Below are 72,089 nucleotides of genomic sequence, written 5' to 3'. Positions count from 1 at the left end.
AAGCCAATTTCTAAAAGAATAATACTGATGTTAACTGGAAAGTTGACAACGAAATAAATTTGAAGCATTTTTCTTGGATTTTTTTTATCAATTTCAAGAATTATTAATGCATTACTCGCGAATTTTGCAAAAACGCTAATTGGACAACTGTGTCACTATTGACACAGTTGTCCAAATTTGATAGCAAATGCAATTTATTAAGAACTTGTCGATTATCATCTATGAATTACTAAAATTACTTTCATTAGATATTTTTTCAATTACGGTTCAATTGTTAGTAAGATAATGTAAATCATAGATAAATTTCATTGTCGGTATTCTTTGAAATTTAGGCCTCCATTAAATATAATCTTGTTTAAAATAAACTGTAATAAAACCTATTATACATTTAAAAGTATCAAGAAATTTAGTTACAGATACATGATTACTTAAAATTCAATAAAACAAAATAATGAATTTGGTTACTATTTTTTCATTGCGTTATGTTATGGTTAAATATATTATGTACATATTGTCTTGTGTATAAACATATTATGAATTTGCGTGGAACGAAATTGTCAACTACATCCTGCAATCTTGAAATTACGTGAATAGTATCGTTCATCAAAATAGGCGTTTAGTGCGTACAATAACATACTAGCTAACCTGTGGGCTGACGTAATGTATGTCGGTACCAACCTCAGAGCAATCTGAAATACCGACGGCGTGTGTGGGTGTGCTTCGTTTAACGAAAGAGCGGCAGTCCACCACGCTAAACAGGGATAGAAATATACAAAGAGACAAGGACGGAAGAGTGCGCAGCCCGTGGGAAATGCACAGTAGTGGTCAGATCAAGACTGCGCGCGCGCCGGCCCAGTACACGTATTATTGTATTGGAATCTTCGATGCTCACAACTTATGATATTGGTATGGCCAAACGAATTCGATCTTTAAACTTTTAATATAAAGTTTACTTTCTAGAAAATCGCTCGAGAACATTGGATGAAAGTCATATAAATAGGTATAATGATTTTTAGCGATCAAGCCAGGTTTGCGGTGGGCTTCGGTTGGGATGCAAATGTAGTGTTTACGAAGTCGATCCGGCACACGCCTATAATAAAAGCAATGTAGCGTGCTTAATAAACACGTATTCAAGACGATGTTATAGTAATAAGGTACTTTGCTCAGTTGTTTTCTTGCTGAAAACGTATGTAAGTACAACTAAGATACCTTTGATTTTTGCACTTATCCCAGAATGTAGCACTAATCAGATTTGTATAAAATTATGCAAAGAGATACCTGAACGTAATGTACATTGGCAACTTAGTTGCATGTATTCTATGTTTCTTTACACAAATCTTAAGTTTACTGGTGGCCCGAAGGCCTTTCCAGTTTCACCAGGACACGTGGGCGAGCAAAGGCTCAGCCAGGAGAGGTGGGATTTGCTAACAGCTACCCGAGCGCCTCCGAAGGAGACCTAACAGCTCAAGAGTAGCTGCTTCGCGAATGAATCTACTACCGGATCGGAATCGCGACCCGCTGAGAAGATCCGGCGAGAAACTCAGCGGGCTGATGCATGGGTTAGGTTGCACGTCGACCTCTTTGTCGAGTTCGACGAGTATGGTTACCGGGGTCCCTAAGCCTGCCCCTAGTATTAGAGCTGAAGGCATCTAATGCAAAGGTTATTGGATCTGATGGATCCGTAAGGACGTGTCTAGGGCGTCGACGGTGACTGGCTCCTGCATGATCAGGATTCGGGGAGTAGTCAGCGGCGGCAACGATAAGGCGATTATCATGACGCGGCGATTATCATGACGTACACAAATCTGTGTGAGTTACATTATAATTAAATCTGTAGGAATTGTTTTTTTTAATTTCATACAGCATAATACAGTATAATATTTATAGTTTAATATACCGGTGCAATCGTGTTGAAGCGATGCACCGGTGTTCGAATCTCGCAGGCGGGTACCAATTTTTCTAATGAAATACGTACTCGACAAATGTTCACGATTGACTTCCACGGTGAAGGAATAACATCGTGTAATAAAAATCAAACCCGCAAAATTAAAATTGCGTAATTACTGGTGGTAGGACTTCTTGTGAGTCCGCGCGGGTGGGTACCACCACTCTGCCTATTTCTGCTGTGAAGCAGTAATGCGTTTCGGTTTGAAGGGTGGGGCAGCCGTTGTAACTATACTTGAGACCTTAGAACTTGTATCTCAAGGTGGGTGGTGCATTTACGTTGTGGATGTCTATGGGCTCCAGTAACCACTTAACACCAGGTGGGCTGTGAGCTCGTCCACCCATCTAAGCAATAAAAAAAAAAGATGAAAAATATCTTACAATATCTATGTATATAAAAATGAATTACTGTTCGTTAGTCTCGCTAAAACTCGAGAACGTCTGGACCGATTAAGCTGATTTTGGTCTTAAATCATTTGTGGAAGTCCAGAGAAGGTTTAAAAGGTAGATAAATATGAAAAATCTCGGAATTAAATAAAAATAGCAATTTTGTTTTTCCTTTGATGTGTCCCCCGTCGGATGGATTCCTTTTGTTTGTTTTAAGTTTATTTTATACAAAAGCTATAGGTCTTTTATTTATCGATTGAGGCACTACGAAGTCTGCCGGGTCAGCTAGTTAATACAATAAAAATATAGTTAGGTACTTTTAAGTTGGGATTCTTTCCTAATCGATAATTTCATTCGAAAAGTTGAAATCTTAATTTGAAGACTTCGTTAAGATGTAACGTCCACCCACGCGGAAATTAAACTGCAACTCACTTATGTTGTTTCCTATTTCGATTTGTAATCGTAAAAGTAATATTCGTTTAAAATAATTTAACTGCTCATCTCTATCAATCAAGATTGTCATGATTTAGCGTAGCGTTCGCCCACGTGAAAGTCGCTTAACGTTCTGACTGAAAAGTGTAATAGAATAATTAACAATTCCTAGTTTTAAATTGAATCAAATAATCAAGAAATCGTTCTAGTAGGAAGGCGAGTAAAGCTAAAAGTTGTGATGGTAAATTATTTATTTCCGCCGTGAAGCAGTAATGCGTTTCGGTTTGAAGGGTGGTGCAGCCGTTGTAACTATACTGAGATCTTAGAACTTATCTCAAGGTGGGTGGCTCATTTACGTTGTAGATGTATATGGGCTCCAGTAACCACTGAATACCAGGTGGGCTGTGAGCTCGTCCAACCATCTAAGCAATAAAAAAATAAAAATTAAAAAACGATTAACAGTTAATTGTCATTTTTTAGATGGGGGAGTTTTCGATGGCAAACCGACACTATTATTTGGAGATGCCACACTGAAATCGTCTAAATCCTGCTATTCTTATAGCTACTTAATGTTTAGGAGTGTGGGTAGTTTTTAATAGTAACTACAGCCCACAATCCAGTTCGCTTGAAATCAACGAAAAAGCTGCGAAGAAAATATCGCACCATGCGGATACAAGGTGTCATTCATCTGTCTCTCATCCACATCATCGTTGGTCTAATATTCTCGAATTTATTTGTTATTCGCTGTACCCGTTCGCTTCGGTGGGCACTTAAAATTAACATTATTATTTCTCACCCCACAAAAAAAAATTCTCATCAATAACGCTCCCCCAACTGGTGTAGGGAGTCCAACACTCATGTAAATATTAGCTTATCCATTAAGTACATGTATTTTCTACATGAATGCCAAGTTTGAAGTTAATCGGATGCACAGTTCAGTAGTTATAACGGAACATCCGTAAAAACCACTGTAAATTTATATATTAGTGTAGATATAACACATACTGAGCTCAAGCGATTCGCTACTACGATCAACGCAATAACCCACAGCGTGAGGACGATTGCGTTTGTGACGTGTTCATCATTATCCGGAAAACAAATGTACTTGTATATTTAGAAAACGCTAACTCAATTATAAACCTTTCCAGTATTTCCATAATTAAAAATTGTAAGGTAAACTAAGCATATGTAAATAACTTTTCCGTATAATATGTTCCGTTTCCATACTAGAAACTATGATTTCGAAAAAGATTTATTTACGCATTTACAGATTTATTATGAAAAAAGTTTACCATAAATGTTTCCCGAGCGCTATGACATGTCCTTCTTCAAACGAGGCTTGTGGAGAGTATTAAGCGGTAGGCAGCGGCTTGGCTCTGCCCCTGGCATTGCTGAAGTCCATGGGCGACGGTAACCACTCACCATCAGGTGGGCCGTATGCTCGTCTGACTACAAAGGTAATAAAAAAAAAAACGAGGGTACATTAGTTCCGTTCGAAGCCTGCGACTGAAGAACAATAGTGTCTGAATCGAGGGCGGGTCGATCTCATCGATATGTATCTTAATTAGGCCTCACAGGGAGATCCACGATACCTTTTTTTATCCTAGCCGCCCCCATTCCGTGACGTAAACTTATGCGGACACACAAAATTATCTTTTGCCGTCAAATGTATTTTTTTTGTATTAGACGTTTAAGATAACAGTCCAATAATCAACTCTGATTTAAATTTGTTTTCACTAAAGATGTGGCGATAATTAGACGAGCCGTTGACATGGCGTCGTACTTCACCATTCATTCTTTTAATGAATCGGTTGTTTGTGCTGTAGTTTGGGGGCTTTGAATGAATGTTTCTACCGGAGATCTTTATTAAGTTTTCGGTAAAAAAAAGTTGTATGAGAATTATGAGTTCAAGTGGAATAGTAAGTCTGACCTTTTTCAACGCTACTAAAATTCATGTTTTTGCGTAATGAAGAATATCAAGTCTTTTTATTTGGACTAGAGGTCCCACAGTAGTCGAAATTCGACTATAAGTAATTGGAATTGTAAGTTTGTACACATACTATAATCACAAATTTCGCCAAGGCTACACTATAGAAAACATTAATAAAGACAAACAATATTTAATCTATTCTCAATTTGACCACAGACGTCAAGAACAAAAGTTTGACAATAATTAATATGCATGCGTGTGTGCGTCAAATACATGGTATGTAGTGTGTGTAATGTTTTCTTTATTGATTTAATGTATGTTTTATGCATTATTTAAAAAAAATATTAGCATTGTGCACTTGTTCTCTATATTCCCTATAAGCGTGGAAAATTTCATACTCCTAAGTCCGCGCAATTTTCGTAAAAAGGGATACAAAGTTTTTGCTTCACGTATTAATATATAGATTTCGCTTGCCGTAAACAAAATTAAAACTAATTAAACTATTTAATCTCGCCTTTTTTCACTATCGTTACATTAACGTTTGCAATAGTTCAATAAACCTGATGTGACTACGAAAATTTTAAAGCATTCAGAACATCTGAAATAATAGAAAGACAATAGAAACGTGAGAGCATGTCGTACCAGTAGTTTAAATTCAAATTCAAGTCGTTGAGACGATAAATATTTACGTCTAACTTAGTAAATTAATATTACTAGAGTTTTCATTTTTACTTTCCACTGCTCCATATCGAATTTTTGAAATATAATTGTACCGTTAGTATTTTTCTCTTATCAAACTGATTAGAATTATCGAGAATCATCGTTGCATTCTTATTACGTCATTCACTATTTAAAACGAATAGTATCTGTTTTAATATTAAAATTAAAGAAAATGAAACAGACAAATCGAATATGATCTAACTGCTACAGAAGGTATACCTAAGTGTGTAAATTTATTAAGATATTTAATTTATTTTAATAAAAAATAATAGATGCAAACGTGCGTTCTCCAGCTGAGCTGAGTGTGTATTTTACTGCACCTGAACTGGTATTTGCATAGATTTTTTTTAAATATACCAATTAGTTGTTTTATCTTTTTTATTTTTTCTACTGTTAGGAAATTGCAGCAGACGTAATTATATTTACAAATAAAGATTCAGGTGTAGTGTTGAGGCGAGTCTGGTCCTAAAGCAGCGTTTCTTAAAAAAAAATTTCGCTGTAAATATTGTACAAACGGAATTACTCTTTGTTTGAATATTATTATTATTTTTCTTTATTGCTTAAGAGGGGGATCTACCTGGTGTTATGGGGTTAGTGGAATCCATAGACATCTACAACGTAAATGCCACCACCCACCCTGAGATATAAGGTCTCAGTTTTTACAGTACAACGGCTACGCCCACCCTTCAAACTGAAACGCATTACTGATTCACGGCAGAAATAGGCAGTGTGGTGGTACCTATCCGTGCGGACTCACAAGACGTCCTACCACCAGTAAATCGGACATCCATATCGGACAAAAATAATGTTAAACTGTTTGTTTGTTTTCGATGAAATTCTTGTTTTTCAAATATTTTCACTACATTGACGATGGCTATAGAAACAAATCACATTTTCAGCAAAATCAAAATAGGCAAAGTTCCATTACAAGTACATTATTTATGGATTCTTTCCCAAAATATGAGTTTTTCAATTTCCTCGAATGCCAAGTTTAATAACATATAGTTTATATAGTAATTATCTATACTAATATTATAAAGAGGAAAGATTTGTTTGTTTGTTTGTTTCGAATAAGCTCCGAAACTACTGGACTGATTTGAAAAATTCTTTTTCCATTAGAAGCCGACATTGTCCCTGATGAACATAGGCTACTTTTTTTAATTTATTTTAAATTTTTTTTTTGGTTTCATGTGTGTTTTAATGTTTCCGAAGCGTAGCGAGGGCGGGTCGCTAGTTAAAAAATATATTTACTAATGTATATTATAGGAGTGATATTTTTGTATAGAACTACATAAAATCGAACGCTAGATTCTTGTGCCTTTAATTTACTAAGTCTTGCTAACTTGCACTTATTACTTTTATCCTTAATTAAGCAATTCGGTATTTTATTGCAGTTTCGATTCTCTCACATATTTCGAAAGCAATCCACCCTGTCATCTTAAGCTCACAGTAGGTAAGCGCGGTCGTATCTGTACGCATCATTTACCCCTGAGGCATTACGCCGTGGGAACGCTGCAACGAAGCTTCAGATAATACTAATAAGTTTTCATCACAGCTATACCTTTTTATTTGCTAAGCAGCGTTTACCAGTTCAAGTGGCTACTGAATTTAGGCGGTTATCAGGACTCATACATAGCATTTGAGATATGATAAGATTTAAAATGAAACAAGTAGCCCGAAGTGAGCGAAGTCATTTAGTCACTGACTACTTACTGTTAGACTTTGCATTATTACTATTACTATTAGGCTTGGCATTAAAAAGTATGTTAGCTAAGTTTGTGATAGTTAAAGTAAAAATTGTCACACGTATGATATGATACGTCTTTCCTTCTAAAACAATTTATATGTTATATATCGAGTTTCAATTATTTGAAGTTGATTAAATTTAATTAATACGATTAAATAAAATAAAAGTTTTCTATATTTTCAAAAAATAATTAAAAACAGTATTAGTACAACGCTCGACTTAGATTCGTCTAAATCGTCCAAGTTTTTAAAACAAAGTTTGTGTTTTGTTTGTGTGCGTTATGGAGCTGAATTCTTTCTTTTATGTACTGATTTAACACTTAACAGCCTGAGATTGTTCTAGTTCTATTTTCATGTGTATTTATATATTATTACTTTACATATATATATTATATTGTGTGTAATTATGTGTATGTATGTATTTCATTATTTTATACATAGGTATATTAAATTGTAGTATGTTTATTTATGCATACAAAGTCATATGTAATCTATATAAGTACCTATATTTAACATTATGTGTATTCAATAATACTGAGATGTTACTTTAAGGAAGATTTTTGTTTTGATTTTGTTGTTTGTTATTCTTTTGTTGGTGCACCTACCATGCATTATCTCTGCACCACCCTATGGTCGACTGGAAGAGAATGCCCATGGCATTAAGTCCGCCTGTGTACAAGTTTTATTTTGTGCATAAAGTATAAATAAATAAATAAATAAATAAAACGTTGGTAAACTACAAATTGTCATCGTAAGCCTATTCGGTTTGATAGTGGTAGGCCGTGTCTCGTCTGAACGCAGCCCGAGGCGTTTCGCCGTGGGAACGCTAAGTCGATCCAATCCTGCTGTCCTCTTTAATACGAATTTAGTGCCGACTGCCCACAGTTTATCTTAAGTTCACCGAGATCCGTGCCGCGTTGAGAAGGTTTAGGTTACTAGGCTTCTATAAGGCATCTGATGTTGATTACTTAGAACAAAGAAACAGTGTGTCGTGTCTGGCACTGGCCTTATTTAATAATCATTGTTCATAAAGTGGCAACATTTTTGTTTTTATTATATTAGGATTTATTTTTTTATTTTTTTACATTACAACACTGTTCATTACCACGCAGCCGTTTCATTTTGAACTCCCACATCAAAGATTTAGTAAAATTAAAGTTACGCCGAAACACAGTGCGAAGAGATTTTTGATTCGTTATCACCGACGCTAATCTCTTTCGTCTAGTTCGAGACCTTTTTTTATTATGTGAACTAATTTAATATTATTTTGTAATTTTTTTTTTGTATATGTAATTTGGAAAGAGCTTGAGTTTCTTGAGGATTTTCTTATCAGTGATGGACTTACGTTTAGAGTCGTTAGTTAAGTCACGAAGATTCAAAAGCACCTTTTTTTTTTTTTTTTTTTTTTTTTTTTTTTCCTACCTAAGCTGAGAGCCTTGAGAGGCTATGTCAGCGTAACCCTAACTTTAGTAGGTGAGCTCACGGGGCTCAAACCTGACGATGTTGCTAACACGAACCCTAGCAAGAGTCGTGCTTCGCAGAATCTACCACCGGATCGGAAACGCGACCCACTGAGAAGATCCGGCGAGAAACTCAGTGGGCTGTGTCTGAGAGTTAATTTACTCGTCGAGCCCTTCGTCGCAAGCGACGGGTTCGACGAGAACGGTGACCGGTGCTTGAATTACCTAAAAGCACCGTTAGTGGATCGGGCGGATCCGAGATGACGTGTTTTGGGCGACGTCGACTGCTTTCCATTCTGTCCGCAGGATCGGGAATGTAGTTACCGGCGGACACGATGAGAGGGTTCTCGTGTCGTGCCGCTTTATCGAAGTGGCGCATGGACGCCGACTGAAGATACTTACTGATGGACTCTAAGTCCAGGTCGTCATGGAGGTCGACGTTCCTGACGAACCACGGGGCTCCGACGGCTATCCTGCAAAAACGGGATTGAATAATTTGAAATGTTTTTAGGTGTATGCGGGCCGCGTGAGCGAACACTACACTTGCATAGGTCATGACGGGGCGTATGCAAGTTTTGTAGAGTGTCACCTTATTTCTAAGGGACATTTTACTTCGCCTACATATCATCGGGTAGAGACGTCCTAGAATGAAGGCGGCACGGTCGCGTACCGTCTTAATGTGGGGGCGGAATGTCATCCTACTGTCGAGGGTGACGCCTAAATATTTGACCTTCGGGGCCCACGGTATGGGCTGGTCGAACATCATGATTGGGCGAACGGCGGGGGCGGGGGTGTTGACGCGCCTAGTCGGGAGAGGGATGCTCAGCGTGGTGTTCGGAGGGCGACCCCTTTTGAAGAGCACCGCTGTGCTTTTCGTGGGGTTGATGTCGATGCGCCACTTCCGGAACCACTGTCCCATGGTGGTAGCTGCGGTCTGAAGTCGTCGATGAAGCAACGCCTTCTTCCTACACGAGTAGTAGATGGCGGTGTCATCGGCGAAGAGCGCCAGATGGGTCTCCGGAGACCGGGGTATATCGTTGATATACAAACTGAATAGTAACGGGGAGAGGGCGGAGCCTTGCGGGACTCCGGCTGTGACGTGACGGGGCCGGGAACGCGTTCCCTCGACTCGATATCGGAACGAAAAAAGCACCAGCGAACGCGTACTTATATAAAAAAAGTTTTGATACTTAGAAACTAATGTTACTCAGTTTTTCTGTCATTGGTCTTATTTATAATTATTGGTCTAGTGATTAATGTCACTAAATATAGTGCTCTATTTCAAATAAGTTATTGCTTGTGTTTTCGCAATTAAAACTAGAATCACTTCTTAGCGTCACATTTGTTGTTCTATATTCATAACTTCTTACTCACAGATAGATCAGTTAGATCACCCATAGACACAGCCCACTGAGTTTCACGCCGGATCTTCTCAGTGGGTCGCGTTTCCGGTCCGGTGGTAGATTCTGCGAAGCACTGCTCTTGTTAGGGCCAGTGTTGGCACCACTCCGGTTTGTGCCCCGTGAGCTCACCTAAACGTTAGGGTAAAGCTAAAATAGCCTCTCAAGGCTATCAGCATAGATAGAAAAGAAGAGAGATAGAATCACGTGGTAAACCTGTAAAAGCAGTTTTATTGAAGAGATCTTTAACATTTGGGGTTTCGATTATTTCGTCTAGCATGCGTTAAGCGTTGACATGTGACACACGCCATTACGGATCCTCCCGTCCATTAACGGTGCTTTTAGGTACCTCAATAACTGGTCATCGTCCTCGCCGAACCCGTCGCTTGCGACGAAGGGCTCGACGAGTAAATTAACCCATAGACACAGCCCACTGAGTTTCTCGCCGGATCTTCTCAGTGGGTCGCGTTTCCGATCCGGTGGTAGATTCTGAGAAGCACTGCTCTTGCTAGGGCAAGTGTTAACAATATTCCCGGTTTGAACCCCGTGAGCTCAAGTACTAGCTGAGTCTATAATAACCCCTCGAAGTTACTAGAATAGGAGAAAAAAAAGTCTACATAGGAAATTCCGGTTAAGCGTTGTTGAAAGTGGTACTTTTACGCACAAAATACCCTTTGAATATAACTTATTAGAATACTCTACCGCGTACGAAGTGTGATTAGGTTTTTGAACGCCTCTGCCTAAATACGGAAGCTATAAAAGGACCAATGAACATATACAGTTAAACATAGATTTTTTAAATCATAACCCACTTTTGCTTCTGAATAAATCCATGTCATTAATTAAAAAAACTTCAGTCGATCAAAATTGAAAAAATAAAAATATTATTTTGTCGAGAACCTCATCTCATTAGTACAAGCAATTGTTTTGTTTACAAATTAAAACGTAACCAAAACACTTAATGATTTGGTCTTCACACATTGTGAAGCGATGCAATGAGTCATCCTACATTAAGACGTAAAATATACTTCAAAGACGTACAACTAACACATCCAAGTAATCCGACACGACACGAGATACGATCCCGATACGACATAAAATCGAATGCACTTGATAATAAATGTCATCGTGTCAATACAAAATAATCGTGATAGGTCTTATATTGTTTCGAATTTAGAACCATATTACAAAAAAAAAAACTTTATTTTCGTTCACCTTCTGTGATGCACGTACAGCATCTGCAAAAATACGGAAAAATATGTTTAATAATTTTTTTTTATTACTTAGATGTGTGGACGAGCTCACAGCCCACCTGGTGTTAAGTGGTTACTGGAGCCCATAGACATTCACAACGTAAATGTGCCACCCACCTTGAGATATAAGTTCTAAGGTCTCACATATAGTTACAACGGCTGCCCTCACCCTGCAAACCGAAACGCATTACTGCTTCACGGCAGAAATAGCCAGGGTGGACCACCACCCTGCCTATTTCTGCCGTGAAGCGTAGGCACCAGCCTACCCGCACGGACTCACAAGAGGTCCTATCACAAGTAATTACGCAAATTATAATTTTGCGGGTTTCATTTTTATTACACGATGTTATTCCTTCACCTTCCTTAATAATTTAAAACTTACTTTAATTTTTTTGTAAGCAATACTAATGATTGGCCGATAACAGAATTACAAGGGAAGTCATTTAGATAAATGGTGGCACATGCTAAATTTACTACACAATAAATTATATTATTGATAATCCTTGTGAATGTAATTCGCATTTAAATGTTTCTAATAAGGATTGGAAGCATCACACAATCTTATAAAATAAATTGAACTTGAAATGCGTTTTAAAGGTTTCATTTGAAAGCTACTCCTATGACTTTACAAATAATACTTACATAAGTTATTGTTAAATTTTATACATTGATGAGTAATAATGAATCTGTAACACAAAAAATTCTTAACAGAGAAGGTCCAATAATTTACGTTACCTCAAACATTTGAAAGGAAATTCCTATTTTCCGACATCTGCGGATGTGTACCTTACCCATATACGGCTCAGGAAGTCTTTATTTGGAGCCGACAATGTTTCCCGCTGTTTGCTTGTCTACATGAAGACAGACAAACAAGATATCGCCAAAACATAAGGATCTTAAATTCTCAGAACGATGCGTGAAAACGATAGGGTGCTTTTATGACTTTAAGTGAAACACAGGACTGACTATATTTGTTTGCTACACATAGAAATCCAATCGAAATGAAACCTTAAAGCATTGAAATAAAGCTTAACTAGTGTATTTTGAGCAGGCGTTTTTGCAATGGTCCTGTCACTTGTCTTATTGATGTAATGTTGCGAAATTAAATAATGCGTCGGCTTACTTAGTGTGGTCTTCAAGCGAGGGTGGTCTTTGTTTTGTGCTTTACGTGACGTCTTTTTTTGTGTTTCGTATTTCGGAAACCGTTGGATTTCATTTACCAAGTGCGCGCCTATGCTATTCAGTTGGTACTAATTCAAAACGGCTCGCCAGTTTGGTTTTTACTCAGCTTTTTTTTAAATTCTCATACAAAATAATGTGAATCTTATACCTTTAAACGAGCAATTCTTGTATATATATAATCTGAATCTCGGAAACGGCTCCAACGATTTTCATAAAATTCCGACATCTATTGGCGAATAATAATATGTACTATTTTTCTTAATTGAGGGCAACTAGCCTCTGTAACGACCCAACAAGATGGCGTTATCAAAAAAAAAACCGAGCAAAGCCGATCGGTCATCATCTAGTATTTTATTATTTCTGATCAATCCGGTCCATTGTCATCTGATGGGAATTACAAATTACCGACGTTTGTGTATCAGTAATTCCAGGGACGCTGAAAGCTGTGGTTATATCTTTTGACGAAGACGAGTCACAACGCTACGAATAAATAATAAGCAACGGTTCTGATTTGGTATAGATTATCTCAAATAATTGCCCAGAGCACACCTATAAGATAAGATAAAACAAGTACATACTAAATTGCCCCGAAGATTGTTCCGGCTGTACCGGAGAACTTGAGAGAGAATTTTCTCCAAACATCGGAGATTCCACAATAGTGAAAAATTAAAAACTGTTTTTTTTCTATTTTATTTTTGCTTAGATGGGTAGACGAGCTCACAGCCCACCTGGTGTTAAGTGGTTACTGGAGCCCATAGACATTTACAACGTAAATGCGCCACCCACCTTGAGATATAAGCTTTAAGGTCTCAAGTACAGTTACAACGGCTGCCCCACCCTTCAAACCGAAACGCATTACTGCTTCACGGCAGAAACAGGTAGAGTGGTGGTATCTACCCGTGCGGACTCACAAGAGGTCCTACCACCAGTAATTACGCAAATTATCATATGCGTTTTGGTTTGAAAAAGTGGGTTAGCCGCTGCGCTTTAAAAACGGAGACTCTCTAAGTAACTTATGTCTTAAGGTGGATGTCAGCAATTGCGTCATTTATGCCAATGGGCTCCAGTAGCTACTTAACATCAGGTGAGCCGTCAATCTGAGCCAAAAAACTATAATAGCATTCTGTTTACGAACTCATAGTTAATTATAACACATTTTCGTTTCTAATTAGTCAGTATCGTCATTGAAAATAGTTTGAACTATCCTTATTATATCGTCAGTACAGAGCGCGCCATGTATTTCATAAAAAAAGCCAACGGAGCCAACATAATGTGACATGTACTCGCTTATTTATACCCCTTTTACCGTGATGTCCGCACGTAAAGGGCGCCGCTTATAATAACAGGAGAGCTTTTGTACTGCACATGACTACAGCGGCCATTCATCTCCCCGCGACTTTAAGAAAGAAGAATAATGCTCTCACAATAGTCATAATTCGTGCGCTGACCGGGAGAAGTAACGTAAGTGTGATATCTGAAAAAATGTTTACGTTTATTTAACTGGCTTCACATATTCAAATAACTTTCTTTTCGCATTTAATTAATTTATAATGACGTCACTGAAGCTTGTCCGGTATCCAATTGTTGAATACAAACGAAAACATAGATAGATCTGGGCGTTGATTGAAATTGTTTTTTATTTTACTTGTGGTACTTGTCTGACAGGCGATTTCGGACCACAAAGATTTGCCGGCTAAATTGAAAAAGTATTTTTGACACTTACGTCGTGGTTAATGTTATTGGATCGCCTACTTAGGATAGTAAAATTTATATGTTACAGGTAGACTTTCAAGTTACTTATTGTTTTGAAGAAGAGAGTAGGACGTATGATATGTTTCGGAATGATTTTTTGGGAACTTTAGTGCGGTAATTTTTAAAGATATCTTTTAGACACGTTAATATCTGGCCGTAGGATCTTAGTTGATAATAGTCTGTCCTGCCACAAGATGAACATTTTTGTGTGCAATTTCACTATTTTAATTTTTTAGTTTTTTTTCCTTTGTATTTGTTGTTTGGATACGAGCATACGGCCCATCTAAGGGTGAGTGGTTACCGTTATCTACAGACGTCAGCAATAGAACCAAGCCACTGCCTACCTTACGTATTCTCAAGTTATTATTTTTTGCTTCCAGATCCATAGTTACCTACCCTGGTGATAAGTTAGCCTTGTTAACGTAAATAAGCAATGGTAATGCTTATCATTGAGGATATTACTAGTTCTGGGCCGTACTATTCACCCGAATATGCACCACCATTCTACCTATTCCTGAGGCGAAAGTCATGCGTTAAAATGTTCAATAGAGTATTTAATTAATACACTTTTATTAGCTTCAGGCGTATGTATGTAACGGAATCTTTGAACACAATTTTACCCCCTTCAAAACGTCGGATTATCTCGAAATTTGGTAAACTTATTAAGGACCAATGATATTCAATATTAAAAAAAAAAAATTGGAATTCAACTAAAAATAGAAAATAAATTTGAATTAAAAATAGTGTAAGTAAAAATGATTTTATTGTAAAAAAAGGGTGGGGTGCATGGTATCAGTAAATATTTTATGAACAGATATGAGTAGAAGGGTTATTTTGATAATATCCTAAACAGCACCTCACGATTTTTACAATAAAATCATATTTTGTTACACTATTTTTAATTCAAATTTATAAAAAAAAAAAAAACAATTTTTTAGTTGGATTTTCTATAAAAGCGTACTTTGTTAGTTTTTTTTTAAACTATTATTCATTTATTAAGGACGTTTAGCCTAGAAATACGAGCTATCGGTTTGGCACTAATTCCGCTCGAAAAGGACAAGGCCATTTAATTTTTATTAAAACTAAAAACCGTTTTTTTTTTTTCTAATATGCAAAAACGAATGATCTATAATATCCTTGTCAAATAATTGGGCTTAGAGCTCACATAAAAATTTATGATTCGAAATTAATGATAAACATCATTGGCCGTTCTAATTAATATTCATCGAAGTCGTGAAATGATTTAATGAAATTCATAAGCCGTCGTTAATAATGATGTAATGTTTGCATAAGATACCAAAAATATTTCTGAACGTCCCACCAAAATTATATATCTAACAAAAGATGATTTATTTTTTCAAACCTACAATGGAAAAACAGAAAAAACCAAAACGCACAAAGCTATGCAGGTGGATTCTTTGTATTGCTTGATTATATCTGTTCATTCATAAAAACATAATTACAAATACAGTCGATGAAGGAAAACAAAATTTATGTCGATTGAAAAATGAGGGTGTCATTAGCTTTGTAGCTTCATGCTGAATAGACAGTGTGCTAAATCGAAAAATGTCGTCATTTTGTAAATTCTGGTAGTCAGATACTACTTATTACCACCTGGCCTGTTTCTGCCGTGAGCCAGTCATGCATTCAGATTTGACAGGCTGTGACGGGCTGTGACAGTCTTTTTACTACACTATTGAGACCAGACTCATATTTCAAGCAGTATTCACATTTCGATATCTTGAGTTCCGATAGTCACTTAATACCAAGTGAACTATAAATTCGTTCGGATTAAAAGGCAAAAAAATCGCATTACATAATTTACTTTGAGGTATATGGATATAGAGTTCCATCTAAATCCCCACGAATATATTAAGGATTATAATTGGAACGAGCAATAGGCACATTTAGGTATCTTTTTCAATAAACATAAATTAATTAAAGTAATCTAATTTTTCTGTTTAAATAAATATTTTGACATTTATCCTGTCCTAAGCTATAGGAATAAGTCAGCAATATGTACCTGAAATTCCTATCACACTTATATAGAGTTAGACTAATTAAATGGTTTACTTAATAAATTGTCAAGTTTTATTGTTTTTAAGTGTTTTCTCATATCTAAATCTTTAACGTCGGATCATTTACCAACCATTGTTACGTTCAGTCGAATTGCAAACATGGACTTTGAGGTTTCGTTCACACTCTTTTCACTGCTGAAAATATCGACATTTTATGAAAATTTCAAACGTGCTGTCTACCAATATAACATTTAAATAAAGATTGATTTAATATTTTATAATTCAGAGCAGAATAATTCCAATTACCTCTAAAATATACTAGTTGAATAAATCAGTCTTTTTTTGTAACGAAACAAGACGATTCTTGTATCGATATAAAAGGCTCGGCCTTGTTCTACCCGGTACTTCAATGTTATGACTTATTTGTCTCGACCGCTGAAATTTATCGATATTCGATTAATAAAATCGATATTTTCTTTATAATATATTTATTTAAAATAATAACATGCAAATTGTTTTTTGGCGTGGCAGTCTTAGAAACATCTGGACGAACATAAGGAAGGAAATAAATAGCATGCAAAAAACCTATTTTAATATTATTGTCGTCTCGTTTCTCGAATGATTTGTGTAGCCATTAATCTGTCGTTGATTGGTTGTGTGACGATATGTCGCGCAGCTGTTATAATTTTCCTATTAATATTTTACATAATTTAATAGGTAAGTTTTCACAAACATTGATAAGAAACTTTTGATTTAATTATGATATAAATTGACATGATTTGTCACGTTGTTTATTTTTGATCAGCATACTAATGATGGATTTATTTAGATCTCTACAATATTACCAAGATTAAAAGAAGCTCGAATCGTTTTTCTAATCTAGACCAATACTTACGGATTATAAGTCGCATCAGCTGCGTTAAAAATAACTAATGAAAAGTCATGGATGTATTTTCATTTCGTAGTGGCCTAAAGGCTTGTTACGAATACATTCGTTGTATCCGTATCAAGTGATTTTGTTATTCATCATCTTATCTTTAGATTTTGCGGGCATTTACCAGTTTTGCCCCAGAAATACATACTTAGTGGGTGTTACTCATCCTCCTATCTTTAAATTCTGCAGGCAGTTACCAGTTTTGCTCAGGAAATATTAGTGTGTATTCATGACTTCCACTATGAGACACTCATTATACGATATAATTGGGATTTCGACTACAAGTTTTAAGGTATTCCGTCGATGTCTACGGTTTTCGGTGATTCCTTTAAGTGCCAGGCGGGCTGATTTTGTTACAATCAAAGACAAGTTTATATCAGTTTTTTTATGAAACTTCGTGAATCATCCCTTTTACCCTTTAAAATAATGTTTCGTGTTCATGTTTAGAAATAGGCATGTTTCCTCTTTTAAACTCAAAATAAACTTATTATATTATTCCTTCATATCCCAGAAACAGTACTTTTTAATTACACAGGTTGCATTCGTTTGGATTTAGATGCCGAGTTTTTTTTTCATGATTTCACGATAAACGCTTCGCCCGTACTTCAAGGCGAATCGGTGGTACTTTGATTGCACTGTTCAAGAAACTTATCCTATACAAAAACAACTGTAAAAGTTTTTTCAATGAAACACAATAAACGAACGTATGAGACACGAACGAAATACCAAAATCAAATAAATCGAAGTAGCGTAGTAGCAAAAAGAGGTACATAACACATAAAACGATCATCACGGTCTTTCGGTCGCGCGATTGTTTCAATAAAACCGGTGCCGTAAATTATAACATTGTTGTTCGATTTGCATTTTTATTGTCACGTACGAAACGGACGAAGACCGTAATTTAATTCTCGGATCGGGAAATTGAATTATTTATTATTGTGTTTGTTGTATTAGTGAAGACGGCTTGCGGTGCGAACGTTTTACGATCGCCCCGAAACATTTGGTGGCAGTACACCAAGTGTGCGATGCATTTGTGTGTTGATCCAAGCATACCATACTAGAGATAGCTACGATTTTTGTACATAAATACGTTACTCAGTTATCGAACGAATATCTGGTTTAACATCTAGTATTAAAGATCAAATTCGTACTAACGCCTACCGATGGTGAGGCCAAGTGTATGTACTATCATTCTAATTCAACAGCGAAATATCAATATGGGCCACTTTAAAGATCAGTGTGCTTAGTGCGAGTTTTTTAACGCTCTCGATAGCGTAAAAGTTAACCCGATTTTGTATGGAGTTGGAACGTTTGCCTAGGTTTGCCGCTAGGGGCGCTGATCCAACTGCATACATATTTGAGTTGACTTTTACGCTATCGAGAACGTCAAAAAACTCGCACTAAGAACACAGGACGTTTATTAAGGTGAGTGGTGGCTTAGTGGAGTCCATGGGTTTTGTGTTTTCAGTAGGCTCACGGAGTTTGACTGCTCTTTAACTTCCCACAACGTTAACAGATTAAATTAATTTAAAGTTAAACTATAATGGATTATATTATATATGGTGTGGATTGGGAGAGGCCTATGTCCAGCAGTGGACGACTGTGGGCTGTTGATGATGATGATGATGATGATTAAACTATAAAACTTTTGGAATGATCATAAATTTCAGATTATTTGTTCGGCTTATGAGATCGCAATCTTTAAATTGACGACATAATTCATTTCCACTAATTTCATCAAGGACGAATAGCAACATCAAAATACATTTTTCACTTCATAGCTACTAGGTACATAATTGGTTATTTAATGTTTATGTGCTTACTGAGTACATTTAAACTGTAACACGTATTGTAAAACGCAATTATTCGGTGTCCGAAACTCGGAATGTTCTGTTTCTTTTTCGTTTTTTTTTTTTGAAGGAATCGATTTTTGACGCGGTCACATTTAAAACTGCGATTTTAAAGGAAAAATTCAATTCACATAACGCCCTAACGTGTTGTTGTTTGAGCGTTATTTCAACTGTAGCATCGTTTGATTGAGATTGTTTTTTGTGTGAAGTTTTTATTATTATTATTGCTTAGATTGGTGGACGAGCTCTCAGCCCACCGGGTGTTAAATAGTTACTGGAGCCCATAGACATTTATAACGTAAACGCGCCAGCCACCTTGAGATATAAGTTCTAAGGTCTTAGTATAGTTACAACGGCTGCCACACCAAGCCGAAACGCATTAATGCTTCACGGCAGAAATAGGCGGGGTGGTGGTACCTACCCGTGCGGATTCACATGAGGTCCTACCACCAGTAAAAGTGTAAACATATTATCTTTTCGTTGTGCATTTTGACTTATTTTGACTCGTATGTGTACAAACAGTCAGTCATAGGCGACGGTAACCACTCACCATCAGGTGGGCCGTATGCCCGTCTGCCTACAAAGGCAATAAAAAAATAAAATAAAAAAATATTCTCATTTTCATCTACAGCTAAACGGGCACAATATTATTGTCTTCAAAATCTGTTTCGGTTTTTTTTCTGTTATTACTCTATTCAGTTATTTTAGTATTATAACTATCGGACTAGTATTAGTAGTGCAAGATTTTTTTTCCCATTTTTTATTTGTTAAACGATTTAATTATTAGATTGTTAAATTATCATCATTCTCCTGTCCTTTTCCCAGTCACCTGGTGTCGGCGCAACATGTTTTCTCCTTCCATACTCCTGTATTATATACCATTTCTTCGCTCACTCCCCTCTTACACATATCGTTTTTCACGCAATCCATCCATTTCTTCTTAGGTCTACCTTCTCCTGGGTACCGGCGACGGCGAGCCTTCGGCGCGCACTGTGCGGTACCGTGGGTTTCGTGGAGTCGGAGTGGTGGGGCTCGATGGGGTTTAGTCGGTAGTATAACCCGGTCCGTTACCCCCCTCGACCGGGTATCCGTAAATGGATTCCCCAGCGTTAAAAAAAAAAAAAAAAAGTCTACCTTCTCCTCTATCCTCTAGATCGTTAAATACCAAACTTAAATCTCTTGGATAATTAGATAGTACGTTATTTAATTAAATTAAATGAAGTGTTGGGTTTTATTGTATAAAATAACTCAAGACGTCCTTACTCAAAAAAACCGAGTCCTCAAAGATCGAATACAAACTAATTGATAACGTAATTAATTGCCAATAACATACAGAAGTTTCGAGAAATCTCTCTCGATATATCGATTAAAACATCCTAAGAATTCGAATGCAAATATCGAATGATTAATACGACTGATCTGCAATCTGCCACCGGATTCCATGCGACTTACAGGTAGTCAGAATGCCTCCTTAAATCAATTCAATGTTTTCTATTTACAAAGCTAAGATCCACTATCGAATACTTGAAGGTTATAGTCGAATGTTTTTGATCGTTTTTTTTTTATCGATTTAAATTCGATTTCAAGGAAACATCTAGAGATGAAGGTTAAAATAATATGTCTTATTTCATTGAATTCGTTATGACATAAGCTTGGATTTTTTTATTCAAATTAATAAATCGATCCAAAATTATGTAGTTAATTTTACTATTTGTTTTGCTCTAGCTCATTGTATTCAGAATCAATTTCCTGAAAATATGTGAAACGCGGAACTCTTTTCATTAAAAAAATTGACATATTTTTCAAAATTAAATTTGAAGGGCATAGTAAAACTTAACTGTTACAATTAACTTTAACAACTTTAATTGTAACATTGTTAAATTGTAACAATTGCTTTCTTTATAAAGATTATGAAGATTTTTCTTTTTTATAATAATAAATAATTTAACATTTAGAATTACAACAATTTCATCCCTTAATTAACGACGTGGCAACAAATTTTTCTCTTTCGTAATTCTCAAAGCTTACTCCTGGGATAAATTCAGCTTGTGTTAATTACTTTAGAATTACGTTATTTTATACTTTTATACACGCTTAGTACCATGTCAGGAGGTAACGATTTCATGCTCCTGCTGATATCTACGACGGTGACCACTTACTATAAAGTGGGCTATATGCTCGTCTAATAATAGCAATAAAAAAGACAAACGTTTTTGTCATTATTATTGCGTTCTTAACTATAAAAGTAATTATGAAAAGGAAAATGTCAAATCGATTTTTAAAAGTTTCCCAACTTCGATTGCTGTATGTGTTTTAATTTAATATAGAGGTCCCGCAGTAGTCGAAATTCGACTATGATTAATTGGAATTGTATAATAAGTTTGTACACTATTATGATTGTATTTTATACTTCTATAATCACAAATTTCGCCAAGGCTACGCTATAAAAAAATATTAATAAAGACAAACAATATTTAATCTATTCTCAATTTGACCACAGACGTCAAGAACAAAAGTTGGACAATAAATAGTATGCATGCGTGTGTGCGTCAAATACATGGTATGTAGTGTATGTAATAGTTTCTTTATTGATTTAATGTATCTTTTATGCATTGTTTAAACAAAAAATTTGCATTGTGCACTTCTTCTCTATATTCTCTATAAGTGTGGAAAATTTCATACTCCTCCGTCCGCGCAATTTTCGTAAAAAGGGATACAAAGTTTTTACTTCACGTATTAATATATAGATTAGTTTCATCTTAAGAAGACTTATAGATTTTAAAACATTACTGGAACCGTTCCATAAGTTAAGCATTTTGCAAGAGTTGTTTATTGATCACGAAACAAGATTTACAAGAAATTTATATCAAACATACGACGAAACGTCCGTAACATGAATAAAATCAATAATTTAAATATTAAATCAAACGCGAATCGGAAACCATTATATATTAATAAAGCTGTAAATCCCAACATAATTTTATGTTCGGTTCATTCTAATCATGGTTTATATAAAGTATATATTATATAACTAACGAGGCTTTAACGGTTAACCATAGATTAGTTTGCATTCGAAGATTGTTATAATGTTTCCACGACAGAGTATACTTGACTTACGTTATGCTATTCAGCTTTTTATTCATTCGCATCGAATTCAAAGTAAATAAGTATGCCTTTGGATTATGTCAAAAAAAATAAAGTTACAAATTTAAAATTATATTATATTGTATCCGACGTATAGAATTATTTTACATTTTTCTTGGGCACGGACGACGTTATACCTAATCATCGTCGCTCTGCCCCCGGTATTGCTGAAGTCCATGGGCGACGGTAACCACTCACAATTAGGCGGGCCTCATGCTCGTGTGCCTGAAAGGGCAATAAAAAAAAAGTAATTTTAGACTTCATGATCAAGCCATAGCTTATTCTCTTTTTAGTCATACATTAGGCAACTTACTTATTAGGACATGAAGTGTGAAAACGAAATCTATGACTTTTTTATTTTGTAACAATTCCACGAAGAACTTACGTCAGCTCGTTCGGTTATTAAAGTTGGACGTCTTGTCCACACGGGTAGGTACCACCACGCTGCCTATTTCTGACGTAAAGCAGTAATGCGTTTTGGTTTGAAGAATGGGGCAGCCGTTGTACTGTAAAAATTAAGACCTAAGAACTCATGTCTCCAGGTGGGTGGCGTCATTTACATTGTAGGTGTCTATGGGCTCCACTAACCACTTAATATCAGGTGGGTTGTCAGCTCGTCCACCCTTCTAAGCAATAAAAAAAAACATAGAAACCTAGCTTTGTACACTGATGTAATAAATTGAGACGACTAAAATTTCATTATTATACTAGTTAGGGATATTTACACGTCATTACGGATCCTCCCGATCCATTAACAGTGCTTTTAGGTACCTCAAGCACTGGTCACCGTCCTCGTCGAACCCGTCGCTTGCGATGAAGGGTTCGACGAGTAAATTAATCTATAGACAAAGCCCACTGAGTTTCTCGCGGGATCTTCTCAGTGAGTCGCGTTTCCGATCCTGTGGTAGATTCTGCTAAGCACTGCTCTTGCTAGGGCCAGGGTTATAAACACCTCCGGTTTGAGTCTCAAGAGTTCACCTATACGCTAGAGCAACGCTGATATAGCTTCTCAAGGCTATCAGCATAGGTAGGGAAAAAAGGGATACATTTTGTATGAGTTAATAAGATACATCAATGTATTAGAATATCGTAAGTTTGATATACTCAATATATTTTGTTCTCTGCGTCGAGTACAGTCGAGCTCAGCGTCCGCACCATATAAGTAAGTACATTGTCACAAAGACACAGCGCTGAATAGACTAAAAGAATTTAAGCCGTGAGCGTACTTACGCCTTCGAAAGTTCTCACAGCGCGATGAGAATGCTTTTTAGAATCGATATTCAAAAAAAGAACAGAATCGATGTGTCTGTTGTCAACGGTCGATTCTTATCAGTGGATACGAAAATAGTATTTATTTGTTTGAAATTAAAGTTTAGTTTTGCTTGTACGTTTTCAGAATTTTATTGTTCCGTCTCGTATGAATTGCGTCACCGACTAAAAAGACAAAGCACGCACCGAACTCTCGACTAATGATGAGCCAAAACATTATTTTTAGACTTGCCTTTATAAGGTACACAGACGATGGAGCTTTTAGATATAAATCGCTTTTATGGGACCGGTAGCTTTTGTGCTTCATGACTTCGTAAAAGTCCTTGACTGGCGAACGACAAAGGCATTGGATTTCGTTTTATGTTTCAATGTGGAAGAATTATGTATACTGTCTGCAAGCAAGCGCTTAATATCTGGTGGTCTGCAAGCTCGTTTGTTAATGATTTATTTAAATTTTCTACAGTGAGGCTGAAATTTTTCGATTGTATTGGAATTATTGGTGCATCCTTCAAAGCACAACGCACAGTTGTTTCATGGAGAAGAAATTCGCAAAAGTGAAGATTCTCCTCGCCACCTTTGTTCTGCCTAAGCACGATTTTTTATTATTTTTTTCCCTACTTAAGCTGATAGCCTTAAGAGGCTATATCAGCGTCGTAACTAGTAGGTGAGCTCACGGGGCTCAAACCTGATGACGTTGCTAACACGAACCCTAGCAGGAGCCGTGCTTCGCAGAATCTACCACCGGATCGGAAACGCGACTCACTGAGAAGATCCGGCGAGAAACTCAATGGGCTGTGTCTGAGGGTAGAGCACGAAATAAAGTTATACGACATATATTTAAAACAAAAGACATCAACGCGCGGCTACCCATACGTTCTATTCGTAACGATTAAAAAAACAGTTGCATCACCTCTGTCAACCTAATTTGGTGTATGATGAATTGATCCAGTTGACATTTACTTCATTCATGAGAAAATCTTCAACTCTATATATTAGCGAGTCTAGTTTAGGAAACTTGTTTTCGTCAATGACAACGAAAAAAAATATTTGAATACATTTTTGTAATTTTTCGAAAAAATCAATGTTATAATCAGTGTATGTTTTTATTATAATTTATGTATTTTAATTTCCCTTGATAGGTACATATATTATTCTCCAAAGTAAGGATCAAAATAATTATATTGTAGCTTATTACTTAATTTAAGCAATTTTTTATAGTAAAGTAATGCAATTATATTGCGTTACTTTACTATTTTCATTAAAATATTTAAAAAAAAGTTTTTTTTTTTATTTTTTTTTTATTGCTTAGATGATTGGATGAGCTCACGACCCATTCGGTGTTAAGGTCACCAGAGCCCATAGACATCTACAATGCAAATGCCGCCATCCACCTTGAGATATGAGTTCTGAAGTCTCTTCTTTTTTCTTTTTATGGAGAGTTACATTTTCTGTAAGTCTAATCTAATGATCTAATAATCTAAATATGTTTAAATTTAAACACGTGCTTGTTTCAGTATCCTGTTCCCATAGTACAGGGAATCTTAGATTGGGATCAGCTGGATATTTGTTATACATAACAAGAAGATCAGCTTTTCATCAGAATATTTGATAATTGATGATAATTTTGAAGTCGTTGTGGCCTAAAGGATAAGACGTCCGGTGCATTCGTGTTGAAGCGATGCACCGGTGTGCGAATCCCGCAGGCGGGTACCAATTTTTCTAATGAAATACGTATTCAACAAATGTTCACGATTGACTTCCACGGTAAAGGAATAGCATTGTGTAATAAAAATCAAACCCGCAAAAATTTTAATTTGCGTAATTACTGGTGGTAGGACCACTTGTGAGTCCGCGCGGATAGGTACCACCGCCCTGCCTATTTCTGCCGTGAAGCAGTAACGCGTTTCGGTTTGAAGGGTGGGGCAGCCGTAGTAACTATACTGAGACTTTAGAACTTGTATCTCAAGGTGGGTGGCGCGTCTACGTTGTAGATGTCTATGGGCTCCAGTAACCACTTAACTCCAGGTGGGCTGTGAGCTCATCCACTCACGTAAGCAATAAAAAAAATTTTTTTTTTGACTAATTCGGTGGCGTAATAGTTAGTGCTCCTTTTTTAAAGGCATTTTATGACCTGGTAACTAGTGCCTTTAAGGTTTTTTAAGGTTTTTCCATTTTAATTTGGAATGAAAACTGCATTATCACTTTTTTATATAAGAAAAATGATAATATGAAGTGAAATGAAATGAAGTTAATTAATATGAAGCATAGCATGGTATGGCATGAATTGAAATGATATGAGATGAGATGAGATGATATGGGATGAAATATAATCTTAGTAAAATGGTGCTCATTTACGGAGACTTTCTCAGTGGACTTTTTGGAGGATCTCGAGAAGTTACGTCCAGCGACTTTGTTTTATTTTCCCATATTTGTGCACTTTCATAGATATTAAACAGTCAATAAACCACCGTTATTACACATTTCAACCTGAAGAAACACTAAATGGACAAAATAAAACAAATCATACAACTTCACTCCTCCAAAAGTCAGTCAGTGCTCCTGAATGTTGCGTCGAGGCTTTGATTCCCACATTGGGCAAGCTTTGTGTGATTAGGAGATGTGTTTGGTCTTTGCCTGAATGTTTATGATCTTATGTATCTATGTATGCATATATTTAAACATATATCGGGGTCCATAGCCCAGGGAATTCGAAATAGGAGTCCGATGACCTAACGTGATTTGTTCCCAATTATTTATTTATTTATGACTAGCTGACCCGGCAGATTTCGTAGTACCTCAATCGATAAATAAAAGACCTAAACTTTTGTATAAAATAAACTTAAAACAAACAAAAGGAATCCTACCGACGGGGGACACATCAAAGGAAAAACAAAATTATTATTTTTATTTCATTCCAAGCATTTTCATGTTTATTTATCTTTGGACTTCCACAAATAATTCAAGACCAAAATTAGTCAAATCGGTCCAGCCGTTCTCGAGTTTTAGCGAGACTAACGAAAAGCAATTCATTTTTATATATACTTATTTATATGCAATTTGATTCCAGTCCTTTTGCTCATACCCACTTTGCTAAAAAACGATTTGAGCCAGCTTCTCATGATGATTCGAAAACTGAAAACAAATTCCTGTGTGGAATGAGAACAGGACGATACCGAAAAATTGTGCGAAGACTCTTCGAATTAAAGACGTTTGTTATTTTGAATCTATTGGCCATACAATACGGCGTGTATTCGTTTGACCGTTAAAAAGATTAGAGGTTGGACATTATTGAAAAAATCTGGAAAATCTGCAATGTGACAATCAAACATTCGTTTCCCAACAATGGGCCATTCAAGACCATATTTCCTTAAACGTAAACATTTGTGAATCGCTTTGTCGTATTGTGTGGCACTTAGCCGTTGTGCCCAAACAAAAATGCCCAAGAGCCCCTGTTGGTGTCAACAAAGAACGCCAATTTCGTAAACAAAAGTGCCCGATTGTGTCCCTAATATGTTTTGATGTTTTTGCTTATTCTATTTTTTTTTTTCTAATTTAAACGCATCACGTCTATGGATGATTTTTGTTGTCTTTGTCAAAGTTTTTGTCGTAGCAGCATTGTCGCGTGTCGTGCTCTATTCCGTTACGTCTGTACGTTCGTCACGCTTTTTATAGTTTTAATTATTAGTTAAGTTAAAGGTATGCCGTGTTAAATTCGTTGTGACTATGTTGGAGGACTGTAGTTGAAAATTTGTTGACATATATATAAAGAGATGTTGTCACGCTTAATTTAAGCATTTCGATATATTATGTAGGTATTTATGATTAATTTAATAGGTATATTTTTCAACACGTGTCCACCCAATGTTGAGTGTAGGTTTCTTCATATGAACCTCCGATTTAACATACATAGTTTTATCGGTATGTCAATAAAATAACGAGAATATTACGATCGTAATTGAGATAAACTAATAATATAAAGATTTGGTACAGTTTTGTTGCTTTTAAGGCAGATTCTTGGTAAAATTTCACTTTGAGAAGGCGACACGACATGAGAACCCTCTTGTCGTGGCCGCTGGAAATTACATACCTGATCTTATAAACCGAATGGTAAACTGTTGACGTCACCCAAAACACGTCATTACGGATCCTCCCGATCCATTAACGGTGGCTTTAGGTACCACAAGCACCGGTCACCGTCCTCGTCGAACCCGTCGCTCGACGAGCGAATTAACCCATAGACACAGCCCACTGAGTTTCTCGCCGGATATTCTCAGTGGGTCGCGTTTCCGATCCGGTGGTAGATTCTGCGAAGCACTGCTCTTGCTAGGGTTAGTGCTAGCAACACTCGGGTTTGAGCCCCGTGAGCTCACCTACACGTTAGGGCGCCTCTCAAGCCTCAAATAGCCTCTCAAAGCTATCAGCATAGGAATAATAAATCATAGGAATCATAGGATATCAGCATAGGAATAATAAAAGGTAAAATTAAGCAATGTGGCATAACGATTCTCTTTGGTAAGAATGTTCTAAATTACAATATGAATCTTGAAGGCGGCATTGTCTCAGAGAAAGTAGCGTCGTTTTTCACCAGAAGTTTTCCGTCATAGTTGTTTATAGTGCAATTCTTTAGGTTCCGATAACGGTTTTTGTACGGTCCTATCGGGAGACCTTCTATTTACAATCGGCCGAATTGATATTTCCCGATATACAATGTGTATAATATAAGTTAAGACCAGTTTTTATGGACATATGGTCAGTAGCAATAGTAGTCTTAGGAAGTCTGGTTTGCAGATATCATCTTTAAGTCTCTCTGGGCTATTGATCGCCCCGGTGGCGTAGCGGTAGATGTTGTTGATTGCTGAGCCGAGGTTCGATTTCCTCATCGGGAAAATATTCGAGGGACGAACAGATTTGTTTGCTCTTTGTCGAGTATTTGATATATTTTATAAATATATATATTTTTATATATTTTTATTGCTATGGGCGGATGAGCTTACAGCCCACCTGATGTTACGTGGTTACTGGAAACCATAGACATCTACGACGTAAATGCCGCCACCCAACTTGAGACATGAGTTATAAGGTCTCACTTTTAACAGCAAAACAGCTGTCCCGCCCTTCAAACCGAAACGCATTACTGCTTCACGGTAGAAATAGGCAGGATGGTGGTAACTACCCGCGCGGACTCACAAGAGGTCCTATCGCCAGTAATTATGAAAATTATAATTTTGCGGGTTTGATTTTTACTACACGATGTTATTCCTTTAGCGTGGAAGTCAATCGTGAACATTTGTTAAGTACGTATTTCATTGGAAAAATTGATACCTGCTGGCGGGATTCGAACACCGTTGCATCACTACATACGAACGCACCGGACGTCTTATCCTTTAGGCCATGGCGACCACATTTATACGTTTTATTGCAAATTATTCTGGAGTCAAAGTTTAGGAAATATTAGTTTGAAACCAGATGACCGTATATAATTTATTCTCAATTTCTATTTATTTAGAAAAAGATTGAAGGTTTTATTTACACGTTTTACTTTTCTAATTGAATGATCGTTTTTTTTTTAGTTCTTTTAGAACACGAATCAAAAAACAACTTATTAGGTATTACTGACGAGAATAATTCTAATAGGTATCGACGTGTTTTATGTCATAATTCTTCAAATGGTTTTCAATTTAATAAATCTCCATATCAAATGCTATCGTGTAAAAAACTTGATACGTACGTATAAATTCATTTTCAAAGGAACCAAACAACGGTTTCACGTTATGAAATACAAAACATATGACAAACGAGACTGATGTGGGTGGTGTAAGTAAGAGTCGGAGGCGGCGCGTAATCCGGTAGCAAACCGAGACTTAAACACAGCCGACCTCACCACAAACAGCTCTTATATTTACGACTTTATTATGTTTTATACTGCGTTCAGTACACGGAGGCTCTCATACGTGGCCAACCTACATAATAACGAGGACGCACGGAAGGCGTAACTCGGTGGCAATCGGCCGTCTCGCTTTAGAGCGCCCCGGGCGCGCGCCTAAGCGAGACGGAGAACCACAAATTTATTGAAACGAAAAAAAAAAAAGCACCGCGCTACTGCACTTCGCGTCGCCTCGACAGAATAGATACATTTTTCCCCACGTCCCCGCGTGTGAGCGAGCCGCCTAAGCCTTTCGACGTGAACGAGCGGGACGGTTATAGTTTTAGAGGGAACGCGCACAGCTAAACGGCGAGTGATGTGGGCGCTGCCGGTGTTGCGCACGCGCAGCTACCTCTCGGCGGTCGAGTTCCACGCTCGCGCCGCGACGCTCGGCTCGCTTAGCCCGCGTGACCTTTACTCGGTGAACTTAGGAAGCGTTCTCTGAAACTTCCATCAGACCCCCTCCGTCCCGCGCGACACTCATTCGGTGGACCTAGAGAGCAGCAGACTGTCGCTGGAGCGAAAGAGATGGCAGGCGGTCGGCAGTGCCGCGGCTAAAGGTATTTGTAGAATGCGTGATCTGTATCGGGCGGGCGCGGGCGGTGCGAGGGGTGCGGGGTTCGTTCGGAAGCAGTGGCAGCTCCTATCGACTCCTGGGTTATTCTTCCTCAGGCCACTGCTGATCGAGCTACGTACCAAGCGAGCCAGTTTTTTCTTACGACCGCACCTCACGCCGCACACTCGTCGAGCCCGCGCGAACACGAGGAGTCGCCACTAATAAATTACTGTTTTTTACTGCACTTCGGACAGTCACCGCCGCGCAGCCGACTAATTTATACGTAAACTAACATAAATCACCGATAGTTGCGACTCCCATCGCCCGAATACAGTGAGTACGCTTAAATCTCTACTTTATTCCCGAGGTTCAATTGAAGCTTGTAACATTAATCCAAGATACGTGTTCGATTTTATTCAAGAAAACAAATTGTGCTTTTTAAGTTATCGTATATTATTTTTGAATTTTTGAAATTTATAAAATTTTAATAATACGATTTTCATCGACAATTTTTTATTTATTTTAATATTTTTATTCGATCGAACCTCGCCATGTATTTTCTGCTAATTTGTATATTATATTATTTTATTTCATCCTTCATCCCATTTCGCATTTCGCTCATTCTCAAATCACTCAACTTCAGATAGCAGCTACACGAATACATAATAATAATACATAATATCTAATTAATACACGTATCTAAAGATTAAATACTCAGAAACATATTAAATTGATAAACGAACAAATAGGGACATCAATCGCGACACACTGCAGACATGTAGATCTGTATCTTAAGCAAATGAAAATATTTTTCCATTAATCGATAGTCATAATCGAAAATAATTTATACTTATAGATAAAAAAAAATATCGACGGCACGAAACCAATAAACATTGAACATTATCCCAAAGAATTTTATAAAATTATTAAAGAAAACGCATTCACATCCTTTCACGTTCACGAATACAAAAATTATTTGAATAATCTTCCCTATTATCATGTAAATTGACCTTAGCGCCTCTCAGGGCGCTAGAGACCGAAATGACATAAAAATATTGTCCTTATTAAAAGGCATTTTTTATCGGGACCTCGCTCCCGGCCCGTTTCGTCCATTCAAAGCCCAACGCTGACCATTCCAAAAACGATTTATGCTTTATTCAACAATGAAAGTATTAAACAAAAAATATTTGAAGTATTTTTGGAGGCACCATTGTTGGATTGCGCCGTGCGTGTCATTAGATAAGTCCTTTTGACACCTCGGTAATGTGTTCCCGTGAGATTTGTGCCAAGCGAATAATTGATGCGTGATGACGTGGACACAAAAAAAATGTATTCATGGTGACAGATAGCTTGCCATCGTCACTGTGTTTAGTGAACCCGAACTTATAAATTCACAATTCTGCTTATTTATACCGCAAATTAATTACGGGCGTAATGTAAACCGGTAGGGAATCTGTTATTATAGACAAGCCCTAATTGGAATAGATACGGTCGTTGTGGCTCTAATGTGGAATCGGGTATCCAATTATCAAAATAAATTCAATGCGAAATAATGAATGCGAAAGTACTATTCATTTAAATATAAGATTTTTTTAAGTAATTCCAATGGAAAATTATAGGATCACGGATTGCGAAAAAAGTACACTTCACTATTTTTTTTTATTGCTTAGATGCGTGGACGAGCTCACAGTCCACCTGGTGTTAAGTGGTTACTGGAGCCTATTGACATCTACAACGTAAATGCACCACCCACCTTGAGATATAAGTTTTAAGATCTCAATATAGTTACAACGGCTACCCCACCCTTCAAACCGAAACGCATTACTGCTTCACGGCAGAAATAGGCGGGATGGTGGTACCTACCCCTTCGTACTCACAAGAGGTCCTACCACCAGTAATAAAATTGCATTGTGAATAATTGCATTGTGAACGTGTAATTACAATAAATATAAATGCGCACTACATAATTACTATTCACACGTGGTACTATAAATAAACCCTAACTACTACTAATTAAATACAGCCTCAACTTTCATTGCACTGAGAATTAATTCCCTTATTGTATTTTTCATTTAAATTGATTTTTTACTGAAATGCAAAGGTTTGTTCCGAGAACAGAATTGATCAGACACAGTTGATTGTGTTTCGAATCATAAAATATCTCTGTACTCTCTAATAGCTTAGAACAACGTTAAAATCAAACTTAACAAGTGAATATAAAGCAATGACTATATTATATACAGAATATACAAATTAAATTACCTACTAAAAATCTTATAAAGTTACAAATGTGTTTCAAAGTCGGTACCTGCCTGCTCATTCTCGATTCTTTTATCGAGGTTTCGATGTTAAATTTACATAAATTCAAAATTTGTATAACCGAGTCGGAATGTTCCTTCGTGCAATAATAACGTGTTTTAACTGAAGATAATGAGTGCTATATTGCGCTAAACGATGCCAATTCTGAGGTGAAACAACGCTCGGAGCGAATCGGTTTGAATTAACATATCTAATTACGGACTAAGCCGACTTGTAGACCGAGAGCTGAGGGACAGTAAATTTAATTCAAACTTCAATTTTTTTTTGTATGGAATTCGAAAATTTAATTATTGGTAATTCTTATAATGTAATAGCGATCATTTAGATTAATATTAGCATTTTTTTTTTTATTCGAACTCTTATAGTCAGCGAATAAATAAATCTTGTGCAAATGAATTTGCATGTGCACGAAAATTTACTGGTAGGATCTCTTGTGAGTTCGCACGGGTAGGTACCACCGCCCTGCCTATTTCTGCCGTGAAGCAGTAATGCGTTTCAGTTTGAAGGGTAGGGCAGCTGTTGTACTATAAAAACTGAGACCTCAGAACTATTATCTCGAGATAGGTTGTAGATGTCTACAGGCTCCAGTAACCACTTAACATCAGATGGGCCGTAAGATCGTCCACTCACCTTAGCAATAAATAAAAATCTATATTATTACTATATTATAAAAATATATACTTAATTTTATGAATAAAATCATCAATATCGATTTTATTCAAGTGCAGAGTAATCGTTTAGTTTCTATTAGATATTTACATCTCTGTAGTTTAATTGCTATATCTTATTACGAAGATATTAAAAAAAGAGTAATTTATAGAAAAAAAATCAGAGTTAATTTTCGTCGTGGGCTAAAGGTCACTGCGGGAATGCAAATGTGCCAGGCCATAAATATCCCGGGCAAGCAATTTTTCAAAGGAAATATGCACGTATATACTTATGTATGCGCCAATTACGTCCACGATGAAGTTCGTATAATGTAATATAAATAAATCAAATTGGAAAAAATTTAATTTGCTTTATTTTGGCGGATGTTTTGTGAAGTCTGAACAGCTGCAACCGCGAGAAAGATATGCGATATGATTAGAAGAATGGCCCAATGTACCATACTAGTGAGACTATGACCTCATATCTCAAAGTAGGCGGTAGCATTCATAATATAGTGAGTGATTCCTACCTTTGTTTGACATTAGGTGTACCAAAAGCTTTCGTCCACCGATTTATTATAGAAAAACGATGTAGTCATTTTCGATATTAGATTGTCAATTGATAGGCTCAGAACAGTCGAAACACAATTTACTCTTAGTAGGAATATTGTTCTTTTTTTTATAATAAATAAATTAATTATAATTTTTTTTATAAAAAAAATTACTCTTAGCTTGTAGTTCAGCTCAAACTTTGTTGATACTACTTAAGACTTGTTATATGAATCAAAAATATAGTTGTTTGAATTCGGAACGTCAAAAGTGTCAACGAGCGACGTCCGCTATGACGCTTTACCCCTTTTCATTTCCAGCCGCCAAGGGCGACACATCTATTTTATATTTCTTATATTCATTAATTTTAATTCTTTAATTTGACACTTATGAACTAATAAAAATATCAAACTAATAATACAGTCCACTTTCATTCACCACAACGCAACAATAGTATTCGAGAATCTTGTATAGCTCCCGGACTATTTAGCGTAACGCGGTAGCGGAGATCACGCGCCAGCGGCACACGCCAATTGTTAAGGATTCTTATTATTTACGCATTTTAATGTAAAGAGCTCACGCAATAGTATTTCTTTTATGGAATAACATTTTTATTGATGCCTGAGTAAGATATGAGCCTGCGAGTGTTGATATTACTAACTTATTTGTTACTAGCGCAATGCTTTTGTGGATAAATTTTGACCTCTTATATTTAGTATTACCTGCTAATGGTAAGGCATATTTTAGGCTTATACGGGTAGATATCACCACCACCTTTTTCGTGCGAACGGTGGGATAGTCTTTATACTATATAACGGAGATTTCAGACAACGTGAATGTCACCACTCATATTGAGACATATTGAGAGATTCAAGGTCTCAAATTTATTGTATTTAGCCTTGTGCTTCAAAATGGATATAGAAAGAATCCAATAAGTCTTGTTTGGCGATCGTACTATCCATATAATACTAAGAAAACGCTATTAAGACTTCGATTTTAAGTACCAAGGAAAAGTCGTAATGCATTGCAGTAGCGGGCAACAGATTGCTTAAATCATTCAAGGAGAAGCTGAAATAGCCTCTCAAGGGTATCAGCATAGGTAGAAAAAAATAAATTAAATCAGTATGAGCCCTTTTCGACAAAAAAATAGGAGAATTGCTGAAAGAATGATAAATCAATCAATTATGTGTGTTATCACATTTGTTATTCCACGTATAATATTGTGTTCGAAGCGTCGAATATTAAAAATAAAAGAAGATGAAACTATAAGAGTAGCTATAGATAATAATGTATGCTGTTTGTATGAATTTGTGTTACCGAGTTTCTTTAGAGGACACAATAGGACACAAAGTCAAATGTATTTGGGATTCGTCGAAGTTTATCCATCAAAATTATTAATCCTGTTGAATTATTATCTGGTTTTGAAATTCAAATTCAAAAATAACGGAATACTGTGGAGCTATTTTTCGAGGACCCCTATCTTATAAGTTATACTTTCAAAATGTTTGGTTTTCCTTAAAAAATAAGTTTTTCCGAACCAGTACTTTGATTGGTCAACTGGCCCAGACTGTATCTTGCTATTAAATCTGAGTACTGCTTTTTTATTTCATTACTAGCTGACCCGGCAGACTTCGTATTGTTTCAATCGATAAATAAAAGACCTAAACTTTTGTATAAAATAAACTTACAACAAACAAAAGGAATCCGTCCGACGGGGGACACATCAAAATTGTTATTTTTATTTAATTCCGCGCATTTTCATATTTATCTACCTTTTAAACTTTTTCTGAACTTCCACAAATAATGCAAGACTACTATCTACTTTGAAGACATTGATTATTTAAAAAAAACGTTCCAAGGCTTCTACTTCGTTATTTTCTACTAAATAAAAGAAAAGAGATCATTTTAGATCATTTTAGATCGATTTACAAATCAGAAGAGAAAATGTTTCTTGACTTGATTTTTTGACTTTACACATATCTTCGTGTATTGAAAAGTGTATATTTTATGGTTAGATATTACATGTTTTTATTAGTATCGAACTATTGCTAAGTAATTCGTTTTTGTTTTAGTGTTAGTAGAATAAGGTTGAGTTTTAAAATTTACATGTTGAGACAAGTATTGTATTTTTTTTTCGACGTTACAATATTATTAGGCCAGTAAAAAATTTTCGAGTTTCAGTGAAAGAATGTTGATTTATTCTTGCTAAGCTAACCAGATTTACCAATCGCTTTAGCGAGTTCGTTTTCCGTGAGCCGCAATGCAATTCAAAGCGAATCGAATTGTTGAATACATTGCGCGCTAAGAAATATAAATTTAAAATTTTGCAATGTTTTTCTTACACTCAGTCAATTCATATCATGTTCGGTACGGTAACAGCATGGCAGTCGTACTTAGGTGCTAATAGGTCTTCAACCAGAGGTCAAAAAAAGAAACGTCTAAAAATACACACTTCCCAATAAAAATAGCATCGTAAATCTCAAAAAAACGTGTCTTATGTACATAACTTAACATATAATTTTAGTAACAAAGCACACTCACGCAATAGGACAGGAAACATGTGTTTGAACGAGATAAAACACAAAGGCTTCGGCTTATCTGATGGTAATCTAGGACTACAATAGATAAACGAATTCTTAAACGTGTTAAATGTTAACAAATACGCCTTCACGAATTCCTGGGAGGACGTCGTCAAGTATCCTAAATAACGTTTAGACATTCGAAATTTTTACTTTTACTCAAACGATTTGTATTCAATTTTTGTATAAATGCAATAGAATATAGATTAATACTAAGCGGGACATGAGCATATCTTGTCCCGCTTAGTATTAAGTTAGCATCAGCTTCCGCAGACAACTGCAACGACAACGACTTATAATAGGTAGCTACTTGGCTGTGAGTCTGGCATTGCTGACGTTGATGAGCGACGTTAAAACTTACCATCAGGTGGGCGGTATGCTCGTCTGCCTACAAATAAAAAAAAACGTCCGTGAATTCGGAGTGAGAGCTTCGCGACAGAAATAATTTTATTCTTTTATTTTATGATATTTGCGGATAAGCTCAGACGCTACCTAACTTTAATTGGATACTGAATATCTGTAGTCAGTAATGCAATTAGCTTGAGACATAACATATGTGTTAGGTTGTGTAGGAAATTAAGATAGGGGTAGGTACTATTACTAACTTTACTACTCTGGTATAGTAAAAAGATGTCACAAATTTTTTTAGTAATCACTTGTTAATCTTTCTTAAATGTGTTCAGTGTGCATAGTGAGAGTTTTTTTAACTTCTCAACCGCGTAAAGGCTAACTCAAATTTGAATGGAGTTGGAACAACTTCACTACGTTTGCCGTTAGGGGTGCTGTTTCGACTCCATACAAATTTGCGTTAACTTTTACTCGATCGAGAAGTTAAAAAACTCGCACTAAGCACACAGATGACATAAATTTCTAATACAATCTTTAATAAATAAAAAATGATGTTGAAAATCGGGCAGTCTATACTACATCTAGGTTTTTTTTTTAATCATGGATATACGTCAGTTTAAAAAAAAAACAGCCTTAAAACCCAAGGTCTCTAACTAAGCTATCAGCAATTACATCTCTGAGGTGCATTTAAGTACTTTCTTTTACACTTTTATTGTGTAGATAAGGAACAAACGTATTGATGTTCTATATTATTTGCACAAAACGTTCGCTTTGTTTAAAAATAATATACACGTTGCTTTGATGTGCCGCCGCTGATAAAGGCCAATTGTATTTCAGGATTTGTTTCACTAAAGATAAAATACGAGAGCCACGCTACATTAGTTTGCCTTAATTTTGTGAAATTTGTGAATCTGTTTACATTTTAATTTCAGTTTCCAATTGTTCGTGTCCTTATTGCGTTTTTTATTTATTGCTTTTATGGTTTGACGAACTCACAATCCACCTGGTGTTAAGTGGTTACTGGAGCCTACAGACATCTACGACGTAAATGCGCCACCCACCTTGAGATATCAGTTCTAAGGTCTCAAGTATAGTTACAACGGCTATCCCGCCCTTCAAACCGAAACGCATTACTGCTTCACGGCAGAAATAGGCAGGGTGGTGGTATCTACCCGCGCGGGCTCGCAAGAGGTCCTACCACCAGTAAATTGCGTTTAGATATTGCTTATTTTTTGGTGGCAGGGCGTATGAGGGCGTACCGGTAGTTACCACTGGAATTGAGAACTAAAACTCAAGTCTCAAGTGATGTCTATGGACCCCGGTAATCACTTAACGCCAGGCGGGCCGTGAGTTCGCTCACCCGTTCAAGCAATAAAACAAAATTAGTCAGTATGCAAAACGCATTTTTTTTTGTAAATTAACTGTGAAGTAATTAAATAGCACTACAATGATTATGTCGCAATTCATAGGTGCTTATAAAATTATAATTGTTTAATCTAAAGGATAATTTGTTATTTTCTACTTTACTGGTGGTAGGACCTCTTTTGAGTCCGCACGGGTAGGTAACACCACCCTGCCTATTTCTGCCGTGAAGTAGTTATACGTTTCGGTTTGAAGGGTGGGGCAGCCGTTGTAACTATACTGAGACTTTAGAGATTATAACTCATGGTGGGTAGCGCATTTACGTTGCAGATTTCTATGGGCTTCAGTAACCACTTAACACCAGATTGGCTGTGAGCTCGTCCACCCATCTAAGCAATAAATAAAAAGACGACTGTATGCAACCTAAGAAAAATAATGCTTGATCCATTTAAATATAGTATAAACCCATAAGGGAACAACAAATATGTAAAGGTTGTCTGTAAATTGTCCTGTGATAATCTTAAAATAATCATGTCACATCAACATTAATATTGAGGAAATTATTCACCGCCATCGACGCAGCGGCTCGTCAAAATTCTTAGCGACCGACCACTCGCTAAGTAACGATTGATCAAATAACAACCGCCGATATAAGATAAAATGTAAATCTGATGGGAAATTTTATCATCGACGCTCTAAGTGCCTAACTATTAATCTAACTATTAATATTCTATACATTGTTCTACCGATTGTTATTATATAACTAATCTCTATATATAAAAATGAATTGCTGTTCGTTAGTCTCGCTAAAACTCGAGAACGGCTGGACCGATTTGGCTAATTTTGGTCTTGAATTACTTGTGGAAGTCCAGAAAAAGTTTAAAGGGTAGATAAACGTGAGAATGCTCGGAATTAAATAAAATTAACAATTGTGTTTTTCCTTTGATGTGTCCCCCGTCGGATGGATTCCTTTTGTTTGTTTTAAGTTTATTTTATAAAATAGTTTAGGTCTTTTGTTTATCGATTTAGGCACTACGAAGTCTGCCGGGTCAGCTAGTCTGTGATATTTTAGCAAATCGTACTAAAGAAACTTCTCTATATCATAAAAATACAATTATGTTATATGTAGTTATATTTGAGCTAATTTTTCATTTCAAATTAAAACAGTTTTTCAAGTTTGTTATTATACAAATAATCTGTGGTATTTTAGCGAATCGTACTAAAGGAACTACTCTATACCATACAAATACAATTATGTTATATGTAGTTATGAATCAGGTAACTTTTCATTACAAATTAAAACAGTTTTTCAAGTGAATATCATTATTTTTTTCATTATTAATCCGAAACGAATTTCTTGTACTTAATTTCGAATTTAGGTTGTTATCTAACCGGATATATGATTCGCTTATAAGCGGATTTAAAAAAAAAGTAATATTAATAAGTGTTACGATTTTGTTTTCGTAGCAAATTTATCTTTTACTAAACAACCTCAACGCCTATTCATAAGTCATCACGTATTCATTAACAGATCCTAATTCCGATCCCATTGAGTGTGATTTGTTTGAAGAGGGCATTTCACACTGGCGCTATTTGGTGTTTCTCCGTTTGTAAAATATCCGACGGCTATCCGATCGTTGGGCAAATATCCGCCGGCCGCGGTCAAGCGCCACAGATGACGCGTTTACCTGAATGTATTTTTTTTGTTTTGTTTTTGGAGCGTCAGTAATGGTTTCTTTGTCCGTCCACTTTGTGTGTTTGATAAATGTTTGCCCTCACTATGATTAGCGTTAATATAATTTGTTACAATTTATATCTATTACTCGATAGGATTATTGCCAATCAAAACAAATGTCTCGGTTAGATCTATACAGCAAATCTGATGTGTCGATATATGAGTCGTCTATTATCAAAGGCGGCAATCTGTACATTTGGACAAAAAAAATTTATTGATATGTCAATACAGATTTATTTGAATATAATCGTCTCCTTCAAAGAATACGGTTCAAAACCTGCATTAAATAAAGGTTAATAGTTAACCTGTTATTTATCTAAGATGTCGTTCCGAAGAGTTTTGTGACTGCCAATGGAATACAAAGTCAATAATTCGTTTTTCTGATTTACCAATCATTGTCCAAAAGTCAGATTGCCGCCTTTGATAATAGTCGACTCATATATTTCTTAATCAAAGTCATATTAGTGAAACATACTGTATTTTTGTTATCATAAAATATTGTAGTGGGCTCGTTTGTACAAACTAATTGCATGTCAATTGTTCACTTGTTCTTATTGTTCCCTGAAGTGTTAACAATGCGTCAGTTTCGCAGTTGCTAACAAAAAGTGCAATGAATGTATAAACAAAGCCACGAATATTTGTTTTCAGTTTAGAAAATAATCAAGAAGGAACTATAATTTTATTCGATTTAAATATCTATCATGATACAACGTAGTTTAACAGGCCTAATCTTCTCACCTACCTGCTTAAAAATCATGATAATAAAATTCCTTGTTTAAGATCCGATCGCTTACATAAAGGTCGGTTTGCATCCCACGAGAAAAACGCCGCGGGCTCTAGAAAGTCCCACCCACGCGGATCGCTCACGTTCTGTTTGTAAATGAAAAAAATGAATTGAATAACAGTTTTTTTTTTAACGCCACTCGACAATTCGCCGCCGTGTTACGCGAAGGCGGAGTCCTCCCTGATTGGTGCACGGTAGCCGGATTATAATTTTTTTTTTAGTGTGTTCCAACTTCCTTTTTGGATCGAATCAGTTAAGGTGTGCACGAGGTATCTTTTGTTATCTTTTATTGCTTGATCACATTAAACCGGAAATCAAACAAAAATTCTCAATTATCAGATTTTATTATATAGAATAAACGTTATTTTGTTTTTCTGGGGCTATCTGCGATAATCAACAATGCTGAGCAAATTCAAAACTTATAATCGAAATCGTAAAATTCATATTTTCATGTATACGAGTATATGATAGTTGTGAATCCAAATTGAACGAACTTTTATGTCTGAAACATACGGTTATACAAAACATTAAAATTTAATACTAAATATTAATATAATAGTATAAAATTACCATCTGTTTGTTTGCTCGTAGCGTGACCAGGCTTCACCGGTATTAGTTGTAATTCAATAAATCAAAGAAAAATAACTAACTAAACACTAAGACACAAAATCATCGCAAGGTGTTTGTTACCTGACAAACTAAAACTTAAGGTTTATATTTACGAAAAAAAATACCATAGTAATGATTTAATTTATTTCTTTATCTTCAGACAAAATACCAATAATCACCAATAATAAAAATAAATACAATAGTTAAAAAAGCATTTACACATAGAAGCTCTATGACAATATTATTGAAACAAAAGAAAAAATAACAACGAATCTATTGAATATAAACAAAATATTTGTATTTGTATTATATATTAAACAAATTTGCTTCTTGCAATTATGTATTTTTAAAGCGCATTTCTGTAAACGTAGATATTCCATTTAAGAAAAACATATTCAATAAACACAATCCACCCACAAACAAGATTGGATGCGCGTAAGCCAGTAGCAGCTTTCACATAAGCTTTATGTGGCTCATACGTATATACATGTGGACCCGCCCTAGCTGGCGGCATTTTTGTTAAAAAGGGTTTTAGTTGTACGTAATGCATATTTAAAGGAACGTTTCACAAAACCAACACAGTATTAGACTTTGAAATTCAATTCGTATAAAAGCAAAATTTAAGGTGTCAATTATTTGGGTAATTATTTTTTATTAATCTTAAATATTGAAACATTATGCATATTTTTTTTAATGATGCAATTCAATAATAATTTATTTGTTAGTTAATTCTTTTTTTGGTCGCCAAAGTAGGTAGGCAGCGGCTTGGCTCTGGCCCTGGCATTGCTGAAGTCCATGGGTGACGGTAACCACTCACCATCAGGTGGGCCGTATGCTCGTCTGTCTACAAGGGCAATAAAAAAAAGTGCTTTGGTTATAAAACAAAAGCTTTCATAAAGTTAATCACATACATATTAAGCCCGGTGCATTATGCTGCGATAGACGTGGATGTATGAAGGAACATCGTAAAGGCTGAAGCTCGACGCCGGAGGCTACGGTCGAACTCCAATATATCAGACCGCAGTCTGATACTCTGTAAAACAGCGAACGCCAAGGAGTCGACTTACAATTTTATTTTTTATTTTTTTATTGCTTAGATGGTTGGACGAGTTTACAGCCCACCTGATGTAAGTGGTTACTGGAGCCCATAGACATCTACAACGTAAATACGCCAACCACCTTGAGTAATAATAAATAAAATATTGTTTAAATTTTTTTTTTAAATGTATATCGAAACGGTAGAGATAAATGAATTATTCTTAATTAATTTCTGAAAATTCTGTTTGCTGGTGATTTCTGTTTTCGAAAATCTTCTAATATTATCAATTACTTTTCTGACATTCTCATTTTCTAATGAAAGTGACTGTCTATTGGCTGATGATCGCTAAAACACAACACTAAAAAATAAATGAGTATTCAACACAAAACTTAACACTAGTTCTGTTTCGCAATAAATGCACTGGTTGACTTTCCTTGTTTTTTTTTCGTTATTCAGCTCCTCAGTTTTTTTTCGATATCGTAAAAGTTTGAGATTAAATTTTTAAATATTTATTTCCATTGGAGACTCCTTTCACGGCCCTGTTTGATGCGCAAGCGCATGCCTTTCCTGTGGGAACGCGAGACATAAACAGTTACGGTATTTCTGCTCACTCGTTCATTTCTGTATTATAATTTGGACGAAGCTCGTGCGCCCGGATTGAATTTGTTTAAATTGTTTTAGTTTTAGAATGTAAATCGATCTTTCAACCAACAACAATATACGAAAAATTGCATAATAACCATTTAGTAGATTATTTGATTAGTATTTCGAATTTGATTCTATTTATATATTACTAGCGACCCGCCCTCGCTTCGCTTCGGAAACTGTAATTTATTATTGATTTCTCCACTATTTAATGGATGTTATTATACACATAAACCTTCCTCTCTAATCACTCTATCTATTAAAAAAACCGCATCAAAATCCGTTGCGTAGTTTTAAAGATTTAAGCATACATATGGATATAGGGACAGAGAAATCGACTTTATTTTATATTATGTAGTGAAAAACTAGTGTATTAAAGTGATAAATATATATTATTGTATGCGCTTAAAATGTCGAAAGATTTGGCTATGATAATTAAATTACATACATGCTTAAACTATGTTCGTGGAATTTTCATTAAAATTTTAATGTTTACATTAAGTATTCATACGACCACCGTTCTATAATTGTATTACAATGATTCAGCTAATGTTTAAAATTCCTTTAAACGTTTGATGACAAGCCAACAAACGCGTTCCCTCATATTCTTTCGAACGGATAACTTTTGATGTCGGAAAGGGACAGAGATAAATCATTGTTAAACATGTCAAATAGAATGATAAACATAAATCGTTGTTGTAAAATCACGAATAGATACGCACGCGACGAACAATGCAGCGATAATAATTTTCATTCGAATGTGCTCAACGGCTTTTTTGTTCGATCATAAGTTTTTATATTCTTTGTGTTTGTTTTTTTTTTTGAAATAAGTTTAAGGATATTGTGTTTTCGAATGGTATTTATTAGTAATATATAGATGCGCAATAATTCAAATCTATTTTATGGATCGTACAAACAAAACAAATTAATTCGAGGTTGCTTTGCAACAATTTCTGTCTGATTTAATTCTTTGGTGGACATAACAATAGAGAACTTTAAGATGAATATTTTAAAGTACGATTTTCTTTAAGCGACAGACAGATAATTGTGAAAAGCTTATACAGAATTACCGTATGTTTTCTTTGCAATGAAACTAGAGTAGACGTTAAAATTACTAAGCCACTACTGGTGGTAGGACCTCTTGTGAGTCCGCACGGGTAGGTACCACAGCCCCGCCTATTTCTGCCGTGAAGCAGTAATGCGTTTCGGTTTGAAGGGTGGGGCAGCCGTTGTGACAATACTGAGACCTTAGAACTATATCTCAAGGTGTGTGGCGCATTTACGTTGTATATGTCTATGGGCTCCAGTAACCACTTAACACCAGGTCGGCTGTGAGCTCGTCCACACATCTAAGCAATAAAAAAAAGCAAAAATATTAAAGTTTCGACTTAATTACTTTATTTATCAAGGCTTAAATATTACGACATAAATATTATATTATTATTCATTATTTAAAAAAGTACTGCCACATCACAAACATTTAACATTGAAAATAACTGAAACTATTTAATTTATGGGCTGATGCATGTGACAATAATGGCGTACATAACATTGGCAATTCATCGGCTCGAAGACGGAATACAATAATAATTAAAAAAAAGAAAAGAGAATACCTAATTAAAAAACATACTTTGAGATTCAAATTTAACAAGTAAAACAGTACATAATAATTGTTGAAATATTAATATGAATGTCTAATAAATTATGTCATATCATATCAAAAAAAAAAAAGAAGAATTGTCAATATAATTAATTACAAGTAACAACAAGTCAGTTATAAAACAACAAATGATTAACGAATAAAGTTAAGGTGCGTTTTTTTCCTTCTTTTCTTATCTTTTCCTTAAATACATGCAACTTATCGTAATACTTAAACTTTGTGCATTGTTTGATTTATTTGCTACGTTTCAAAATCAATAACTTTATAATTAGAGGGTTCATATTTTTCAATGTATGCATATTATGCATATGAACAACAGATGAACGTTATAATTGCTCGATAACTTTGTTGCTCACAATTGCGCACGATTTATTGTTTAGTGGTGCGCTTTTCACGTTGCATTGTTGTTTGCGGAATTTTGCGTAATTAAAACCCCGTAGTGGCAGTTTTTGTTGATAATTACTGAGACGAGTAAGTTTTATTTAGGTGCGAAATTCTGTACAATGTTATTAATGAGCTTCATTCAGATACTGAGCTTCAAGGCAAAGAATAATTAGTATTTATATATAACTTTTAAAAAATATTTCAGTATTTATTTATTTATTTATTTATTTATTTATTTATTAAGTCGCACCAACAAAGTGATCATCAATACAAAACATTGACAAATTGACAAAAGTTCATGGCAGATGTCACCTCAATTATAGGTGCAATCGACAGTGCATTAACATCAGTGTATTACTCGGATGTTCAATTTTAAAGTTTAATTTAAAAAAATCCGTTAGGAAAGCATATTTTTTTTAAAGGAATATGATTTAAATTTTATTTTAAGACTGATCACGACTTCGCCCAATCGAACATCAAAAATTTAACATACCGTTTTATTTAAATCCAATGATTTTAAGTATTCATAAGCAAGGTTCTGACAAATTTGATTGAATAATTCAGAAGTGAACTAAAAGGAGATAGATATTTAATTAATTGCCCAATTCCAAATTCGAATTCTATTTAAAGAATATGATGAGATAAAATTAAGAATAAATGAAGAATTCTATTTTTGGCCAGTTCGTGTTTACATTAAGCTGTGTAATCACACAGCAAAAGTGACCCACGTATTCCGGTATAAAAGTAAGAATTTAAATAAATAAAAAGTGATCTACAAAATGAGGTATGGAAATTCTCGAGTGTGTGTGTGTGTGTATGTGTGTGTGTGTGTGTTTCTTTTACTGATTTCAAGTATTTTTTAGGAATAATAAAAAAATAATTTGCATTCTGTACTCTCTCTCTATATTCTCTACTAGCTTTTGACCGCGACTTCGTCCGCGTGGAATAGTTACTTTGCCACACTAGAGTCATCTGTGTTCTCCTAATAAACAATTCCGTGTTGAGTCATTAATATAAGACGCAGGAGAAGCTGCGTGACGCATTAAATAAAGTATTGCGTTAGGTGAGTTTTTAATATTATTACTCAAACGTATGAAGGGACTTTCTCGTGAGGTTGGTGATTCATAAAGTTGCGAACTAAAACAGAGATTTCTATCAGAAAGTTGGATCCGTAATTAAAGATAATGGCATCAATGAGTCGGTTAATTTAACCTAATTGATACTGTAAAAATTAAAAATTCGTGTGTTTGTTAGTTCCTGCTTGCTTTAGCGATGGAATCGAAATCTAGTGCAGTTGTTAACATGCGATATAGACCGAAATTAGCCTACTTTAAAAAAGCAAATGTCCTATCAGAAATTCCTAAATAAATTGTATGCATTTTTCTCTGTTACTACTTAGAAACTATTTCCAGACACGACAACTATTAGTTAAATAGATTTATAAAAAAATGTGCTATTTTATATCAAATAAAAATCCCTGGTTTTATTAAAACGTAAAGGCGTCTTTCGCGCTCAGCGTTCGATACCAAATATTTACGCCCGTCATCCTTAATTGAAATGACGTCAACTTCACTGTAACTTGACAATTCGTTTCTCGAATTAATAAGAAAAGCCAGTTCGTACGTCATACAATGAAGTATTTAAAATTCTATGTAAAAAAATATATTAGAATTTTTATGACTAGTACTGTTTATAGTACTGTCTTCGGATGTGTGTCTCTTTGTTTTCATTCCGGTCACCGTCTTCGTCGAACCCATCACTTGCGACGAAGGGCTCGACGAGCAAATTAACCCATAGACACAGCCCACTGAGTCTCTCGCCGGATCTTCTCAGTGGGTCGCGTTTCCGATCCGGTGGTAGTATCTGCGAAGCACTGCTCTTGCTAGGGTAAGTGTTAGCAACACCTCCCGGTTTGAGCCCCGTGAGCTCATCTACACACGCTAGGGTGAAGCTGAAATAGCTTCTCAAGGCTGTCAGCATAGGTAGGAAAAAAAAAATCATAATAAAATGTATATTGTTATGGGTGTACGTACGTATTATTTACTGTTTTTTTTTTTGAAAAACATTAATTTATTCGCAAGTGATTAATAAAAAAACGAGCAAATAGCGCGTTAGGATCCAAAAATATCGTAACACTGTTTGTTTTTAGGTCAAACGTTCTAGAAATTACTGCAAACATATAAAATAAACAAATAAATGCTGTTTAATTTATAAAACTCTTGAAGGCGGACTGCTTCGAACCGTATGTCACCTTTCTTCACGGACAACAACAAAATTGAATAACGTGACCGCCATTTATGATAATTCAATCACCCGTTCTTAGTTTAGGTGAATTAAATTTCAAATTTCCTAAGACCTATGTGTACCATTCAAATGTCAGTAGTTCAAGGGTTGGGATGGTTCGTTATGATTGATCAATGTGTTCGATGTTTTGACGAGGCTCATGAAGACCCGTGTGGACTAGTTTCAATAGGATTTAATAAGACTCGTATTTTATGGTTCAGTGCCGCCTGGCTTCACTCGCGTTAAAGTTACTTTTATATATTGAAAAACATCTCACGTTATTTGCAAGTCGAGAAATAAAAAAAAATAAGGAAGTTCCATTTACGAATTTGTATGTATATGTTCCCTATTTCAATATACCGACGCTTGAAAGGCAAACGTGACTAAGCGACAATAACTGCTTTGTACATAAATGATAGGCAATAACCATATTCAATGCACAAAAAAAAAATTTTTCTAGGTCTATTAAAATCATTTCAATCCTACAGCTACTAGCTAGATTCTACTACAGCTAGATTCGTTAAAATAAATTTTGTTTTCAGGTATTTTAACTTTAAATTAGTCTACTGTAAAGTTCACGCATTGTCGCTTAGTCGCGTTTGCCTTTCAAGCGTCGATACATAAACACTTCTTAATGGTATGATTCCGGTTTCTGTAAAGGACCGGATAAAAAATGTTTTTCTTTTGATTGTTTTGTATTATGCATATTCCATAAGTCCTGAAAGCCTCAGAATTTGTTTTGGGGGCACAAACTCGTCACGATACCATAGCAACAAGACTATAATTACACGCAGATCCACCTCCGTGAGTTTTATCATCTTCAACTTCTGTCCAAAGATCTTTACGACTGCGTTGCACCGCCGAAGCGTGACCTCTTAATCTAATCGCGTTTTATAATCATCCTAATAGCAACATAACCGTACAATGTTCCGTACATGGTACAAGAATAAAGATGTTTTGTATTTGATATTTTTGCAAGTTCTAATCGTTTGTCGTGATGTGTTGTATCGTGAATCGTCTGGGTGAAGGAAGGTTAAGTTTTTGATACGCCGTCCAGTGTTTAGATTGTTTTGACGCTTCTGTCATGGTCATAATTTGGATGTTGTTTCGTAATATATTGTGCTTTTGTTACGATTGTTAGCTTTTTTCATTCAGGGTTCGTTCGTTTTTGTGGTCATAATTTGAAGATCGAAATTAAAATCGATTTTAAAATATCGCATATAAAATTTACTATTGGTTCATGGCGTTTTAATAGAGGTTTCCGCAATACGTGCATACGTACATATCTCTTGAAGCGACATATATATATTTTTTGTGTTTAACATCGGATTTCATTGCACCGAAAATTTTCATGGTACTTATCACATACATACATTATCAAAAACTATTTAGCATTATTTAATACTCGCTTTTATATATATTTTATTAATATTTAAATAAAACGCTTCTCTACTTTTATAGGACTAAGATGTTATGTTTATACATATCACGATTTATATTTGTCTGAACGATTCTCAACGTGTTTTCGTGTTTAATAATACAATGAAAGTATTTTTGCAATACACCAGAGTTTCAATGTACTCATAAAGCAGGTCTCGGCAGGCTGTATCTAGCTTAAGCACATCGTAAAGCTATGTGAGGTGAGAACCACGTAAATATCTCTTATTTAGCTTTGAAGTAAAACTCCTGAATAGCGGTTAATTAGTAGACACTTATGAGCAGTCAGACTTCATTTGACATTAAGTTTTCACACCCATCGCCGGGTCTGAGATGATTTGAATGGAGTTACGCGATCATAAAACGTACTAAACGACTTCACGGTACAAGGTAATTTATTTTATAGCTCCTTTAGCACGCGAAATATAAACGTTGTGTGAAAAAGACGCGGTTTTCAACGATCGGCTATTTTATATCAGGACAAAACTCCTATGTAGTTTATACGGCTATCATATTGGTTAATTGCGACTGAGCAATTTTCCGTAATCACAATGGCAGTTTTATTGAGGCTCTTCTATTCAGCTAATTCCATTAAAATCTTTAGGCGTAAAATTGCTTGCAAATTCGAAATTGCTCGATGTGACCATGTTGTAGAACAAAGAGTTATTTGTTAGAGTTATTTGTTTGGAAACGTTATTAATTTCAATGGGACTGCGACTTGATCGCGATCTATGCTATGACAAAAAAAGACGTGTGGCACTCGGAGACTGCCGCGGTAAAGCTATTGCATAGCATTTTTTTTCAACTTATGCAATTATAAATCGACAATAATAATTATTTAATATTAAAACAACAATAAAATAAGATCCGGCGAGAAACTCAGTGGGTTAACTTTCAATGAATCTGCTACATTGTGAGTATTCCATTTTGACCGCGCACTCACTAGAGGGCGCTACATGGGATAGAGACACGCCTTTGGATGCTAGTTCTAGTTCTCATTCGCCCAGAATCAACGGTTTAGCTAGTTTATTTTTAATGCCACTCAAGTCACTGAATGAGTAGTAGGAGTAGTAATAAAATTCTTCGACTAAGCGATAGAAAATGGCACGCCCAACGCATTGTAATGTGATATAATTTTCTATTTTACAATTCCGTTTTTCGCCGATAGATGGCGCTTGACGCAAACGCTGAGTCGCGCTATCGTTGTGTTATCCACGAAATTATATCACATTTTATGATAGTACCTAAACCGGTGTTTAGACTTCTTACTTTAAACACTACACAAGCGCAACGTGTGAATGTGTTGAACGCGAGCTACATAGTAGGCGTAGTGAGGGGTGGAAGGTTTTTTTCGTTACGGAATTTCATGATTCCGCTCTCAAGTCGCGCTCAAGGCCCGCGATAAAATCTATGCAATAGCTTAAAAAAGAAGCCGAAAATCATCAATAAATTGAAGCGATTAAAAAGTACTGGTGTCCGTAATGATTGAGGATCGTGTATTTCGTGAGGTGAAACACACGGTAGCGCCGCGAGCCACCGGCGGGTCTTGCTTTCCCACCGCGAAACGAGCGTGTACTTGATAAAAACAATTGCTTAATTCGTATCCAATTATATTCTTGTCTCGTAATATTTATCGTTAATGCTGTAAATGAAAACGTGATAAAATAAAAACCAAACTATTCTGACATTAAGAAAATTTAAACTGTACTTTATTCTACTAAAAAAACAGGTTAAATTGTTTTTTTTGTTCTTTATTATAATTGATGTGGAAATTAGGTTTTAAAGACATTAGAATAATGGCGTTTCCCAAATGGATCACGGTGATCTCTGGTTAGTGATATGCCGAGCGGTGGTGACAACGGATTCGATATAAATATAAAGTTGGAACACATGTTAGATTGATTTTAAATAGTTATTCATTTAAATGAAATAGTATGTGGCCCGAACTTGACTTACGATGTACCGGTTCATGCTTTGTCGTGGATTATTAAGTTTCAATGTAATTTGAGAATTGAATTATCTAAATAAGTGTTAAGCATTTTATGTTTAAAAGCATTCTTACTGTCAAATTATGATTTGAAAGATGACATGAAAGATATTTACTGGTGGTAGGACCTCTTGTGAGTCCGCACCGGTAGGTACCACCGTCCTGCCTATTGCGTTTCGGTTTGAAGGGTGGGGCAACCGTTGTAACTATACTCGAGACCTTAGAACTTAGAACTTATAACTCAAGGTGGGTGGCGCATTTACGTTGTAGATGTCTAAGTAACCACTTAACACCAGGAGGGCTGTGAGCTCGTCCACGCATCTAAGCAATAAAAAACAAAAATGTCATATTTCGTAAATTTTTGTAATAAAGTTTACCGAATTTTCCCATCGTGCCGTCAGACGTTTTGCTACCTGTTCATTCACTGAGCGCACGTGGTGTGGTGGGGGCGAACGCCTTCCGCGTAACGCTATCAGTAGTTTCCGCACCCTCTCGCAAGCGCAGTTGCTAAACGCACCCGCAGTTGTTCGCACGTCGCCTGACATATCTAGTCTCTTTAAATCTACGTACTATTGTGGCATTGCATTAACGTAGTTCTGCGTTGTGATAAAGTGATCTATCCATCTGTGTCGGTCTCCGCGATATCTGTATCACTATTTTTATTTACCTGGTTTTAGAAAAGGTGCGTATTAAATTTAAAGAGAATTTTAAGGCCAAACGTTTTTCGAAAAGAAACCTGTGAATTTGTTTACTTTCAAGAATAATGTTAGGCTGTTACGTAAATCCTTTTTCAAAGCTTTACGATGTGTACCTTCTGTCTGGTGTCGGGCTTATACTGGCTTTCATTAGAATCGTATTTTATCGCATCCCCACGTAAAGAGAGAGATGAAAAATTTGATCGTCGCGTTCACAAACACACATACACACGTTTATCTACTCGCATGTACACTGAAACACGTACTCTGCACCGCACACAATAAAGCTCACATTCCATAACGCTCACCCCGCATTTGATAACTTATCATTGTACAGGCGTTCAAGCCCCGCCCGTCGTAAGCATCACATCTTAGTCCAGACAAAATGTTCGCCGTGATGCAAATTGACGAAGAGCACACACGGGATTTCAGACGCAAACTGCGCCCAAAATGCGAGTTCGTTTGCAAGTACTGCCAACGTCGGTTCACGAAGTCCTACAACCTGATGATCCACGAACGCACCCATAAGAGTCCGGAGCTGTCGTTCAGCTGTGAAGTGTGCGGGAAGAGCTTCAAGCGGCAAGACAACCTGCGCCAACACAGGTGGGTGTCCCAATTAATTCACACTCAATAGGACGACGTCGATGGAAAGAACAAATCAAACTTCAATTTGAATTCGTAATTTCGAGATTCTATTTTTGAAATTAGATCTTACAATTTAAAAAAAAAATTCGAAATTCTATTTTTGAAATTCTGAATCTTAAATTTTTTTTTAAAAAACCAAACGGTAAATTTACGATTTGAATTAACATTCTAGAAGTGACACAAGGAATTGTCACACTTTCGAAAACAAACAATCGACAGTTGCAACAATGAGAATAAATAGTAAAGGAACAAAACAATTCACCGTTATAAGACTCGAATCTTTTTTCGGACAAAGCAAACAAATTGCTTGTTGATAAATTATGCGTGTTAGCGTCCGTGAAGTTTAATAAGAGCTCACTGAGTTAATTTAATAAGAGCTCACTGAGTTGCACGTCGGATCTTCTCAGTGGGTCGCGATTCTGATCCGGTGGTAGATTTTTTTTTATTGCCCTTGTAGGCAGACGAGCTACGGCCCACCTGATGGTGGGTGGCTACCGTCGCCCATGGACTTCAGCAATGCCAGGGGCAGAGCCAAGCCGCTGCCTACCAAAAGCGAAGCGCTGACCTTACTAGGGCTGGTGTTGGCAAATTTTCTCAGGTTGAACCCGTGAGCTCACCTACCCATCCGGGCGTAGCTGGAATAGCCTCTTAAATTAGAAAAAAAGAAAAGAAAGAAAAAAAAAGTATTTCATAACATCGTCGTTCTAGAATTAAGCTAGCCCTAAAATCGAACATGATCCGATCCACATTCGCGGTTACTTGGTAATAAGGTGACAAGGCTGCGGCGAGTATGATCCGCCTCTATTAGGGTCTTGTACGTCACAGAGCTACTGAGCTATATTCTTTGAGGTACTAATCAATATCACTATACACTAAGAATTTTCCATTGCTTGCATCACTTTATTTGTTTTTTTTATTGCTTAAAAAGGTGCGCGATTTCACGATCTACCTTTTTTAAAGTGGTTACTCGAGCCTATAGACATCAACAACCTAAATGCCGCCGCCTACCTTGAGTCATTAGTCTCAATTCTATAGTACAGCAGCTGCCCCTCCCTTCAAATTAGAAAGCACTTCTGCTTCGCGGCAGAAATGTACCCACACGGGTAGGCAGGTACACAAGTCGCCTTATCACCAAGTAAAGCTTAAAAGTATAATTCACTTCATAGTTACTAGACGATGACCGGTTTTTTTTTTTGATAACGACATCTTGTTGTGTCTTTAAAGCGGTTAGTTGCCCTCAATTAAGAAAAATAGTATTATTATTCGCCAATAGATGTCGGGAAGAGTTGATTCTTGAAAACACGAATAAAACAACATTTTCTGAAAATAAATCGTAGCTAGATCGATTTATCGCCCCCGAAATCCCCTGTACACTAAATTTTATGAAAATCGTTAGAGCCGTTTCCGAGATTAAGATTGTATGTAATATATTAATATACAAGAATTGCTCGTTTAAGGGTATAAGATTTTCAACCTCGCTCGTTCATAGTAACTCGGTTAATTTATAATTGTTCGTACCTTAATTATGACACATTCGAATGACAAGTGCGAACTAATGTAAGTTCATTCATCCTCTCAAAGGCGCTTCGGCATGTCGCCTACATGTCATTCCTACTGTGTCACGGCCGCAATTAACATACAATGTGTTTAGTAGCACGGGATCGCGACCCCTTACATCTATAATCCATGCAAATTTCATCTTCAAAGGACAAATTTGAAACTTAACCTGTTTCATAAATAATAAACTAAAAAAAATTAAAAAAAAAAAAACGAAAAAAAATATAGATAATATATATTTAAAAGCGAATTCCATTTTCGAAACAATAAAGTAGGTAGAACGAAACCCGTCCTCGCGAGTTTCGAACCGCGAGTGCGCAATTGCCGCTTCGGACGGAAAAGGGAAAAAAATCGCTAACCAAACAAGACTCCACGAAATCGTGTGCAATAAAAAGCTCGTTTGTGTTCGTTCGTACGTAACGTACGCGCACTACTTTCCGTGTGAAAAGACGAAAGAGGCACCAACAACGAGCGACCGTCTCCGAGCCTTCTGAGATCGCTAGATCGCCTGGTGCAGTTCGTGAGCTCGTGACGTGACCGCGTCTTAACGGTTCTTAATGGTCCCTAATGCTTCCGAAACTGTGCGAACGCGGTAGCGGTGTTACCATACGCAAAAATTTCAGGAAAATTTCGTTGGAGTCAAAAGTTAAAGTAAACTAATTCACACGAATTTCGCAAACTCAAAGTTGGGTTCGTATGTTAATAGTTTAACCGAAAACACAAATAATCTGACTATTGATTTATCTAAATGAATCGAACGTCGAATTTTAGGAGACTTTGGGAAATCAGTGAAGCTGGCAACATTTCCCGGTAGCCCTTGAGATGGTACCACACGTGACTGCTGCAGTATAATTTGCAGTTTATGCGCCGATTGTACACGGAACAACAATATGTTCCGTGTACAATCGGCTAACAGTGCGCGTAAAATTGCACCGATTTGTTGGCAGTCTCTGACTATGTGGAACGGGAGGATTCGTTGCAACAGTAGGTACGTTGCGTAGAATTGGACAAAAAAACTTTATATACGTTCATCAAGTCGGATAAGAGCATTGCAGATCGTTTCCGATCCGGTGGTAGATTCTGCGAAGCACTGCTCTTGCTAGGGTAAAAGTTAGCACCACTCCCGGTTTAAGCCCCGTGAGCTCACCCACTCGCCCGGTCACGCTGACATAGCCTCTCAAGACTATCACATTAGAAACTATCAGACTAGAAGATTAGGAAAAAAAATCGGGAAAGTGTTGGTTGTTTTGGTTACAAAACCAATTTCAAATTTAAATCTCCAAAGAATCACTTTAATATTTTTATTTGTTATCACGTACATTTGCTCTATAACTTTTTTCAATCTCAACGTTCTCTATATGCTTTAAAAACCGTAAAATATATTAGGTACAATTATAATTTTTAACGTTCGATTTACAAAGTATTTGACATACTCTGAATAGGCATTTGACAGTACCTAGACGATTAATAATATCTCAAACTAAAATAAACTCTTAAACACGTTCCGAGTCTAAGTGGCGAGCGCTTCCGACACACAGATATCTTTATACCTCGCAAAGAGCATGATGGAGCTTAATGACCTCTTGCGTGCGAACCGGCGGTGCTGTGGAGACGCCGTGAGCGCCCTCGGCATAAGTACCGCTATTGATTGTTTTGCTAAATTCGTTACGTATGGAGTTCATGTTCCGAACGGGTATGTTGAACCTCGTATGTGATTTTGGCTGCTACATTCGCAAAGCACGAAATTCAACCTTACTGGTTCAAATTTACTGGTGTTAGGACCTTTTGTGAGTCCGCGCGGGTAGGTATCACCGCCCTGCCTATTTCTGCCGTGAAGCAGTAATGCGTTTCGCTTTGAAGGGTGGGGCAGCCGTTGTAGCTATACTTGAGACCTTAGAACTTATATCTCAAGGTGGGTGGCGCATTTACGTTGTAGATGTCTATGGGCTCCAGTATCCATTTAAAACCAGGTGGGCTGTGAGCTCGTCCACCCAACAAAGCAATAAAAAAAATTCAACCTGATCGCCACTGCATAAAACAATACAAGCTCTAATGCTCGCGTTAATATTTATAATAAAACTTTAGCTCAAAAGTAAACAGCGCTACGACTATTAGTTGATCTAAACGTTCGTAGTATAAGTACTTAATTAACATAATATCTTAATTATCCGAGGCAACACGTTACCGGTATCTAGCTTATTTATGGCTGTATAGAAAACAATACATCGTCGCTTAATTACGATTCTAAATCGAGTTCTCGATGTCCTATATAGTTAGCGCATTGGGTCAACACTAACGCAAACTTGGACCTTATCTCGAGAACATCGCAATTCGATAGGTCGATCCGTTCGATTCACGACTGCTGCGCATCGAGTTGGCATATCGATTGCCTTATAAATATAATCGATATCGACAGTTTTCGTTCTTACATTTTAATTTCAGAATGGTATATAAATATCTATACTAATATTATAAAGAGGAAAGATTTGTTTGTTTGTTTCGAATAGGCTCCGAAACTACTGGACCGATTTGAAAAATTCTTTTTCCATTAGAAGCCGACATTGTCCCTGATGAACATAGGCTACTTTTTTTTTTTTTTTTTAATTATTTTTTTTGGTTTCATGTGTTTTTTAATGTTTCCGAAGCGAAGCGAGGGCGGGTCGCTATCTTAGATACTCTAGATTTTGTTGAACTTCTCTGAATAAAGCCTCAATTGATTTAAATATCGAAACATTTGAAATAAAAAAAAACAGTACTTTGGTTTTAAACAAAGGAAGGCAAAGGTGTCTCGTTAATTACAGCTAATGCATTTAATTCCTCACAATTGTTCCGCGTCGCGCTCTGAGGTGGTAAACGCGGTTAATTGGCCATCCCTTGGATGCATTTAGTGTTGTTATACAGCGGGAACTAATTGCAATAGAATTCGATCAACTCAATGAATATTAACGAAATATATTGCTTTATGAAATACAATTTTTGCTTATAAATTTTCCATAAGGGGTCAAACTAGAACTTTCTTTTTTGTTTTGGATCTTGGAAGCGCACATATACTACTTTCGAGATCCGAATTAATTAACTCGCAATCCTATTGTCAATTATCTTTAGTGATAAAAATTCGATCTTAGTCATTGTCGCTAGCCATCAAACGAACGTCATTACCTAAATATCGGTCTTCAATAGTCTTTAAAAAAACATTTCACAGTAGACGACTCGGATTTGGCCCTAGCGTAGCTGAAGTTAATTAGTGATTAAAAATACCCACAGACATAGCCCACTATGTTTCTCGCCTGATCTTCTCAGTGGGTCGCGTTTCCGACCCGGTGGTAGATTCTGCGAAGCACTGCTCTTGCTAGGGTCAGTGTTAGCAACACTCCGGTTTGAGCCCCGTAAGCTCACCTACTAGTTAGCGTTACGCTGACATAGCCTCTCAAGGCTATCAGCTTAGGTAGGAAAAAAAAAAAAGATTAAAAACATTTTATGCGTTCTAATTAATCAGCCTGTATATGGAACAAAGCGTTTGGTTCCCACAGTCGCGTCGCTTCGATTCGCACATACAGGGTGCGCGCTCACGAACTAACCCGGTCTCGCGCGGAAGTGTACGATCCTCGTAAATGCCGGCTTGTGTCACCTACGCCCTTTACACTGTTGTTGGGCGTATCGGTGGATCTCGACACTTCGAAAACGAATCGTGTCGACAAGCATTAGTAATACGGATCTTGATTCGTGGTAACGTTGTCGTTCTGATTTTTTAATGTTGTTACGTTGGCTCTTCGACTTCGAACTAGATGTTTGAAATACGGCTCCATACAATTAAGCAACAGCCAACATTAATAAGTCGATATAAAAATTTAGTTTACTTCTGATAAAAAAAACCGTATTCTGATTGTTTTGTAAGTAAAACAAGACTTTATAGAGTATATTGTCGTTTGAACGATTAATTCGCGGTCACGGACACAATATAATAACGAAATCACGATCCTTCATACGAATAATTAATTCATGACATTGAACTTGTCATGGAAGAAGTTTGATTGTATTTTGTTTAAAAAAAAAAACCCGAATTTGATTAATGTACATCAAGAACAACAGAACTATGAACTTATTTTCAATTTCAAAATTTTCGAAGTTCAACTTCGTAAAACTTATTAATGAATAAGTATTAATTTTAATTTCGTGCGATTCATTGTTTGATACGAAACATTTAAATTACCGAGACTAAAAGGTTTATTTGTAATCTTCACAAAAAAAACCATCTACAATAAGTTCTGTTTGTCATTTCCCGAGAAAAGATTGAGTCTGCACTGTCAGCTAAACTGAAATTTGTACCCGCTGTTGACATTAATCCTTTTAAAATGTTAAAACTCCTCATTGTTGCAATGTAATGCGAAAACACGTCAAAAAACATACCGAAAATGGTATTTAAATCCTTTTTAATCCTGTTTTAGCAAAAATAACGGAACGTTCTAAAGAAATTAACATGTACATTCCGGTTGAGTCGTTTCGTATTTTAATTCGATTAAGATGTCTAAGCCACTTTTTCTTGTTAATTTTTTTGTTAATGAACTAACTAACCATTGTTTATTGCACTGTAACAATATATTTTGCACTGTTAACTGTTTTTATATTTTTTAAATCTTTAGCAGCCATGTTCGATTGTATAGTTTTAAGTGTTTAACATTTTAGCATAAATAACATTTTGTGAATTGATATGTTATTATTAACCGGTTTGTGTTAATAACATGTTTTTTCAATTGTTGTAGATGTAGTCAATGCTTGTGGCGGTGAAGGTGACGGAAGCACGATCCAACAACAGCGGTCTCTCTTACAATATAGCGTAAGAATTCATGTTTCTATTCAATATCATCGAATACACAATAGCTGTTATTAATAGCTGTTATCTCGATATATCTGTTACGAGTATGTTTGCGTGGCGTAACAGTTAATATGTGCCCAAGTGCCGAAATGAAATTGAAGTATATGGCAACAAAAACTTTGTTAGTATTTTACATTTGGGCCTTTCTTATACAGAGGACCGCACTTATTGATTGATACGAAATCAATCTAGTAAGCTTAATATCTGTATCGATATCAAATAAAAAAAAATGTTTTGTCAAAGAGACAACATAAGAAAAAGTGATCGTGCTATTTAAAAAGGAACCCTACAAGCATTAAAATTAACACATTTTTTATTCTAGCAATAGCTGTGGAGGATTTTTCTAATCGGCGCGTTTTGTTACAGGGAAATTCATTACAACCCCAGAAAAGAGACCGCGTACGTACGATGGTGTTAAATAACATTATCATGGATGATGACGTCATATGCTATGTACATCTTTTAGTATATGGAAGAAGAAAAAAAAAAACAAAGTTACATAACAGTATTCGTGCTTCGTCGTTAACACCGCCAGAATGGGATATTGCAATTAACAAAATTAAGAAGAAAAAAAAATTTTTTTGATCCCGATTTAAAAAAAAAACCCGCATTTATAAAACTGACAACAGCTCCGGATAAAAAGAATTAAGAAGTAGCTCTAATCCTTAATTATAATGTCTAATAATATTGATTGATTAAATTTTACAGTAAGTACTTATTATTTATACTTAACTAATACGAATAGCTTGATATATAATATTGAATTATAATATATACTATATCTAATTTGCTTACATGTAAAAATAGTGTCGAATCAAATATGGATTAGAGTGACCACGTTCAAAATATTTAAATAAACGTTTTAGGACCTTTTTTTTTTTCAAAATTCAAAACGCATTCTGGTGAATTTGTAAATAGTATTTTTTATTAGGTTAAGTGACTTTAGCATTTAAACGGCTTAACAACATAACGTTACATATTATGATGTAAAGTAATATTTATATTATATTTAAAAATATTGTTATTAAGCTTTTATTATACGTGGAACGTAACATGTAGTTCTAGAGTCCTGAACATTTTCGATAGAATTTTTATTTATTGTTTTGTTTTTTTTTTTACAAAACATTTCTTTATGTATGCATGATTGTTCCTATAATTGGATTGAAATAGAAAGAAAATTTAAAATTAAATTCACCTATACTAAAACCCGTGCTCATATGACGTTGTAAGAAAGTAAAACAAAATTTATTAGGTCATTTCTGCACTCTAACATAGAAACAAGTTTCAATTTTGGATTTTATTAAAAATCAGTAAAAATCAATCATTCTAATTGCAAATTTGTGAGCTCTGTCCGCTTCGTACATCTATTCAAATATCCAATGTATTCTAAAAGTATGTTACTACTCGTTAAATCTACATTATAAAAGTGATAAATGCTTGGATAATTACTGGTGGTAGGACCTCTTGTGAGTCCGCACGGGTAGGTACCACCGCCCCGCCTATTTCTGCCGTGAAGCAGTAATGCGTTTCGGTTTGAAGGGTGGGGCAGCCGTTGTGACTATACTGAGACCTTAGAACTATATCTCAAGGTGTGTGGCGCATTTACGTTGTAGAGGTCTATGGGCTCCAGTAACCACTTACATCAGGTGGGCTGTGAGCTCGTCCACACAGCTAAGCAATAAAAAAAAAAAATGCCTTGAAAACTTTGAAACTTCTGATGTTGCTTTTTTATATTTTTTATGCCGTTACACAACCTTCCATTTAGGAAGATTTTGTTCCTATTACTTGAAATCGCTATGGTCATCGCTGGATTTGTAAAAATCACATTAACGACGATCTCCCTCAAACGTTGCTGGAAAAGTACTCTTATCCGTAGACACTGGCTTGGCTGAAGTTCATGACTAGGTACCGATCAGTGTTACACAGTCAATATGCTAATCTTCGATGGGAATGAAAATTAGCATAGGTAACTCGAAAAAATGTTTTTTTTTTTACACTTCGAAACACTTTAGTTTCTGTTTATTATCAAAAGCAATTGATACGAAGCGAAAGGTTGAATTGTTTTTTTTCTTTTTTTTAATAGCTTTTGTTAAATTTAAAAAGTTGTACAATTAATTCTGTCGAGAACGACATTTCGTATAACAAAGAACGAGTCTGTAGGAAAGGATATTTTTATATTTAAAACGCTTGTTATTCTACGCCAATTATATATTACAAAGACGGCAATTATGTGTTTTTACAGTTTTAATAATAGCTCCGTTCTCTTAAACCGATAACTTTTGACATTTCACTGAACGTTAAACTTTTGAGGTTTTTGGGAACTGGAATACATTTATCTGGTGCAAGACTTTACAGTATTTCGAGGCGATCGAAGTAATTGTAAGGCTCTTTAAATTCGTGTAAAATTGTCGCATTTGTCGTCTTTATGTCTTTTGTAAAGTAAAACTGCGGTGTGTGAAATGGGATAAACATGACGTTTTACAACGCTGCTTACTACTGATACAATATAATAACATTCTATGTGCCAATATGGATAGAAATGTCTGTCTTTAGCCATATTTTTTTAGTTTTAAGTGCGATTGCACGTAAAAGATTATTTTTTTTAATGAAAATTTGTCGTAACATAAAAACGCCTTTATGTAGAAGAGCTTAGATGTAAAAAATATACATTTTTTATTATATTTTCGTATTGTGTATGTATTCTATTACATTGTAAATGAATGATGATAATAAACGATTGATCAATAATACTAATTTTGTGTGCTTATTTTCATTTTCACCCTCTTGTGGTCATCTTCGTAAGTAGTGGCTAAGCGTCAGATTTGTTATACAAAGAAATTTTTAAATAAAAGAACGACCAATAATTTGAACTATATAAAAATAATATTCAATACAGAATACATCATCTTAGCGAAACATAACTGAAAATGCTTAATCTAAATTACTTTTGGTTTGTCATATACTATATCAGTCAAACATTCAATATTCACCTGCCGTAATCTGTACAGTTAAATCCTAGAAAAGATAAGAGGATATCGTCTTTTTTGCATTAAAAGTGTACAATTGCCAAAAATATTCGAAATTGAGTCATAATAATATGCGGAATCATTCGGTATCACCAGTATTTTTCTCATAAATACTGTCAAAAGAGCGTAGTTTAGTTTTTATTTTTTTTATTTTTTTTACCTATGTTTTGGCTACTATTAACAAAATTAATACATAATTTTATCTTACTTTAAAAGACAGATAATGTAACTGGTAAAAAAATGTTGCAATGATGATTAATATTAAAAATATCATATGTTAAACCTTTAAAACACTCTCCTGTAAAATAAGTAAATTTTGAGATTATACCGTTCTAATGTGATAACTAGTATCGCTTAGCGTCGGAACTGTGACGTTGCGTTTATGGACTTTGATGAAACTTTAAAATGACATTAAACCGGTCGGTGGTCGGGTAACACGGGAGCTCGGAATACCCATTTAGTCATACAATGAACGTTGCGTTGTGAAATATATTAGTCATCGATAGTTTAATTCGTTTGATTCGAATAGATATATTGTATTTTTATTACTGTCGACCACGATATCTTATTAAGTAATTCGTTATTCATAGGTAATTCACTAGGAAGTTTTACGTTTGTGTTCTCCTTTCAACACTATCAGTAGTTATAAACATTTTATGAACAGATATGAGTAGAAGGGTTATTTTGATAATATCCTGAAAAGCACCCCACGCTTTTTTTTTAATAAAATCATATTTTCTTACACTATTTTTAATTCAAATATATTAAAATTTATTTTCTATGTTTTAGTTGGATTTTTTATAAAAGCGTATTTTGTTAGTTTTTTTAAACTATTATTTATTATTACTGTTGACCACGAAATCGTATTAAGTAATCAAATAAGTAAAAAGTTTTCCTTTCATCTGTATTGATTTTTTGTTTCATTTCTTTCTGTAATATCTATATATTAATGCGTGAAGCAGAAACTTTGTGCCCCTTTTTACGAAGATTACACGGACGGATTAGTATGAAATTTCCCACACTTATAAAGAATATAGAGAAGAAGTGCAGAATACTAATATTTTTTTTAAATTATGCATAAAAAATGCATTAAATCAATAAAGAAAGCATTACACACACTACCATGTATTCGCATATATATTTTTATCGTTAAAGCCTGTGGTCAAATTGAAAATAGATTAATTATTGTCTCTAATATTATTTGTCTGTACTGTAGTCTTGGCGGAATCGGTGACTACAGAACCACAATAATGTTTAAGCTTATAATTTCAATTAATTATAGTCGATTTCGACTACAGAGGGACCACTAGTATTACTTAAGGCGCGCAAAAATGCGGGGCGCGTCTATAAACGAATGTCCTAGTTTCTCTTTCGCGTGTACGTGGGAGTCAGCCCTTTGAGTTTCTCGGCGGGTCTTCTCAGTGGGTCGCGATTCCGATCCGCCCCTTAGTCTGCCAGTGGAGATGAAGGAAAAAATACGTGAGATATCATTAATAGATCATAATGGGCTATACAGCCCACGGAGTTTCTCGCCGGATCTTCTCAGTGGGTCGCGTTTCCGATCCGGTGGTAGATTCTGCGAAGCACGGTTCTTGCTAGAGTCAGTGTTAGCATCACTCCGGTTTGATACCCCGTGAGCTCACCTACTAGTTAAGGTTACGCTGAAATAGCCTAGGTAGGATAGGATAGCTTAGGTAGGAAAAAAAATGGGCCATAAGTATTGTGTTAGGATAAAAACTATGTATTGAAATCGACACGCTATATTGTTTTGTACAAGTAATGGGAAAACGGTACTAGCCGTTTTGTGCATATCGACTATGTTTGTCTTAGCAGGTACATAGTTAGTGCCCCTGACTGCTGAGCCAAAGGTCGTAGGTTCGACTCTCACATAGTGCAAACGTTTTGATGATGAACAGGTTTGTTTGGGTGTTTAATATCTATTTGTGTATATGTTAGGGATGACAGTCTCTGGTTTCTAATGTTCAGTTAATGTTAGTTTAGGTTATTATTATTTTTAGACATAAATATGGAAGATCTTCTGCCTAACTATGACCCACTTTGATGATATAACGAAAATCAGAAATGCGACTCATTTTGAACAATGCAAATGAGGCTCAGGAAATCACATTCCAGAAGGAAAAAAAATACGATCTGATGTCCATGGACTCCACTATTCAACACCACTAAAAGGCTATAATTCGTGACCTGATTAACGGAGTCTAAGAAACAGAAGAAATGATAATTTATAATCAAACACTCTGTTGCATTCTTTATTGTGACACTCAATTGAATGAAAAGTGTCTGTTTTGAATTTCTCGGTCCCCAAATAAACCTTGCACCGAATAGTGTTGCATTTATATGCGTTAAATAAAATTCCGCTTAAGTCGATCGCAGGGTCAGGCGACGTAGAACCGGTTCGCGCGTAACGCGGTGGCGCGCAGACGGCGGGGCACCACACTCGGTCACTTGTCACGGATACAAATCACACGACGAAACGTGCGATTGCAACCTGCCGATTATTCGATCCTAAATACAAAACAAATCGTTCGATTTTATCGATTCAGAAGTGAGTCGAATATGACCGTGATTGACTGGTGCGCGGTAATATAAATGTCGTCTTTCCGCATTAAAAGTGTACAATTTCCTAAAATATTCGAAATTGAGTTAATATGCGGAATCATTTGGTATCACCAGTATTTTTCTCATAAATACTGTCAAAAGAGCCTAGTTTAGTTTTAGTTTTTTGTTTTTAAGTTTACCTATGTTTTGACTACTAGATATTAGCAAAACTAATACATAATTTTATATTACTTTAAAAGACAGACAATGTAAATAAAAAATAAAATTTTGCAAAGATGATTAATACTAAAAATATCACATGTTAAACCTTTAGAACACTCTCCTGTAAAATTAGTAAGTTTTGAGATAATACCGTTTTAATGCGAGAAGACGATATATTTTCCTACCTATGCTGATAGCCTTGAGGTTATTTCAGCTTCTCCTTGACGTGTAAGTGAGCTAACGGGGCTCAAATCGGGAGTGTTTCTAATACTGGCCCTAGCAAGAGCAGTGCTTCGCAGAATCTACCACCGGATCTGAAATGCGACCCACTGAGAAGATCCGGTGAGAAACTCAGTAGGCTGTGTCTATGGTTTGATTTACTCGTCGAGCCCATCGTCGCAAGCGACGGGTTCGACGAGGACGGTGACCGGTGCTTGTGGTACCTAAAAGCACCGTTAATGGATCGGGAGGATCCGTAATGACGTGTTTAGGGCGGTAATATATGCGCAAGTTGTTTGGGATACGAATCGAATTTATTTCTACGAATTAGCATTCGAAGAAATCAATTGTACTTTATTTTACTTTTAATTTTTAAAAAAAGAAAGACTTTTTTAATCTTTAGTTTATTTTTAAAATTTTGTATATTCTGAAGTTCCGTAAAAGTTTCTGTTTTCGTGGTTTATTTACCTTACAGCTCGCTAAAACATAATTAAAAACTATAATTACTGTTAGGGCAGTTATTTGCGTATTTTTATTATAGGGAAATGTGTCTATGTTTATTCCGTACCGTAAAATTTTTACTTTAGTAAGTATTTATGCATACAAAGAACAACAGTGAGCATTCTATAATTTTATAGCTTGTTTCACTTTATGTATGGCTTGCTAAATAATACTTTTTTATAATGTAGCTTAGTGAAAGAGTTCACGGATTAGCACACAAAGAGAATGCTACCATCCACCTTGAGACGTGAGGTTGATGTCTCAGTTGTATTTTTAACGGCTCCACGAAATCCACGGTACCGCATAGTGTGCGCCGAAAGCCTTCCCCGGTACCCGTACTGATAATAGGACGGGATTTCTTACCCGGGAAAACGATAGCGGAATCCATCTGTGTAGGTCTACAATATACCCTACCATTAAATGCCAGTTGATGATCTGCTGTTGCCTACTCTGCAGCGAACCTCTTAGTTGTCTTATACGATGGTATACGACGATATACTCCCACTTCAAGAGGTGGGGTAAAGCTATTTTAAGTCCATACACATTATTACATACTAAAGTTAACATCATTATTTTTTAATGCTGTTTATTATTTAATTATTTAATCGATATATTTCTCAGCGTAATCAAGAATAAAGAGAAGAAAAGTTTTCTGTAGCCTTGTTGGTAAGATGCTCGTATGTGTACCTGTATTCACGAAATTAACACTAATATAGCTTTATGGCAGGCAGCGGCTTGATTCTGCCCCTGGCATTGCTGACGTCCATGAGCGACGGTACCCACTTACTATCAGGTGGGCCGTATGCTTATCTGCCTACAAAGGCAATAAAAAAAGCCCCTCAAGGCTATCATCATAAGTAGGGAAAAAAAGCGAAATTATACAGGTGTTCCAATTGTGAACTTAAACGATCACCTCCATCCATACATATAACCTACTAATCTTTTCGCCGGATCTTTCCATTGGGTCGCGATTTCGATCTTGTGGTGGATTCAGCGAAGTACTGCTCTTGTTGGGGGCAGTGTTACTCTCAAGCTGAGCCAGTGAGCTCACCTCCGTTCCGCGCGTAATTGGAATAGCCCCTGGACTTCCAACGATTAGGGAGGAGGTACAAAGATCATCTTTCAAGACGAAAGAGAATTTTAAGTTGTCCATTAGAATTTTCTGTTCCAGTAAAAATACTAATTTTAGACTAGACTTTTACTGGTGGTAGGTCACCTTGTGAGTACCTACAGGTAGGTACCACCACCCTGCCTATTTCTGCCGTGAAGCAGTAATGCGTTTCGGTTTGAAGGGTGGCGCAGTCCTTGTAACTATACTCGAGACCTTGGAACTTATATCTCAAGGTGGGTGGCGCATTTACGTTGTGGATGTCTATGGGCTCCAGTAACCACTTAACACCACGTGGGCTGTGAGCTCGTCCACCTATCTAAGCAATAAATTAAAAAATCCATTTTCGTAGCATTTCGATTGAAACGTCCGCACCCTTAATGCCGCGTTAGTCACGATTACATCTGCTCGAGCAAAAAACGAATTTCGCGTTAAATTTTCGCGTATCTGCCAGTATGAAGCATGGGCACGATGATAAATAATTTCTTAACCCTAGTGATGAAACACAATGAGCTAGATCCGTTCCACATCCGCATCACAAGCCGAATCGTGAGTCATACCTCGTTTCGCGACCCATATCGGTCATCTCAGATCGTATCCGTGCTTCACCCTACGGAAGCCAGCGCCGGCGAGAAAGCAACATTTTTATTCTGTAAGTCACATCTAACTAAGCTTCCCACGGTTTAGTTTTAATCTATACGTGCATTGTTTATAATGCGATTCTGATTGTGTGATACAAGTATTGTGTGTTTGTGATTCGTTTTGTTATTTTAATTGACATAGGACAGGATCGTATGGAGATCGAGATTTTTTTAATAATTTCGAAAAAAAAACCAAAAAGAATAAAATACGTCGGCACAGAAATGGACTTATGTACGCACGTGTTTTTTTTTCCTAATTACATCTTCCCTAGCAAACGCTGTGCATCTAAGCGGCTTATAACATATACTAGAGGTCTTGCAGTAGTCGAAATTCGACTATAATTAATTGGAGTTGTAAGTTTGTACACTATTATGATTGTATTTTATACTTCTATAATCACAAATTTCGCCAAGACTACACTATAACAAATATTAACAAAGACAAACTATATTTTCAATTTGACAACAGACGTCAAGAACAAAGCTTTGACAATAAATAGTATGCATGCGTGTGTGCGTCAAATACATGGTATGTAGTGTGTGTAATGTTTTCTTTATCGATTTAATGTATCTTTTATGCATTATTTTAAAAAAATATTAGCATTGTGCACTTCTTCTCTATATTCTCTATAAGTATGGAATATTTCATACTCCTCCGTCCGCGCGATTCGTAAAAAGGGATACAAAGTTTTTGCTTCACGTATTGATATATAGATTAAAACACCCTTATCATAATTACCTTTTGCTATATCTAACAATTGCTGCGGTTGCACAATTTTAATTAGATTGATATTAAAATACTGAGACCTAAGAACTCACGTCTCAAGGTGGGTTTACGTTATAAATGTCTATGGGCTTCGGTAACCACTTAACACTAGGTGGGCTGTGAGTTAGCCCATCCATTTATGCAATAAAAAAAATGTGACATCATCATTCAAGAACCTAGTCCATTTAAAATAATTTTCTCTTCCTACGGATGCTCCCTAACCTCATTTAATACCGCAAATTACCCCACATATTATTTGAATTGTTAACGTAGTATTTTACATAAATAAATTTCAATAATCATATAAATTGAAACGCCCAAATATGAAATTTTAAAATGTTCATAGTAAAAATAGCACATGACGTCTGTAAATTATCTATACACTTCGAATTTATCATTAGCAATTAATCGATTGTCGAATGAAACATTTTTATCGCAAGGAAACTCAAATAAGTTAACTAGTCTCATAAATTTGCCAGTCACTCCTCCGTACATCACGACGATTCCGTTGTCAAAGTTTTTTGTTCCTAGATCTAAGTCTAAATGTCATACTGTTTTCGAATGGTAAGTATGAGACCTCGACTTCAGAGATAAGACATTTATTTTTAATTGTATTTTATTTTGTTTTCAATAAGCTAATGTTCGAGCACTTGTGTTTGTAACAGCGAAGAAGAAGACAGTGGAATGTTGGTTTGACTGGCTGATACTGATGTTCAATACTGAGGACCTGGAAATTTGAATAGATATCACCCAATAGTACATTGTGCACCAAGGGAGAAAAGTTGGACATTTCCTCCCGCGTGTAAAATTGCCACCCGAGCCGAAGGTGAAGGAAATGTCCAACTTTTTTCCCGCGGTGCACATACTATTTTTTCTCCTACCAGGCTGAAAGTTCGTGGAGTACCTAGCCGGGGTCCAGGGGCGAGGACTGGCCGGGGCTAGGGGGGGCGGAGTCCTCCCGTACTCATAAAAAACAATTTAACTGTTTTTTAATTTTTAAATAAACTACTACTAATTGAATAAGAACTGTCAGATGAACTCATGTTTGTTTACTACTTCACTATTAAATTTTATTGCATTTTGTTTATTTCACTTTTACACTAAACACAATATTGCAAATTACCAGAGCACAACAATGGCGGAGAATTTTAGGTGAGTGAGAGCAGACGTAGACACTAACGCGCATGCGCACTTGTACCCAGGGAGAAAAAGTTACACTTTTTTCCCTGTACAGCGGGAGGAAAACCGAACTTTCGGCGTAGGTAGGAGAAAAAGTTTGTTAGCCTGAGTAAGCAATATTCTCTTATTTTGTAACAAATTCAACACGTATGCTGCTCAGAGAAGACTGTACAAAGTTATTTATTGCGTAGACTCTAAGTAATAAATAACTAAATAACTTGAGACAGATGTACTATGATGATAATATCGGGTATCTTGCAGTTGGTGGCGTCTCTTCATATACTGCCCTTGATAGGCTTTACGTATATTGCACTAGATGACAACAATTTGACGTTTCCAAGGTTACCAGAGTGCATAGACATAACGAGGTGAATATCACCAGCAGCCACGAGAAATGAGGTTGGTTCAAAGTACGCCAACCATTTATGCATTCTATCTTTAAAAATGTAGATAACTATTTTTTTTTTCTTCTGAATCTCTAATAACTTTGAAGCAAAATTAGAAATGTCTATAGCACTAATTGTTCTAGCGAAATGAGCACAATGATTTGCATATATGTTAAATGTTTTGATGAAGAAGTTTTATGGTTTTTGATTAATAGGCGTATTCATGGCCCACTTGATTTTAAAAAGTTGAATGACCATAATATCTTCTGCTTCGGTTGAGTAAAGTTTGTAGTGGGGGTGAGTCTTAAAAGCGTAGAAATGAGACTGCTTCATGTTTCAAGTTGGAAAGATGGTTAAGAAGAAGTTGGCTACGATCTTCGATTTCAAGATTTTTTTGTACAGATTCTAAAGATCTTTTGTCAGTGTTCAGTAATACAGAATTGTTTCCGTTATATTCATTTTAGTTAATATCTTAAAATTCTTTGATTTTCTTATAGATTTAGTGCCTTATTCTTCCCCTTTTCAAGTGATTATTTATCTTTAAGTGTAAAGTGCTCTGCGTTGTAAGCTCGGTGAAACGAAAAAGCGACACTAAAAAGAGACGTCTATAGGATTTTTACTGCGAGAAAATAAGATAGAATAGTTGTGTAGATTTCATTTTTACCGTCTCCTGTACTACGAGTACTCATCTACGAATATTGTATGCATGTAATTTTTGTTTAACAATTTTTCTCACCTTTATAAAGAAAACCCAATAATAAAATAATTCATGGTTCCAAGCCGGCTTCGGCAACGGCGACCAAAATTTTCTGTTCAATAACTTAAAAGCTAATGTCCGCGCCTCTCATGTGCTCTAATATAGCTATGGTAGCCTATCTTGTTCTTAAACGTACGCAAACAGAAACCACACGTAAGAATTAAGAAGTATTTTTCAGTTTATTTCGTCTGTCGTCCAGTTCGCGCCTCCCGTTGTTTTCAAAGACACACACGCCCTGCTGCACCAAGCGTCTCCACTCCAAACGATTCTGTGCTTGGGCTTCCCAACGAGAGGGGTCAATGTTGCATTTCTTCATATGCCTCTTCTGAACATCCAACTAAAATAAATGATTTCATTGACAATCATTTGTTTCGGATTGGACAATAATTAAATAAAAAAAGTATTTCTAGTTTGACATATCCACACTATTCTTACATTGGACTACCCACGATGAAAGAACGGATAGAACCGAACTAAAACAAACAAACAGACGTAAGATCGTGGATCGCGTTAATTTCGCTCTCGGCGTGAATCGTAGAACACGCGGAAGGCTATTGTGAAGAAACTGTTAAGAACTACATATTTAGTTTTGTTTTTGTATTACTAATTTTATGCGAGCTTTTGAGAAATATTAAGTGACATCTGGCCACGCTGTACCTATCGCTGATCATAATCATAGATTTCTTCAAACTATGCATCCCGTCGCTTGCGACGAAGGGCTCGACGAGGAAATTAAACAATAGACACAGCCCACTGAGATTTCTAGCCGGATCTTCTCAGTGGGTCGCGTTTCCGATCCGGTGGTAGTTTCTGCGAAGCACTGCTCTTGCTACGGCCAGTGCTAGCAACACCTCCGGTTTGAGCCCCGAGAGCTCACTTACACGCTCTAGGGTAACGCTGATATAGTCTCTCAAGGCTATCAGCATAGGTAGGAAAAGAAAACAGAACCCTCCTGAGGCGTGTCAAAAAAAATGTACTAAGTTTCATTACAATCTGATGAGCTGCTTAGAAACATGGAGAATATAAGTAAATCATATTACGCTGTTAATTTATGTATTTATAAATTTATAAAAAAGGTTTGCGTATGAAAGAGCTGTGAGCCTGCATGGATAGGTCTTGCGGTCTTGCTTTGGGGACCGACATGCACGTTCTAATTTTTATGATGTTGGGTAATCACTTAACTCCTTATTAGTATAAGTATATCCACAAGTCTAGTGCAATAAAAATACAGTATATTCGTATTGTATTTTAATTTTTAGGTAATTAAAGCATGAAAATATATTTAGATAGGTATACAAAGTTCACTGATCACCCCGTATTAGTTCTTGAAAAGCAAAGGCAAAAGGCGCACACAAAAAGTTCCAAAAAAAATCGTTAATTTAGGATTTGATTGAACGTGTTTTTTTTTAAATTAAAATTAATAAAACGCACATCGATTCATGTAAATAAAAACAATGCCTACAGAAAAAACTAAAGTTTGAGAGCACAAATATTGAAATGACAAAAAAATAAAACCAGAATATTGATTGTGAAGGCGAACACATAAAAGTGTTCGTCGCGATCGAACCAATGTATTATTTATAAGCCCTCAGATATGATAATACCATTGATTAGGTAATAAAAACGTTAATATTTGTATATTCAACGACAAACGACTCCTGAGATCACATACACTACTCTTGAATACATTTTACGATCGTATAAAGTAGATTACTGCATAATGTTGTTGACTATCGTCCCGCTGTTGATGCTTCAACACTTTAGTACAGTCACGCGGTTTTATCCCTTATCCAAAGATTATTTACAACATTTTTAATTACTGAAGATCACTAAGGTTTGATAATATTATTGTTTTCTTTTTCTTTATTTTCTTTTAGACTGTGACTTTGTAGTCGTCGTGGCCTAAAGGATAATACTATAGGACTAGACTAATAATCATGTATCTTTTATAAATTACGTAGACTTAGTGCCGCACGTAGTTGTACAAAAAAATATATAGTATTTAATTAAACAGACAAAAAGTTGTATATATATATATATATATAGTTTTTTATTTTACTCTAAAAAGATACTTTATGAAACTGTATTTCCTCATAAAAATATATAGAACTGAGATAGGGTAGCAAAATGCGTAATTTATTTAGTAATTGAGGCCATTTATTATGTAAGTAATTGTAAAGCACCAAAGTTGAAGATTTTTTTTTTCAACTTTCGCTAAATGAATCCCTACTCTGGTTTCCCCTATCCCCTAACCCGGTTTCTGAACCCAGGCGGAGATCGGATGCCGGTGAGTATAAGGAGAGTCGTTTTGTGATTACGATTCTATAAATAACCTTAGGCCCGCGGTTCGATCCCAACATCGGCAGACTGTCAATTACTGGTGGTAGGACCTCTTGTGAGTCCGCAAGGGGTAGGTACCACTACCCTGCCTATTTCTGCCGTGAAGCAATAATGCCTTTCGGTTTGAAGGGTGGGGCAGCCGTTGTAACTATACTTGAGACCTTAGAACTTATATTTCAAGGTGGGTGGCGCATTTACGTTGCAGATGTCTATGGGCTCCAGTAACCACTTAACACCGGGACTGTGAGCTCGTCCACCCATCTAATCAATAACAAAAAAAAGACCCACATACCCCATGCGTCTCCTAGGTGCGGAAACCTCATAGGAGGCTCGAGCGCCTGCCCTTGA

General features: G+C 36.0%; 1 protein-coding gene across 6 annotated transcripts; it reads left to right on the top strand.

Annotated features, from left to right (window-relative positions):
* Positions 1 to 29,608: 29,608 nt before the first annotated feature.
* drm (odd-skipped family member drumstick) lies at positions 29,609 to 60,791 on the top strand. Of its 6 annotated transcripts, none has more exons than XM_089739529.1 (4): positions 29,635 to 29,904; positions 30,017 to 30,233; positions 51,300 to 51,565; positions 58,404 to 60,791. In XM_089739529.1, the coding sequence occupies exons 3-4, from the start codon at positions 51,348 to 51,350 to the stop codon at positions 58,453 to 58,455; spliced, it is 270 nt and encodes an 89-aa protein (XP_089595655.1). In that variant the 5' UTR covers positions 29,635 to 29,904; positions 30,017 to 30,233; positions 51,300 to 51,347; the 3' UTR covers positions 58,456 to 60,791. The 6 variants fall into 6 exon arrangements, with proteins under 6 accessions (XP_028041856.1, XP_089595655.1, XP_089595674.1 ...); XM_089739548.1 differs by lacking the exon at positions 30,017 to 30,233 and adding an exon at positions 57,925 to 57,998 and having other exon boundaries at positions 29,675 to 29,904; XM_028186062.2 differs by lacking the exon at positions 29,635 to 29,904 and adding an exon at positions 57,925 to 57,998.
* Positions 60,792 to 72,089: the final 11,298 nt, after the last annotated feature.

Source organism: Bombyx mandarina, chromosome 03 (genome assembly GCF_030267445.1).
Source record: "Bombyx mandarina strain Sakado chromosome 03, ASM3026744v2".
Taxonomy (NCBI): Eukaryota; Metazoa; Arthropoda; class Insecta; order Lepidoptera; family Bombycidae; genus Bombyx; species Bombyx mandarina.
The sequence above is the reverse complement of the archived record's forward strand: the minus strand, read 5'-3'. Positions and strand labels throughout refer to the sequence as shown.

Excerpts from the sequence above, each read along its gene's own strand:
- drm (XM_028186055.2), top strand. The coding sequence starts at position 51,348 with ATGTTCGCCGTGATGCAAATTGACGAAGAGCACACACGGGATTTCAGA. Across the intron at positions 51,566-58,403 it reads GACAACCTGCGCCAACACAG|GGAAATTCATTACAACCCCA; the intron begins GTGGGTGTCCCA and ends GTTTTGTTACAG.